Consider the following 71,780-nt stretch of genomic DNA (forward strand, 5'->3'; position numbering starts at 1 on the left):
AGTGAGCAAGTATGGATTAAGCGAATAATAATAAAGAGAGAAGTTTTTAATGAGGATATTTTAATTTTTAAAAAATACTATTATATTATTATTGTAAAATTCATTTTAAATTTGATGGAAATAAATTCCATATTGAATTCTTAAAATTAAATATTAAATTGGTCTAAACTTACATAGACAAGATATGAAATTCAATTTCATAAATTAAAATAAACCAAACATATCATTAATATTTTATTATCAATCAATTGAATTGATTTTTATTTTAAAACTTGTATTATTTTTATTTAATAAATTTTAATTAAATAAATGATAATTAATAAGTTATACAATAAAATATAATTTTTCTCTCTTCCTTACAATAACAATAATAAACTTCAAAATTAGTAAATATGAAAACTGAAACTTAGAAACTTTTTACATCATTCAAATTGAATAAAGCTAAATATTATTATATATTAATAATTAACTATTTTAAAATATATATATATATATATTTAACAATTTCATAAAGCCTTTTTTAATTAAATTATTTAGTAATTAAAGTCCTTTAAAAAAAAAGGGTCACGTTACTAAAGTTGGGTTCCAAAAATGACTTTAAAAAAGATAAATATTGATCATAAAGAAGTAAAGAAAAAGAACCATCCAACTCACTACGGAATATATTTTTTAATAAATTATTTAAAAAATAATTACGTAGAAGAAATTAAGAATTTTTTAAGGTTTGACGAATCGAAAAACGAATACTCAAAGAATATAAATTATCCATTATTATATATATCTTCACCGATTTCTTACTTTTCTTACTTTTCTTATACTAGAATCAAACGAAAAAATCAATCGAATCGAATTAATTTAAAATTTTAGTTTAATTTTTTATTCATTTCAATTTAATTTTTAATTTTAAAAATTTTGATTATTTTAATTCGATTCAATTTTAATAAAAAAATTAAAAAAATCAAACCGAACCGATTAGTGGTAATAATATATTATTTTTAATAATATAAAAATTAAAATATTTTAATTAAATTTTAAAATATTAAAAATAAAGTTTAAAAAATTAAAAATATTATTAAAAATTTAAACCGATCAAATTAAACCCAATTGAATGAAATTATATCGGTTCAATTTAATTTGATTTTTAAGAAAAAATAATTCAATTTAATTTTTATAAATATTAAAATTTTAATTTTTAATTTAATTTAATTTTAAATCGAATCAATAGAATATTTACACTATTTATTGTGATTGACACCGATTAAAGCACCGCAAAAATAATTTAGGAACGATAAGAAAGATTAGCGGTTGAAAAGGCTCGTAATGCTATTCGGTTAAAAATTATCAATAATTATATTTCTTCCTATAATCAATGGAATTATATTATTTGAAAAGTTTATTTGTTATTAAGAATAAAAAAATAAAATACAATTGATTCAGAAAAAAAATTAATTAAAATTAAAAAGCTTAGAAAAGTTTGATAACTTTTAATGCTTAATTAAGTGTCATTATCGTCATCATCATCCTTCAATTCTCCTTTAAATGCTGATAAACAAATAAAGGAATAGATTTGAAAATATAAAAAATAAATATTAAATTATATTATGAGAAAAAAAAAAATAAATAATCCACACAATCGGTTTTCAATAAAACCATTTGGTGCTTTGGTTCATGGTAACGGCACCGTTTCAATCTGAGCCTCGTGTCTAATTATGGTTGATTGAACTTGAGTTTTGTGAAAATTTTTTATATATATTCAGTGTACACTCGATCATAGAATATTATTCTTTTAAATTTAAATATAAAATATATTATAATGTTAATTAAATTATTTATTATTTATTAGGATTTTTAATTCAATTTATTTATTTTTATTTATTGATGTAAATTAATTGTAAATTTCAATTTAAAACCTATTTGACCTAAAAATCAGCAAATTAACTTTCTTTTGTTTGAATTTTCAGGCCTAAAAATCAACAAATTAACTTTATTTAATTTTTAGGCTAAACCAATAAATTAAGATTTTAGTTTAAAAATCAATAAAAATGAGTTTCTTAATTTTGAGGTAGATCAAATAAATCAATAAAATTAACTCAGAATTTTTAGAGTACCAAAAAAAAGTAAATAATTCTGAAGCATAAATTTTTTGTGTTGAGGACAATTAAAAGCAAGTGAATAGCATGTGATAAAGGCTCTATCAAAATGTGCTACACCGTAATTAAAAAGGAGGCGTCTACATGTGAGCATGACTCCTCTGTCCTTTAATAGATAAATGCAAGAGAAGCCATCTGATTAGAACCGTTTAAATTGTCTTGCGTCACACTGAATTGACGTGCGTTTGTTTGTTTGTTTGTTTGTTTAATATGTGCAGACGATAAAAATGCTAATAATAATAACATAATATTACAGATATTATCGCGATACGATACAGTACGATACGATAACGAGACAATAAAATAATTTCAAAAGTACAATAAGAAAAGAAACTCTGGCAAAACACTTCTCCATACTATTAATATTTCCATTTCATAGATATAGATAGATAGATAGATGTCTCCCATAACTCCTAAAAATAATATAATAATAATCTCTTTAACTCTACTCGCGGCGGTACTGACTCTTTGTACTCGCCAAATAATGAGTTGTCACTCATGCGTAAAAGATGTACCTGGGCCTACTCACAGCCTTGGGTAATTTGAGGTCCCTCAATTTTTAATTTATTATATTTTCATCTCTCTCTCTCTTTAATTTATGATACTAAAATTTCTCATTTTTTAAAAAGTGTTTATATAAAATAAAAATTTTCATTTTTTAAAATATTATGAAAAATCAGTTACTCTTATTAATACAATATAATAAAAAATTTATTTAAATTAAATTTTTATTAATTTCAAACGGAGAATTAACCTATTTGTCCTATTTTACATAATGTGATATAATATATTCCGAAGTAATCTTAATGATTCGCATAATCTTTTCAAAATGATTATTTTGCATAGTTCTTCATCTGTGGGTGGCCAAGAATATTTTTTACATTTATCAAATTTAAATTAAACTTTATATTAACTTAAAAATCTAAAATTGAACTATTTAAATTTGAAATTTTATATAAATTAACACGTAATTTTAGGAGAATTCAAGAATTAAAAGCAGTTACAATAATATATAAAACCTCACAAAATCATTTTTTAAAAAATTATCTTAAAAATGTACTCTCTTTTCTAGTAAGTGAGTCCCAATGTGTTAGAATTCTAGAATTTTAAGGACCAAAACTGTAATTAGAGTTTTGATCCCTGGATTGTAGGACCCTAACACAATGTACAGCTAGTGCCTCGCTGTTGGGACGCGTGAGAATCCAAAATTACTACTATTTTCTTTTTTTCGAACAACACTCAATTTTTTTTTATCAATATAAGGGTGTTACGTCAACACTCAAATTTTTTTTTTTGGATATAAAGAGTGTTTTCAAAGACCAATTAGATTAAGCATCAAATATAAGTAAAAAAAATTATTAATAGATTAAAATTAAGCCTACAATCACAAAACAAAAAGGCTCAACCCATAGCCTAATCCACACACAATACTAGCATTCAATGAAGTCTAATTCAGGTATAGTACCAATCGCATGAACTATAGAAGGACAGACACACCAAAAAAATTACGGAGGAGACAAAGTACAGCAGACAAGACAGTAAACTAAAAATAATAATGCTAATGAAATCTATTTTAATAGAAATAAGTGGATTTGATGAACCAATTTTTATGTATAAAATGAAAAAATAATAAACAAACACAGTTAAAATTGATGTAAATAAAAAAATAAAATCAAGTTTATTATTGTCGCCCGCACAGAAATCCATCGCCATTATTTATAAGATAGAGAAATCAGTTCATGAGCAGTATCGTGTAATCATGAAATAATTTTGACGGAACAAATGATACTCTCGTGCTGAATAATTACTGATTTCATTTTTAAAGTATTCATAACCATTCGTTATTACACGATCATTATCGAAAAGAAATCATCATAAAATTATAAAAAAATAAAGGCAAAATAAAATTTCAGCCCGTCGAAAGCACTCCACCCATGGACAAAGGAGTCCGATGGTCTGACCATCACGCTATCATGCTCTGTTTCTATCTCTGTTTCTTTCCCCCTTTCCCAGTTTCTTTCTAATTTTTTATTTTACTTGTAACAACTCTCAATTGCATTCAATAATAATAATAATAATAAAATTACTAATTACGATTATAGTATTTTACTGTATATAATTTAACATCTGAGTTTTACATAAAATATAAATTGGCAATTTATATTTTTAATTATTAATTTTTATAAAAATATAGCTATTGAATTATTAATTAGAATTTTTAAATTTTAATAATTATTTTTGTCATCACCTAATTTTTATTCATTTTATTTTTATAATAATATATAAATTAATTATTATAATTTTAAATTTTTTAAATTTTTTTTAATATTTAATAAAATTTAATATTTTAAAATAAATATAATTAAAAAATTAATTTTTAATATATATAAAAAATAAAATTAATAAAATTATAAAGCAAACGGAATATATAATTACATCTTCATAAAAGTTAAATATGGAAAGTTATTCCGCCGCATTTGACCTTTTAATAGTTACATTCTAAGCAATAATTCGTAAAAATTAATGTTATCATGTGCTTTGACTTGGAGACCAATTACACTCAATTGTCAATGCCTAACAGCTGACACTAATGGTACGAAATAATTAGTCTGGGAGTCAAAATTCAGGAATTAATTATTAAAATATTTATTTTATATGCTCTACTATCAGTATGCTGATAAATAAAATATCAATATACAATTTATTTTTAAAATTTTATTAAAAAATTATATATCATATATAAAAAAAATACATATATTAAATATTTTCGATACTTTCTCATGACAGAAGTTCTAAGCAGGAAAAAAAGTCAGAGAAAACTTTTTCCTTTTTTTTTATAAATAATTATATTAAGTAATTAAATAAAAACTGAATTATATAATTATTTTTTACCTTCTAGAAAATGGTAGGTGTCCTCCAAATATGATAATAACCGGCTTTCCATAGTATCATATTTAGGGGTTGAGTAATATTTAATTTCAATTAAAAAAGTTAATTGAATTAAATTAATTTGAAATTTTAATTTAATTTTTAATTTGATTCAATTTTAATAAAAAAAATAAAAATTAAACAGAATTAATTAATAATAATAATATAATATTTTTTAATAATATTGAGATTAAATCATAAATTAAAAATAAAATGTAAAAAATAAAAAATTTATTAAAAAATTTAATCAAATTAAATCAAACTTAATCCAGATTAATTTAATTTAATTTTTAATTTATTCGATTTGATTTAATTTTAAATCGAATTAACCGAATATTTATCTAAATTTACTAACAATTTTAGAAAAGAAAATCTAGCAGTATTGAAAAAATAAATATCATCAATGTGATGAATATCAGTTTCAAGAAAAAAAAAACTAAGGGTTCATTAAATTATATAAAAAAATAATTAGAGTAATTAGTTTTTAAAATAGTTTTATGAGAAGGCCCAAAAAAATTTTTCTTCTATAGATCTCTTAGTTTTCCAATTTTTTAGAATTTAATTAAAATATTAAAAATAGTTTTATATTTTTTATTGTTTTTCTCTATAACAAAAGTTACATTCTCTAATTATTTTTAAAATGAAATACATATTAGTATTTCCATAAACTGCATATTTAAAATTAAACAATTATTTAGAAAAAATTTAATTAAAAATATTCAAAAATAAATTATATTAATATAAAATAAAAATGAACAATACATGTTAAAACATTCTAAAAATAAAATAAATTTTTAAATATATCTTATAATAATTTAACTTTTAATTTGAAGATAATATCATTAAATAAGAATAAAAAATTTACAATAAATAATTAGAAAAATTAAATTGAAAAACATGAAAACAATAAGAGATCGTAGGATGATCATTCGGTTGATTTAGTTCAATACTGAATAAATCAAAAATTAAAATTTTAGTATTTATAAAAATTAAATCGAACCGATTTTGATCAAAAATTAAATTGAATCAAATCGATCTGATTCGATTTGATTTAATTTGATTTGATCGATTTTGATTTTTAATAATTTTTTTTATTTTTTACACTTTATTTTTAGTATTTTAAAATTTAATTAAAATATTTTAATTTTAATATGATTTAATTTCTTTATATTATTGAAAATAACATATTATTATCATTAATCAGTTCGATTCAATTTTTTTTATTTTTTTCTGATTAAAACCTAATCGAATTGAAATAACTAAAATTTTTGAAATTAAAAATTAAATCAAACCGAATTGAATAAAATATCAAATTAAAATTTTAAATTAATTCGATTCGATCGATTTTTTCGATTTGAACGAACCAAATAGATATATATAAGGGTCTTCTATACTTGTGGATTCTTTCAGATTGATTTTCTATAAACAAATTTAAACGATTTAATTGCATAATCAAATTAAAATTATTCTAAAAAATTTTATGCAAATTTTTTTGTCAATTTTTCAATTGATTTATAAAAAATTGTTTTGAATTTTTTTTTTAAATTTTGCTTAATCAATTTTCTCAATGTAATTATAGTAAAATTTATATGGATCTCAAAATTTTATTAACATATTTTACTAATATTTTTTATTTTTTATTTTTTAATATTACAATCAAATAATAAAAACAATTCAAAAATTATATATTTTCTATAGAAAATATTTTTCTACAAGTAATTTTATATAAGTAAACGGTGTCTTAAAAACGTTTAAATTCACCTCTATTGATAATTTTAGAGATAAATGATATAATTTATAAAAATATTTAAGAACATTTTTACCTAATTCACTTTTATGAACTGATATATTTGTATTTAAAATTTAAACCTTCGTTAAATACATATTTATTTTTACATTCATATTTATTGTATTTAAAAAGCTGAGATAAATATTTATTTCACATACATATTTAAATTATTGATTAGATAGGAGAACAACATCAATCATAAATTTATTAATTAAATTATCAAAAATAAATTATTAATTATTTAAAATATCAATAATAAAATTACTTTAAAATTAATTTAAGACACAAATAGTTTTTTTTTTTAAATAAAATTTTAGTTGTATTAATAAAATTTCACCAAATAAAAAGGGATATCATCCCTAATAGAAAAATATCATGTCTAATAGATTCGCTGGCCAAAGTATGAGCAGTTAGAGTGGCATGACGACGAACCCATTTAATAGAAATATCAGTTATAGAATCTAATAAAGATTTATAATCATGTTTAAGTGTGTTATAGAGTGTAACAAAGATTTATAATCATGTTTAAATGTGAAGACTGAAAAATTTGAACCACATGCAAATAGTCATAAAAATGCAGCTACTAAAAGGTAAAAATTTGTTGCAAAAAGCAAACGGCGATGAAGAGCTAAAGGTTCAACAATTATCGGCATACTATTACCTTCCGAAAAACTAAAAATACCACGTTTAAATATACTCTTAGAATTTTTCACAACAAAACCATAGATAATAAAATCTTGAACTTGAAATAAAGACTCATTACCTTAATAAAATCAATCGAAATTGTTCAAGTTTGATATAAATTTCGGCGGAGCAGTATTATCAAAATTACGGAGCTATGGATATATTAATCTCTGATTCTAATAAACAGATACTCTTGAGGAAATTATTTCAATCAAACTTAATATATTCTTTTTTCAATTTCAACTGAAATTATGAGGTCATAAAAAGCCTCTAAATAGTTGAATGCATAAATTTGGAAAAATTTTAAGATTTAATAATTATATTATATAAAAATTAGAGATTTAGTGTTGAAATTAATAAAAAAAATTAAAATATTAATTGACTTTCTATGTAAGGCACAGAAGTGAAATTATGTGTTTGGGAATAAAAAATGAGTAAAAAGATTTAAATGGTAGATGAACATTGCGCCCGTAAAAGGAAAACATGTTTTTCATTGGGTGGGTGGTTAGCATTTGTATATTTTGTTAGAAAGAAAAAAAAAAAAAAAAAAAAGGACAGGTTCTGGTTCACATGTACCGTTGCTCTGAGTTGCTGTCCAACCTTATCCTTAAGGCGCGTGGGTGACACTTCACTTTGGTTGGTAGGTTCACCTACGCTCAAATAGTTGTGTAATCTTGTTTCGTTTCTTAATTGTTCATTCTCTCACATCCCAAATTGTAAAGTTATGATTTTCATTAAGATATTATTATTTTAATTATACATTCCATGTTGATGAAGTTTTTTTTATATTATTTTTATAGAAGTTAAGATTTTAATATTAACACACAATATGTTTTATTCTTCAATAAATTTCATGTAACAATGCTAATAAAATTTATTTTTAATAAAATGACACGTGATTGATATCGAGTTTGAATGTAATAAAATTTAAATATTAAATAATTTAACTAAAAGATTATGTTAAAATTTTTTTAATATAAATAAATGATAAAAAAAAATTATAAGTGATGAGTAAGAGTAATAATTTATTTATAAATTTATTAATATGTTGAAACTCTTTTTAAAGTAATAATTTATTTATAAAGTTTTTGATATGTTCAAACTCGCAATGAATATTATATTTTAAATTTAAATTCATTTAAAATCCGATTATAACTATTTAAATACATTATATTAGAATTTGGTCGGATCCGCTCCCATTCTAATTAATAGCTTAACAAGAGATAAAATGAACCGTTTTAGTAATAAACAATTAATAAATCAGATAAAACATATGGTTTAAATTGATATATCACAATATTAAAATATATTAAATTTTAATTTTAATTATCCAATAATTTTGAATAACACCATCAATTTTAATAAAAATAAATTTATCGTTGCTTCTTTTTTTTTTAATATTAGTGGGCTTAGATTTTTTTAAAGCAATATCATATTCCACACCAATTTAAACTAACTCTTAAAATTTAATCATTAAAATAATTTAATTAATTATCTTCAATTTAATGATTTAGAATTTAAAATCATTCGAATTGAACTTAACGATTATTATAATAAAATTTTCCTTTTTCACAGAAAATTGGGAAAAATTTAAATTTAAATGTATTTAAACTGATTAAATTGATTATTGCACGTAAATCAATATCAGATCACATGTTTAAAGGAAATGAAACAGACAAAATAAAATTTCCAATTATCGTTATTCCTAACATCAAAATAAAGGAAAAAACAATTTCTTATTTTATTTTATTTTCTTTCTAAAAAATTTTCCCTATAAGTATTTGGCTCACATGCATTATGCACACTAAACATAAATGGAAATTATTGCTGCAAATTTCCAAAAATGTCAAAATTCTTTAAACCGGCAATTTCAATGCTGTATTTTCCTTTTATAAACCAATTGATCCCTCACCAGAAAAGGCTGATTTTCTCTTTATGTACTAATATTTTATAATTTTCTTTTGATTTTATTTTAATTTATATTACAACTCTAGTAAACAACCAAAATATATTTATTGTCCAGTAAATTTTATAATTAATAAAAATTAAAAAGATAATATAGTTTAAATAAAAAATAAAATCTCTTCAACCATATTTAATGAAAAAAAGATTTAAAATTAGAAATGATTGAAAATGCACTTGATAATCAGCTACCTTTTTAAGGAATTTATTAAATAGATAAATTAATTATTTGAAAATTACTACTATTATGTAGATGAAAAAAATAAATAAAATACCCTCTAAATTATAGATAAAAAAAAATTAAAAAAAATTGGGACAAGTCAGTATTAAATAATTATTTTTAAGTAGTTAATGTTGTCACTAGATTGTTAAAAATTTGTATGAGAAATATTAAAAGCAAAATGAATTTTAATTAATTTTGTTACACGTGGAACAGCATTGAAGGTTTCAGTGAAAGTGATTGAGTTTGGCCTAACAACTGAAGGAGTAACGGAGTTTTATATGTTTTTCGGATTTTTTAAAGTTAGAATTGCTGAAAAAAGGTTAAGTGTATTAGAAGAGATCAAGCGGAATTCTTTACTCAATAATTGAGGGTATATATATTCTGGGATATACAAATTATGACATATCTCTTCAATAATGTCACTTTTAGTAAATTTTTCAGACAATTCATTTATGGCAGGTAGTTGGATCATTTAATTGGAGCTAATTAAGATCATAAAATATCTAACACACAATCATATTAAGGTTGTAAAGGTTTGTACGATTATTCGAGAGGATTAATCAAATTATTCTTGTTCTGAATTTCTTGGCCATTAAACTATTCAGAACTCTTTAGAGCTCTTTTTGAATCCTAATATGAATGATCGCAAGTCTTGCCCATTCTAATATTAATTTTTCTTTAGCTAGATCACGCATGTGATGTACAAAAATAGTGTATTTTATAGGTTATTAAGTACCAATAAAATTTAAAGTAAAGAGAGAATGAAAGCAATTAAAGCTTACAAAATCTATAAAATTGAAAAAGGATGTTTATGAAATGATGACTATAAAAGGAGGGAGACCATTGATTTCTTACATAAGTTAGCAAAGCAATAAGTCAATGTTGAGATATGAATTATACACACTATATTTCAAGCTCAGAATGCGAATAGATTGCATAGACACATCGTAATGAATATATAATTACTCTGATGTAAGGTTCATAAATATCTTTCACTCAATATGAAAAGCATTTAATACAACATAGATAAGCTGATTTTATAGACGCTTAACATATATTATAAGTCGATAAGTACATATAAAAATTGTAATTATAAGAGTTAATTTCCTTTTAAGAAATTTGATTTATACAATATCCGATCTCTCAAAATATGTAATCTATCACGTGTGAAATAAACTCATGTTAAGGGATTTGATATAATTAATAAAACAATATTAAAATCATTGAATGTGAGATTTTTACTTGTCATATCTCCCAAACATTAATTTTCTCAATTGAAAATCTTCATAATAGTTACCCTAAATACTTTTATGACTTTGTCTAATAAATTTAAATATATTAAAAATGACAGATCAAATTTATAAAAAAATAATCTGTTATGTTTTTTATAAAGAAATAATATTTGAATTGTCGAATAAATATAGATTATATATTAAATGCAATCTTGTATTGAATAGATGTTGTGTCATAATATTATTATTATTATTTTTTTTTTTTTTACCTATAGTCGAGCTCAAAATGGAGAAATAGATGCCTTTAGCCACCTAAATTGTGTTTATTTTGTGGAAGCATCCGACATCTAAAACCTGCCTCGCTCGATTCCAGTTGTCTCATCCGTCTTGAGAACCCGTGTAACATCTTCAATCTTTGACTTCACATTCATGTGTTTCTCATTTAGCTATCCCTTATTTTTCATACTTATCAACAATAACAACACAACAACAATAATAATAACAATAACAACAATAATAAAAATAATAATTTAAAACTTAATCATTATTAATTTTTTTTTCATTCACTAAATTATTTTAATAATTTAATTAGGAGTAATTATTACCAAAATAAGATTTATTTTCAAAACAAAAATTTCATATTAAATAATTTTTATGAGTGATAGACTTCCAAATTTCAAGTGTCATAGTATTTAATTAAAAAATAATAAAAATATTTATAGTTTTTTTAGCCAGCGCAACATTACATTCCTAAAAAAATAAAATAATATTACATTAACAAGTTGGCCATATCACATTAAAAATATAATAAATATTTATTATTTTAAAAAATTTTCTAGGTCTAATTTAGATTATGAGAGAGATAGATATCTATAGAAAAAAAAAAAAAGAAATTTGCACTAGAAGATTATATCATTATTATTATTAGAATAAAAGGAAACTCAAAATAGCATAGAAATTACAATTTGGAAAACACAGCAAAATCCACCTGTCGCCAGAAAAATACATCCACTGTCCTGCGTGTTAATGACGCCTATATAAGCACGTGGATGTATCAGTTCCAATAACTTATCGCTTATCAATTGTATAAGTTCATGTGCTTATCATTTTTTATGTGCACTTATCACACCAATCAATCTATCATATCGTCTCGCAGCGCTCGCTCACGGTATTTAATTTGTCTGATACCCTCTCTCTTTCTTCCAAATCCCTAACTTTTTCTCTGTATAAATACTCACCAGAAGTGCTAAAGGAGAGAGAGAAAGTTGAAGAACAAGTAGAGAGAGATAGAGAGAAGGAGGAGAAAGGGAGAATAGAGAAAGCGCACTAAAAACGTCTTCTCGTTCTCTTCGCTTTCTCCAAAAAATATCCGATCTGTTCATAGGTATCGTATCATTCTCTCTGTGTTGTTGTTATTTTTTCTTCTTTTGTTTTTGACCATTGTCGTTTGAAATTTTTAGAATTCTTCTTCTTCTCTGTTTTTATGCAGAAAATTTTTTATATTTTTGGTTTTTGTTTTCTGGTGATGTGTTTTTGTGGAGTGATTTAGGGGGGATTTTTTGTTGGTTCGTGAAGTGTTGATATCTGAGGGTTTTTAGATCTCTGAGTTGATTGTCGTTTGAATTTTGTGCAGGTATAAAGACGAGGAAGGAAGGAAAATAAATCATGTCTTCCCTTAGCAGAGAGCTTGTGTTTCTCATACTTCAGTTTCTTGATGAAGAGAAATTCAAAGAGACTGTTCACAAGTAGGCTTCTCATTCTCTGCACTATTATTATTATTTTTCCCTATTTGTTACCATGATTTTGAAATATTGTTGGAATTTAGTGAGATTGCCTGTGCTAAGGATTATTGATTTGCTTTAATTTTGGGTGTGGAGATTGGAGCAAGAGTCAGGATTTTTCTTCAACATGAGGCATTTTGAAGATATGGTAACAAATGGGGAGTGGGATGAGGTGGAGAAGTACCTATCTGGGTTTACAAAGGTTGATGATAATAGATACTCCATGAAGATCTTCTTCGAGATTCGAAAGCAGAAGTACCTTGAAGCTTTAGATAAGTGCGTGCTTTTGAAGTTCATTCAAGTTGATTTTTTTTTTTTAATGCATTTTCGATATCTATAATATTTTGATGTGGATTCAGAAATGGAACCCACGTATGAAAATTTCCCCTTTACTTAAAAGTGAAAAATAAATTTTAGGCGGGATCGTTCAAAAGCAGTGGATATTTTAGTAAAAGACTTGAAAGTGTTTGCTGCGTTCAATGAAGATCTTTTTAAAGAAATTACGCAACTACTGACGTTGGAAAATTTTAGGCAAGTACATTTTTATTTTTGTTTGTGCTCGGTCATGCTTACCTTTTATGTCTATGATATTCAAATTACAGGCATCGTATATTATTGTGGCAATTGGACCTTATAGTTTTACTTCAATTGCAGAGATAATGAACAGCTATCTAAATATGGAGATACTCAGTCTGCTAGAGGTATAATGCTTGCTGAGCTAAAAAAATTGATAGAGGCTAACCCTCTTTTCCGTGACAAGCTTCAGTTTCCAACATTGAAGAATTCAAGATTGCGGACGCTGATCAATCAGAGGTTCTTCTGGAATCCTTAACTTTTCTGTATTGCTAGATATTATTTTTTTTGTTGGTTACTTACTTTTGTCAGCATTTGATTGCAGTTTAAATTGGCAGCATCAGCTTTGTAAGAATCCAAGGCCTAACCCTGATATAAAGACCCTATTTGTGGACCACAGTTGTGGACAACCAAATGGGGCACGTGCCCCATCCCCTGTCACTAATCCGTTAATGGGTGCTGTACCTAAAGCAGGGGGTTTTCCGCCACTGAGTGCACATGGTGTAAGTGAGAGAAGTGTAAAGGAGTTGCCTCTTTCATTGGCAATTATGCCGCAACTTTAAATGCTAAGAGTCTTCCAAAATTTTGACCTTGTGTTTGTATGTTTGCAGCCATTTCAGTCCACACCTGCTGCTCTTCCAACGTCCCTTGCTGGATGGATGGCAAATCCAACTCCTGTCCCTCATCTGTCTGCTTCTGCTGGTCCAATTGGTATATCTGCTCCTAACAATGCAGGTAGATAACACTGGTTCTTTTGAACCGGCTGTTTCAGTGAGTTATAGATGAGTTAGTTGTGCAAGCCTGTGGATTAGATAAATATCCAATGAATAAACTCAAGAATGATGTGGAAAAGATGAGTAAAAAAAGGAAAGCAAAGAAGGTAAAGGAGTTAAAATTTAAAGAAGAGAGATTTTGTGATCTTCATAAAAATGACAAATTGATTACTGAAGATGTGTTAGGTGCGTGTATATATATATATATATATATATATATATATATATATACCCACAGGTCCCACGCGCATGAATATGCTGTTGATTTCCTAGTAGGTTAACAAATTTAGTTTCAGGATGTTTTTGTGGTATTCTACTAAATGGTAATTTATAATTTGGTGAGCATACTTTATGATTCTCTCTCTCTCTCTCTCTCTTGTGAATAGTATTGCATTCTCTTTCAATTCCATTGATTTTTCACTTTTCTCATGTCCTGATTGAGATTTTTTCCCCATGTTTATGTTTTAATGGTAGCAGCAATCTTAAAGCGTCCTAGGACTCCTACAAATAATCCAGCTATGGATTATCAAACAGCAGATTCTGAACATGTATTGAAGAGAACAAGGCCATTTGGAATATCAGATGAGGCATACCCGCTATTTCCATAATTTTGTATTTATTTTTATAGTCGAATTATATGATACAATAACAACTGTAGGGTGAAGCTTGCCCAATTGAATTTTATTGTAGGTTCTAGCATGATTTTTGAGATTCCGAGATTGCTGTACTGATACTGTTCATGCTCGATGGCTTAGGCTGATTTCGATTTGAGATTTACTTTTTTGGATCATGTTGGGGGCTGAACTTATTAAGTTTGGTTTTGTGTGATTGAGGGGTAAAGCCTTTGTTCATATGATTTAAGAGTTGGGTTTATGTGGCTATGTGTACATGACTTTATGTGTGTTTTTTAACATCCTACTGAAGCATTTTCTCCTTTGGAGCTTAGAATTTTTACTTATATAATTTGAATGGCAAGTTCGCCTAATTCCTGTCATGTTATTTTTTCCTTTGATATTCAATCAGGTCAATAATTTACCAGTTAATATTCTGCCAGTTGCATATGCTAGTCAGACACACGGACAAAGTTCCTATTCTTCTGATGACTTGCCCACAACTCTTGTTACAACTTTAAATCAAGGTTCAGCAGTCAAAAGCATGGATTTCCATCCCGTGCAACAAATTCTACTTCTAGGTGATCCCTGTCCCCCCCTGTAGGCATAGAAACAATAGTTCTGCTTCACCCTTAGCTTTATGAATATATGGAAGTCTTGTTAGTTTTTGTATGCTTGATTTGATTGTGCTTGGTTTAATTGTTTCAGTTGGGACAAACATGGGTGATGTTATGGTATGGGAGTTGGGTAGCAGGGAGAGGATTGCTACCAAGAATTTTAAGGTTTGGGAACTTAGCACTCGCTCGGTGGGTCTACAGGTTTGGGTTTTATCTTTCCCAAGTTTATGGAACATTAAAGTATTGCCTGAGATTCCTTGAGGTTTATAGGATAACCTCACTTTCTTATACTTGTATAGGCATCTCTGACCAATGACTATACGGCATCAGTTAACCGTGTGGTGTGGAGTCCTGATGGATCTCTTTTTGGTATTGTTCAAATGCTACCGACATCTGTGAATTTGATTTTGCTTTTAATTTAAATCACATGAACTTGTTGCTAGATATGTTACTCTTTCCTTCTATTTCAGGTGTTGCATACTCTAAGCATATTGTGCATCTATATTCATATCATGGCAGTGATGATGTAAAAAACTATCGTGAGGTTTGTGTGGCCATTAAATCCTACTGTCATGCTGTTACTAGTTAATCTCATTTATATTTAATATATGAATTTGTGTATTTTTATTTGTATGTCCCTTAATAATGACTCATTTTCTCATCCATTCCTTGTTCATTTCTTTAGATTGAAGCTCATGTTGGGAGTGTTAATGATCTTGCTTTCTCTTATCCAAATGAGCGACTAAGTGTTGTCACTTGTGGCGAGGACAGGGTTATTAAGGTAGGTTAAAATTTTTCTAATTTGACGAGTTAGTGTAAGCTGGATGGTGCTGCTTATAAAAGTTTTTCAATTCCACAGGTTTGGGATCCAGCTACAGGAAATGCAAAATTCACTTTTGAGGGTCATGAAGCACCTGTGTATTCTGTCTGTCCACATCACAAGGAAAAAATTCAGGTAATTAATTATTTTGAAGTTAATTAAATGCTTGCTTACAAGTTTTATCAAAAGGTCTGTGTCCCAAAATTTTTTTCTTAGGCGGGAGAAAAGTTGCAACTGACATAGTTGAGCTTTAATCTTGAACTAGGTGCCATTTGCTGATGCTTTTAAGTTTATTTTCTAAACTTATGATTCCTGATCGGTGCTATTACTTGAGTCCTCCTTTGCTTCAATTTTATTATCTAGTTGTTAATTGCACATGTAACAACATTAAACTGATCAAACTGTTTCTGGTGGCATATGTAATTCGTATTTTATGGTGGAGCTTTATCTTCAAGGTTCTCAGTTGATTGCTAAAATTCCCCATAAAATGTATAAATAAAGATTTGTGGAACTTTATGCTTAAGAGAAAACGGCTGGGTTTTTATCTAAAGGTGATTGACCTTCTTAGGAAGCTGGATTTTGAATTGGATGAGGGTTGGTGGAGCTTTTTGATTGAATCAATTTTGATCTTTTCCGTTCTTGCTCCACCCTTAATCTTCACTTCTAAAAGCACTATCCTGTGATGAGTGGCTACAGCCTCTCCGGATAGTTGCAATCTTTGTTCCTCCTTCTAGTAAGAAAGAAATCTATTTGGCTATGATTACCTCCATTTTATAGTTAATCAAGTTGATTCCCTTTTCTTGAAAAAGTTATTTGCCAAAATCATAAATTGGAGCAAATTCGAGAATGGTCTTCCCTTTCTCATTCCTGTTCCTATATCCAAATCCAGATTCTTCATGCACCCTTTCAAAGCCGTCTTCGTTGCTGCCACATGTCACATGGGCTTGCAAATCTCCTCCATCAAAAATCTTATGGTCACTGTGAATCCCTTGGACCAAAGCATTCATATCTTCCCAAAACTTGCTTATAGCTTCCTCATCCAAACCTACTTGAGGTGCATAATGATTATATGAAATTTTCATCTTAAGCATGTAATATTTTGTGGCATATAATTCCTTGAAGAAATTGAAAAACACTACCTAATAGGATTTCAAGGTGTTCAATCCCACATCAGTTGTGGAAAGGGGTAATGTGCCCCTTATATGGGCCATAGGCACTCCTCCCCCTTGAGCTAGCTTTTGGGGTGAGTTAGGCCTGACCCAAATTTAACATGGTATCAGAGCCTCCCCATCTGATGTTGGGCACCCTATAAATGTGCCATGCACCGGTAAAAATTCTGGATGTGAGGGGGTGTGTTGAATCCCACATCGGTTGTGGAAAGAGGTAATGTGCCCCTTATATGGGCCATAGGCACTCCTCCCCTTGAGCCAGCTTTTGGGGTGAGTTAGGCCTGACCCAAATTTAACACAAGGAATGACTATTATGTTTCATTACTTCTGTTTTGCTTGCTGAACTTTGTCATCCCCAGATCATCTGATTACTTTGTCATTTCTTAGTTTATCTTTTCAACGGCTACTGATGGAAAGATAAAGGCATGGTTATATGATAACCTTGGTTCTAGAGTTGACTATGATGCGCCAGGCCACTCCTCTACCACAATGGCATACAGTGCTGATGGAACAAGGTTTCATATGTGAATCATACTTTTCCATTTTGTTATTATTATTTTATAGTTTATACTCAGTGTCTGTATCATTGATGATTGCTATCCTTCTTCAAGGTTATTCTCATGTGGCACAAACAAAGTAGGAGAATCACACTTGGTGGAGTGGAATGAAAGTGAAGGAACTGTTAAGCGTGCTTATATAGGTCTTGGTAAACGATCTGTGGGCATTGTGCAATTTGATACTACCAAGAACCGCTTCTTGGCTGCTGGTGATGAGTTCACAGTTAAATTCTGGGACATGGACAATGTCAACATGTTGACGAGCATCGATGCCGAGGGTGGATTACCGGTAATTTTAAAGGACATCATTTCTTTTTGTATCTATTCGATTCAGCCTTATTTCTGGCTAATTACTTGATTCTCATAAATCTGCAGGCTTCTCCTTGTATTAGATTCAACAAGGAAGGAGCATTGTTAGCTGTCTCAACGAATGATAATAGCATTAAAATTCTAGCAAATCCAGATGGTGTCAGGTTGCTTCGAACTGTGGAGAATCGTACATTTGATGCTTCTAGAGCTGCTTCTGCATCTGTTGTGAAGGTAAGATTTATAATTTTTACTTTTAGTTAAATTTCTTAAACATAAAAAACCTTATGCAAGTATGTTGCTAAATACATCATTTACACAGGCACCGGCAGTAAGCAATTTTGCTTCTATCAATTCTACTGTTGGAACCAGCATTTTGGATAGAGCTGCTTCTGTGACACCTGTGGCTGGAATTGTGAGTGTTGATGTATCTGCACTAATGCCCTATCTAATATCTGGAAGCTTATGACTACTTCATGGTATTTACATAATTCTTGTATTTTTCTTTTGAGCTTTTGCAGAATAGTGATAGTCGAAATTTGGTTGATGTGAAACCTAGAATTGCAGATGAGCCAGTTGAAGCCTCTAGAACCTGGAAATTGACAGAAATAAATGAACCATCACAGTGCCGCTCTCTGAGGCTTCCTGACAATTTGACAGCCATGAGGGTATTTTCCATATTCTGCAATTATGTTAGAATGAAGTCAGCTCTTAGTCGCAGTCAAGTGTGCTATGCTATAGACTGTATCCAGCTGAGATGTTATTGCTTAAGATTTTCCTAAGCCAAGACTAGTCAGCAGATGTCTAGGCTTCAAGAATTTTTACTAGGGACTAAATGTAAACCACGTCAATTGATAGTTTTCATTGTTCTGGCAGCTTAATTTGTAGATTATTTCTTTTTTATAGGCTTTTTTTTAAATCAAGTTCTTTTGGAGTTTTGCACTTGGTGTTCTTGAAGATAATATCATATTTTCTTTTTCTTTTTGGTGACTTTTTTCTCAGGTTTCTAGATTGATTTATACAAATTCAGGACTTGCTATATTAGCGTTAGCATCAAATGCAGTGCACAAACTCTGGAAATGGCAGAGAACTGAGAGAAATCCTAATGGGAAGGTATTGTTGCTATTACTAGATGGATTGTTGTGATAAAGGCACACACTTTACTGCATAGAAGAGTGGCATTTGTTTTGTTTTTAAAGCTTGTCATTAATTATGGTTTTCTTGTGTAGGCCACTGCTAGTATAGTACCACAACTATGGCAACCTTCTAGTGGAATGTTAATGACCAATGATATAAGTGACGCAAACCCTGAAGATGCTGTTCCGTGTTTTGCGCTTTCAAAGAATGACTCTTATGTTATGTCAGCTTCTGGGGGAAAAATTTCTCTCTTCAATATGATGACATTTAAGGTCAAAAGGCTTTTGCCTTTTCTCTTTGCACTCACTTTTGCACTTGCAACCTATTATTATTATTTTTTGTGGAACTATTGGAAACACTGTACTTGAGGAACTTTGACGTTATAGTCTAGCTAACTGAGCAGTATCTTCAGCTTTTTTTTTGTGCCCCAAATATCTGCCTTTAACAATTTTTGAAAGTGAAATATTTCTTTACTCTGAAAAAAAGAAGAAAGCGAAATATTTAGGGAAAGTGCTAGTCTTGGAATTATTTCAGCATATATCTTCCCATATTGTCCCATATTTTCTGCTCTCTTGTTTATCTTTATTGTCATGCTTCTTTAATTGCAGACAATGACTACATTCATGCCTCCACCACCAGCCGCTACATTTCTGGCTTTTCATCCTCAGGACAACAATATCATTGCAATTGGCATGGAGGACTCCTCCATCCAAATTTACAATGTTCGCGTTGATGAGGTATTAAATAATAAAATTGAATCCAACATTTTTCCTGAAAGTAGAAACACAAATTTTTGATAATCTGCATGCTTTATTTCTCAGGTTAAATCGAAGTTAAAAGGTCATCAGAAAAAAATTACGGGTCTCGCATTCTCTAACTCGCTAAATGTGCTCATCTCTTCTGGAGCTGATGCCCAGGTAAGAATAATTAGCAATGTTATTACTATTAGTAATTAATCTGCAAAAATTAAGCGCAACTTGAGGCTGAATGATTTGGACCGATATAGCAGGTGACGGTTCTTTTGTGTATCAAGTCTAATTTTCTTTGAATTTGTTGTCAGCCAATTAATTTTTCACTTCCCACATGGTTGGACATCTTTTGATTTGGGACTGCAATTGCACCTTTACTATCTAGATGTAGCTTTACTTGAGTTGCATCATGGCATTCTCAATTCTGTTTTCATGTAGTTTTCCTACTGAATAATCCTCATCTCATTTTCTTCTATAGTTCTATGCCATTGCATCTGCATGCTTAATATGAAAAAAAAGCATTGTAAAATGTATTATGGTTGCATGTTCAAATTACTCAGTTCTGCATATGTTCTTCTCTATCCAGTTGTGTGTTTGGAGCACAGATTTGTGGGAGAGGCAGGCTAGTAAATTCTTGCCAGTTCCGCCTGGACGAGGTTCAGCATCTCTTTCAGATACCCGGGTTCAATTTCACCTTGACCAGACACATCTGCTGGCAGTTCATGAATCGCAAATAGCTATATATGAAGCGCCAAAGTTGGAATGTCTTAAACAGGTTAGTAAAATGTATACAATGTTTGAGGAAATTAGATTTTGTACATTTCTTTGGCTATCTCATCTGCTGTGACATTGAAATCACATCATACGGTCTCTAGTCATAGGGACATAATTTAGTTGATGCACATGCCATCATTATTTGGATCTTTTTTGCAAGCTTGCTTTGTTTCCTGTAGACCTGTTATGTGCACTTATTTTGAAACTATATTGTTTCTGACAGTGGTTCCCTCGAGAAGCAACTGTTCCAATTACATATGCAACATATTCCTGTGATAGCCAATCTATATATGTTAGTTTTGAAGATGGGGGTGTGGTTGTTCTTACTGCTTCAACACTAAGGTTAAGATGCAGAATAAATCCCACTGCTTACTTGCCTCCCAATCCTAGGTAAGATCTTTACTATTTTTATTTTATTTTGTTTTAAATAAAAAAATCCCCATATGTTTTTGTTTGAAGCATCTGACCTGGTAATTTTTTCAGCTTGAGGGTATACCCTCTTGTCATTGCTGCGCATCCATCTGAGCCTAATCAGTTCGCATTAGGACTGACGGATGGAGGAATCCATGTGCTTGAACCATTGGAGACAGAAGGAAAATGGGGTACCTCCCCTCCAGTTGAAAATGGTGCTGGTCCTAGTACCACATCTGGTGCAGCTGGTTCAGAACAAGCTCAAAGGTGACCATAGTGTGCATGGCTTTCACCGAGGACCTTGAGTGTATGTATCCGTGCCTTCTGATCCCGCTCCCTGGGCCCACCAGAATGTGATTTTCGAGGGGAAGCTGCGGAAAAATTAGGTGTTATAGGTTTAGTATACTTCAGCTATGGCTTCAGCTCAACCTGACAGATGATATAATCATAACTATAGTTTTACAGAGCATGGTATCTATGGGTTCCCTTCAATGAGAATATTGGATTGGAGAAGCTTGAAGATTTATGGTGTAAATTCAAAAACGGAAGGGAGTTTGAGTAGAATTTAGAAGGTTCTTTTGTGAAGAAGTTGATCAGTTGCTGATTGGAATCGGAGCAATAGCTGTCATATGTTCATTTTTTTTAATTTTTTTTTTTTATTTTATAATCCTTAGTTTGGAAGACAGTGGCTAATTGAAATAGTTGTGAGCAGCCTCTCTCTCAGTTATCTTTATCTTCCCAGTTTATTTTTCAAAGAATTGTGGTGCCACCTTCTGGTTATAAGCTTGAGTCGGCGGGTTTTTCTAGTTTTATACAGTAGTGGAAAAGTATTATTTCGTTGGATTTCGATGGCTCTCTGGTCATGACACTAGTCACTCTCCAACCGTGCATGGTCTCCTCCCCTAGAAATAGTTAAGCTTAATTGTGATCTTGCTTAGAAAGATCAATTCTCATTGGTTGCTATTGCAGTTGATGTTACAAATGGTGTAGGATCGGTGGTGCATGGCACTGCAAAGAAGATATGGTATTCCTCGCCTTTAGTCGGGAGAGTTTGGTCAGTTTGGCTTTAGCCGTTATTGCATGATGTTCTTCATCAATCACGTTCTTAAACGCTCTGTGTGCGTCCCTCATACAGTGAATTGCTTGGTTGATATTTTAGCAAAACTATACTCAAGTAGACTCGTATAATAATGTTAATTGCTTAATAATTATTAACTGAGAACTACTTTAATAATACTTTATGAAAAATTAAATAGCAGCATTTCATGATTTAATCATGCACTATCTTGAAACGGAGCCATAGGCTTTGACCGAGTTGAGTCGGTGGGTGAAGTCGAGAAGAAGGAACGCGGGAAACCGGCAGTTAAAAGCAACCAGAATGATCTCATTCGTTATTCTTATCGAAGGAAAAAAAAACGACATCGTTTATGTTCCTATTTAGCATTTAGCTTAGCGCCTTTCTAATCCTCCAAAACTAGCCTTCCTTTTTCGATCAGCCTGAAAAAAAGAGCACTGCCCGACCACGCGGAGACTCATTCTTGCGGACACGCATTACTACAGTGTCTCCTCCTCCTCCTCCTTTGGATTCTCCGGATCTTCTACTCCGGTCAACAGATCTCCCGATTTCCACCGAAGAGGTACTTTCCCTTTTTCTTATTCTATCAATTTACTCCGCCTCAATTTCAATTCCAGTATCAAACACTTTGATAAGAAATGACGACCAGCACCATCCGCAAAGCGATCGGCGCCGTCAAAGATCAAACTAGCATAAGCATTGCCAAAGTCGCCGGTAATATAGCGCCGGACCTTGAAGTTTTGGTGGTTAAAGCTACCAGCCATGATGAAGACCCTGCTGATGAGAAGTACATTAGAGAGATCATAAACCTTACTTCTTATTCTAGGGGTTATGTTGGTGCCTGTGTGGCTACTGTATCTAGACGCCTAAGCAAAACCCATGATTGGATTGTGGCTATCAAGGCTTTGATGCTTCTCCATAGGCTTCTGGTTGATGGGCACCCTTCATTTGAGGAGGAGATTGTTTATGCCAGCAGGAGAGGGATGCGTATTTTAAATATGTCGGGTTTTAGAGATGAGGCACACTCCCATTCCTGGGATCATGCGGCGTTTGTCAGGTTTTATGCAATGTATCTTGATGAGAAACTTGAGGTTGCAGTTTCTGAGAGGAAATCGAAAGCCGGTGAAAGGAAATATGATGAGAGAGATGATGGGTTTGGACCGAGAGAACATAGGGATGATTTTGATTATGGGATGTCTAGGAGATCAAGGTCTTATGAGGATTTGAATGATGATTCAGTTGGAAAAGAACAGAGGAGAGAGGCTACTCCAATTAGACAAATGAGGCCAGAGAGGGTTTTGAGCAAGTTGAACCAATTGTTGAGGATGCTTGATAGAGCTTTGGCTTGTAGGCCAACGGGCATGGCTAAGAATAGCAGGTTGGTGCTAGTATCACTTTACAGGGTGGTGAAAGAGAGTTTTGGGCTTTATATTGATATATGTGAGGCACTGGGGATGGTATTGGATAGATTTGCTGAGATGGAGTATGCAGATTGTGTTAAGGGATTTGATATGTATGTTAGTGCAGCAAAGATGATAGATGAACTTGTTGGGTTCTATGGCTGGTGCAAGGATATTGGGATTGCAAGATCATCCGAGTTCCCTGCCGTGCAGAAAATTACCGATCAGCTATTGGGAACACTTGAAGGATTTTTAAGAGAAAAGACTAACAATCCATCTAAGACTCCTGAGAGAAGTGAGGAGAAGAAGGTTCCAGTTAAGCAAGAACTGGAACCAGATATGGACCAAGTAAAGGCTCTTCCTCCACCAGAAAATTATACCCCTCCGCCCCCTACTGAGCCGCAGCCAAAGCCACAACCGCAGCAGGCGTCGGAGGATTTGGTGAATTTGAAGGATGATGCAGGTTCAGCTGATGATCAGAGCAACAAAATGGCGTTGGCTTTGTTCTCCGGACCACCAAGTACCACTACAAATGGTTCATGGGAAGCATTCTCATCAAATGGAGATTCTGAAGTGACTTCAGCGTGGCGGACACCAGCTGCTGAAAGTGGTAAAGCAGATTGGGAATTAGCATTGGTGGAATCTGCTAGTAATCTATCCAAGCAGAAAGCTACTTTAGGGGGTGGTATGGATCCACTGCTCTTAAACGGAATGTATGATCACGGGGCTGTAAGGCAACATGTGAACACTACTCAATTGAGTGGTGGGAGTTCAAGTAGCGTGGCATTGCCTGGCCCAGGGAAGAATGCAACACCAGTCTTGGCATTGCCTGCACCTGATGGAACGGTTCAGCCAGTGGGAAACCAGGATCCATTTGCTGCATCGCTTGCAGTTCCACCCCCTTCATACGTGCAGATAGCAGACATGGAGAGGAAGCAGCACTTGCTGGTTCAGGAGCAGCAGATGTGGCAGCAATATGGAAGAGATGGAATGCAAGGCCAATTGGGTTTGGCTAATCTTAGCGGAGCCTCAGGGTACTATGGCCCTAGTCCTCAACCTCCGATGATGCCTTATGGGATGCCACAGGTTACCGGTATGGGACAGCCAGGAGGGTACTATGCACACTATTGAAGTTCTTCATCTTAATGACGTGCTGCTTCTTTCTGTTATACAAATTATTACTATTATATGCTTATTTCCAACCTTTTTGATAAGAGTTTATATACATGTTCAAGGTGAATACCGTTTTGCCATTGTTCTGTGTGTAATCATTTGCATCAGATTATGGCGAGAAACATAAAGGTTTCAAAATGGGTGTGCTGCAATGGTGACAGGCAGTTGCTTTTGTATCTTTTTGCCATGAATCTTAATACGCTAATATAAAACCTTAAGGTATAGTTCATCTTTCTGGTTCTTCATATCCTGCATTGGTAAATAAAGCTTTTCATTACTAGGATTATTTGGGAAAGCAAAAGAAAAACACAGGTTCTTGTTTGAACGAGTCGTCAACTTCATCAGACATGAATAGAGGCATATGTGGTGAGATTGAGATGAAGAATTTGCATGTTGATTCTTTGATTGTTTATTGGTTTTGATTTTTGTATATGAAGTTTTAAAATAGAGTTGACCGAGTCGTTTGTTGAACCTGTCCAATTACCGTTGTAGTTATCAAATTCATGGAAATATTCTTAGCTAAACTTTGTTGGCTTAGTATTTGTCTTTGTGCAGGCGCCACTTGACAACTGGTTTCTTTAGAATGTACAGGTGTATATATAAACTTTTTTGTAAAGTTTTTATTAGGTTATATAATTAGACAATGTTATGCAATACTAGTAATTCTAATAAATTTTATTTTTTTAGTAATTATTGGATAAAAGTTAAGAAAATAGCATAGAGTGGCTTAGAATCTAATCAAAACTTTATAATTATATAAATGATTTTAATATCATTAAATTAAATAAAGTTCATAAGTTGTTAAGATCTTGATCATGAATCCGAGTCATATGATCCGAATTTTATTATCCAAATGTCATGAATTGATTTGGATAATAAGTGTCAAACTAAATTTTATCATCTAAAAATGCTTAATATTTCGAATGATCCATATTAATAACACATGAATTACAATTTACAAAAGTAAATTGGCTAAGGATTCAAAACATTTCTCCCTTTTACTCACTGATCTTTCATTCATTTAACGAAAAAATATTCAAATTGAATAGAAAAATTTAGGTGTGTGGTATATTTAAAATACAAGAACACAATTAGTGATTTTTAAAAATTGAGATATATTACTATTAAAAATTTTGACATAATGCAAAAATTTGGAGAAATCTATGTAGTAAGAGGTTATGAAATGGTTCTAATCCACTTTTTTTTGTCAAAAAAAAAAAATTATAACAAACCCTTTTTTACAAAAAAAAAAAAGTTGTTTTATTATAATTTTTTGGTTATAAAAGGAAATCCTTCACAGTAATGAGTTGCATAAATTGACCATTGTGATTTAATATTATTGATGAATAAAAATATTTTATGCAAATTTAGAGAGATTTATCATATACAAAATCTTGAAGCATTTAAATTAATTTTTTTAATTAAAAACGAGAGAGAAATTAATTTTGTTTAATAAAAAACGAGAGAGTGAATATTGGAATCTGAATCTAGCCATAAAAGATAACTCTCTATAAGTGCATTCAAAAACTTGTACATTTAGCCCCCCAAAAAAAAAAAAAAAAAAAAAAAACCCTAATCTTTGCTTGTAATTGTTTGCCTAAAAATCAAATCCCATTTCTCTCATAGAACAGTTCTTCATTATTATTTTATTCTTTTAATTTCCAATAAAGAACAAAACCCAAATTATGCACAGCACTAAACCCCACCATCCACACTTCCACTCCACTCCCTATCTTAGCCCATTTTCCGACATGTCCAACGTCATCGTCCTCGACAACGGTGGCGGTTCCATAAAAGCCGGCCATGGCGGCGAACGTGATCCTTCCACTGTAATCCCCAACTGTCTCTACCGTCCTCTCTCCTCCAAGAAATTTCTTCATCCATCTCCCACAACAGCTGACTCTACTGAAGACCTAACCTCCGCCGCCGTCCGCCGTCCAATTGACCGCGGCTACCTTATAAACCCGGACCTCCAGCGGGATATCTGGAACCACCTCTTTACCTCTCTTCTCCACATTGCTCCTTCCAATCACTCCCTTCTCTTGACTGAACCTCTCTTCACTCTCCCTTCAATCCAGCGTGCCACAGACGAGCTTGTCTTCGAGGACTTTGGTTTCAAGTCTCTCTTCATCACCGACTCGCCCAATCTAGTTCATCTTTACGAGGCGAGTAGAAGGCCTGATGGGTTGGTGTCCAAAGCCCAGTGCAGTCTGGTAGTGGATTGTGGGTTCTCATTCACTCATGCTGCTCCTGTTTTCCAGAACTTCACGCTTAATTACGGAGCTAAGAGGATTGATTTGGGTGGTAAAGCGCTAACGAATTACTTGAAGGAGTTGGTTTCTTATCGCTCGGTGAATGTGATGGACGAGAGTTTTCTTATAGATGATATGAAAGAGAAACTTTGCTTCGTTTCCCTTGATATTGCTCGCGATTTGCAGGTTGCCAGGTGAGTTCTACAAGAACTTGGGAATCAGATATCAAAATTATTCCAGAATAGGATTTTGAGAAGTTACCTTTCATTCACATAGTGTTTGAATGTAAATAAATGACTACAAACCTAGAATTCATTCAGCTAAAATTCATTTGAAAATGAATTTCACTCTTTAGTATAATTACAACTTAAAATACAAAATTTAGTTAAATTCCATGGAATCCATGTTTGATATGGTTTACAACTTAAAATACAAAATTTAATTAAATTCCATGGGATCCATGTTTGATATGGTTGACAACTGAAATTTATTCACTTTCTAAACTGTTCTCAATAATAAAATAAGAAAATATAATTTCCTCTTCTATCTCCAAAAAAAATAAAATAAAAGAGTATCTAGTAAATTTATAACAACTAGCAAATATCTATATGTATATACATAAGGATAAAAGATGATAGAGAAAGGAAGGAGAAAAGATGGAATGAGAGAGGCTCTGCTATGAGGAATATATAGGAATTTTGCTTTAAAAAGTTTTGGACTTAATTTTATAGAATTGATTTGAGGTTCCATCAAATTTTATTATAATTAGCTTTAGTTATTAATGGAATTCAATCCTCTAAAACTTTTACAAATCACTCACAGAACATATGGAATTCAATTGAATTTCACAAATTTTTTTGCAATTCTTTTGAGCCTAACAATCCTTTAATTTGAATGTCATGGGATCACTTTGATGTTACCTCTGGTTGCTCTATACAGACCTCTAGCCTCTGTTGCATTCAATTCTCAGTTGTTTTATCTGGATTTGATGAAGGTTGTCTCTGGCAATGATGTCTATGATGTTCTGATAAAATTCTTGTCTTCCCCTGTATAAACTTGAACCTTTTGCAGAAAACGTGGGAAGGACAATCTCTTGCGCTGTACTTATGTTCTCCCTGATGGCATCACCCACACTAAGGGTTTTGTGAAGGACCCAGATGAAGCAAAGAGATACCTCACTATGACTGGTGGGGTTTCTCCATCTTTAGAAACAAAAAAGGGTATAGATCAGCCTGAAGTTTCAGACAAGCTTGAGGAGAGAAAGAGAACTGATTTATCGAAAAATGTGAGCTTGCCGGCTTTCGAAGCATGTATTGAGCTTAGTTCTACTGGTTTTTAATTTTGTTTTACCGTCTATGCAGGAGTTTGAGTTGACAAATGAACGGTTTCTTGTTCCAGAAATGATCTTCCACCCTGCAGATTTAGGTTTGTCCAGTACTAATATTATCTTTGTTTGAGATACACTTTTATGTTTTCAGTTCAATGTAGGAACAAGGTGTTTTTTCTTTGGAACTGTTAAATGCTTCTTGGATTTGAGAACTTGTTGCCACAACTGCTCAACAATTTTATCCTTTACTATATTTGATATTTCAACAGAATTGCTTGTTTTTCACGATCATTCAACTGTAATATGTATGTTGCATCACTATTATGTGGATAATTCAGCTAAATTTCTAGCGTCGGACAAATTTACTATTATTATTGTTATTGTTTTAAAACCTAGTTATAGATTCAAAGTTGGCCATAAGGTTTTCTTTCTTTAATGTAGAGTCCAAAATCAACTTGAATTTCTATCAATATATGGCAGTGGTGATCTCATCGAAAACGTAAATCGAACTTGAGTGATCTTTATATGATAAATTTAAATTGATTGACCATGTTGAAATTTGTGAACTAGCGGAAAATCAGGAAATATATTGAGCATACATGCAAATGTCATTTGATAATTTTAAAGAAGGAAAGCTTTCTGAATGTTAGACAACTTATTTTGGAATTGAGCTCAGAGGTGGTCATGTGAATCCTTTTCAGGGATGAACCAGGCTGGACTGGCAGAGTGCATAGTTCGAGCAGTGAATTCCTGCCATTCGCTTCTTCACCCTGTACTCTATGAGAGGTAATTTGACAAAGACTTGCAGTATTTACCATTGGAAACTATCTCAAAGTTTTATTTTTCTCATATCAATTGATAGCTGTTAAAATCTTGTGCTTGCACAGCATTATATTAACTGGTGGAAGCACATTATTTCCTCGATTCTCTCAGAGGCTGTAAGCGCATATTCCTTTCCTTTTTCTTGTGTAATGTAAATGTTATTTTTGATATGTGGACTTCTGTTCATTCTTTGGATGAAATTGTAGTGAAATGGAGCTCTGCCCTCTTGTCCCTGATGAGTATCAAGTGAAGATAACCACACAAGAAGAGTAAACTCTCTACTCCTGGAAATTATTATTTTTGCAGTTTTTAAGCTGAACTTCTTCCTATTAACATCTTGTGATGCTCTTCCAGTCCCATACTAGGAGTATGGCGAGGGGGATCGCTTTTGGCTTCAAGTCCTGATTTTGAAGCAATGTGTGTCACCAAGTCTGAGTACGAGGAACTTGGATCTGCTCGGTGTCGTAAGAAATTCTTTCATTGAGTACTCATAATGCTGAAGGTATCCTTTATCCTTACTGACATAGAAATGTGTGCAATTCTGTTGAGGAACACCATAAATGAGTCATGATTAGCCACTCAAATTCTTCATACACATAACTTGTGGTAATTTTCCTACCAGTTTTGTGACAATCAAACGGCATAAAGCAAAATGCAGCTGGTGCTAAACTTTCTTCCTACCTTACTGGTTCACATTGGTTATTGGCTTGCAATGGCCTGATCATTATGTTGATCAGCTTGGTATGGTCAAGTGTGCTATATCCGGGCTTCTAGATGCTCATACTTGGTCGGTAGGACTCTTAGTGACAAATTTCCATCCTGCTGATTCCAATTGGTGGCAAATATATGGTACAAATAAACCCCTTATTTTCACTTCAAGGGTGTACCATGGAAACAAGTTTGCTCAACTGCTTGTCAGACTTCTGAAACCAACCAGATGTTACAGATATATTGGAGTGCCAAGTGATGTTGACCCAAGGTAAAATTGTTGTTGCATATGATGAAATTCTCTGTGCCTTGAATTTAAGATTTGGGTTACTGTTTTTACAATTCATGTGGATTTACACCAAAACTTCCAGTGGAGATCCAAGTACCCCATGATTATTCTTTTTGAATTGTTAATTGATATTGAATCATGAGCTCTTTAATGTGGTCCCTTTTGTATCCCCATCTTTATAATCAAATGGTTAACTGATGTTGTCAATTCGTTCATTTCTAAACTACTAAAAGATAAAAGAACATAATTTCCTGTTGTAACTCTTTCATATGCGAGACGTCGAATTTCTTTTGAGAAATGTTATTGAAACACTGAGTTAATGATGTTACACTATGTATCACTGCAAAATCTTTCCCTTTTTGTTCATTTCAAGTGAGCGGCTGCAAATGGATTGCACTGATCACTGATATTCTCGCCTAAGTTCAATCCATAGTGGATCTAAGGCATGACATTTATGTTGAAACTCATATAAGAACTGTATGAAATTTACATGTTTATGTCTTGGATACTGAATCTAAGTAAATTTCCTGAAAGAAACAACTAAGAATTCTCCAGCATACTTGGTTAATTAATCAGACTTCATTCCAGGGCTTGAATGAAGTCTGTGATTGCTTCGCTGCGGAAGGAGAAGCGGTGTTATAGCTGGCGAATGCGAATGAGGAAGTAGGCGAGGAAAGCTTATTGCAGATGGGTTTTTGCTTTCTTAAAGTTCTGTTCTGGTTTCCTTTGCTGGGTTGTTTTCTCACCTACCTCTCCATTTAAAGCTTTCCTCTTTCGCCTTCTCTATCACCATCACCAAGAGAGTGAAAGAAGAGAATGAGAAATAAATGAACTTTCCGGCGGAGAAATAGAGTGAAAAACTAGGATCAACAACTGGAAAAAAATCTCTATTTTAATAAGAATTTAATTTTTTTTTTCTTTTCTATCAATTTTGTTCTTTAAAATAAAAGAATTTATTTATTTTTTAATTTTCACATTTTTTATTTAAAAAAAATAAAATCATGTGTGTAATTATGATGGATGCGCTAACTATATAGTATCAAAAATAGAAATAAATTAATTTTATGTCACCTTTAAATTAACAAAAGCAATGTCTCAATGGATTAATTTGATTCAAAACTTGAGATTATGAGTGTAATCTGAAAAACAGATTCATATATCTTAGAGTAAAAGAAAACAACATCAGCTCTGCTTTAATTCATCTCGAGGAGTTGTCTCCTACTCTTGAATGCTCTTCTTTGCCATACGGTCGCCTGCAGTGGAACACATGTCAAAATAAATTCTGATGCTGCAGTCAGTATACATCAGAATGTTGCCGCCTTACCTGCTATGCGAGAGATTCTAGGGGATATCACTTGGGCTGTCTTTAAAACTGTTCCAGGCCATACAAATCCTTTTTAACTTTTTTGTTGTCTTCTTCTGTTGAGAAGACCTGTAGCCTGTAGCCTGTAGCCTGTGGCCTGTAGCCTGGCTTTTTCATCCCTCGCGTCTAAAATTTTCATTTGTAATGTGCCGACTCAATTCATATTTTATGGAAAAGTGTTAGCAAAAATCACTTTTTCGGTTATCGTATAATATTTCCCATTTTATTAATTAAAAAATATAATAATTAATCATTGATTAAAAAATAATTAATATAATAAATATTTTTTATTTAATATAATGAATTGTGTTAAATAGTAAAAAAAAATTGATTGTCACTAATATTTACAAAATGAATAGAAATAATTAAATTTTGTGACAATTATAATCAATACATTTAATTTGATCTAATTTTAAAATTTTAATTAAAACATAAATTTTATTAATGTGTGCAGTACAATCAAACATAAAAAAAAAAACACTAACTTACAGGTTTCTTTAAAGAAATCTTTTTATTTTTATATCATATTATATTTTTTAAAAATTAGAATAGGACTTGTTTCATTTGTGATTGACTTGGCTTTTCATAGCCATTGCACAATTGAGACTAGAAAGAAAGGAAGCAAATAAGGATTCAGAAGTGTGGAATTGTGGAAGTTGCATAAATGCAAGAATTGAAGAAGAGGAGATATTTCTATGATTTTAATATTGCGTATGTGCGTTGTGTTCAGTTCAGGGACTTGTCTTTTGATAATAAGTTTCATGTCTTAAAAATTATTATAATTATACAAAATTTAAAATATTTGGATATAATATTAAATATTATAGTTATAATCAAATTTTAATTTTTTTATTTAATTATATAAATTATGTTAAAAATTGATTATAGTTATTTAAAAATTAAAATTTTATTATTTAAATTGAAATTTTTAATCATAATCATAATTAAATATAAAATTTTTTATCGTTTATATTCAAAAGATCATTAAAATAAAGACCATTAAAATATGATTGTGGTTGATTATCACAGCTTTTACGAAATTGAGATTAGATGGGATTTATTGCGGAAGTCACGTGAATCCAAAGGAAGAAGAAAATTTTGACTTCTTCTTTTTTTTTATAAATCATTCGTTATCCAAAATTCTTCCTTCATTTAATATGGGTATAATGATTTTATTATTATATCTGCACATTATTTTACTCTGGTTTATGTTCTATTTTATTTATTTTATTTTTAATTTTTATGTGAAGTAATTTAGAAGTTTTAATCTAAGATTAATGTAGCTTAAATTTCATCAATTAAATTTTATTTTGTTAGTTTGACCTAAAAATTATGAAATTTAATTTTAATTTGAGCTCAGACTTTTTAATATATATGAAAAAAATTATTTTTTTATTTTTGAGAGATAGTATAATTAATAGATTTATCTATTTATTTTTAAAATTTAAAGTTATTGAAATTTAATTCTATTAAAATTAGAAATCACACTCTATCCAATAATTCTATTATGATAACTATTTAAGTTTAAATAAAAAAATTAAATATAATTTTAAAAATACCAATGACTTTTATTTTTTAAATTTTCAAATTCTCATAATTTTTCTTCAAATTCGTAAATAATTTTATATTTTTTAAATTCTCAACAAATATTCATTAAATTTTCAAATTCTCATAATTTTTTTGAACAAATTCATAAATAATTTTATATTTGTTAAATTCTCAACTTATATTTATTATTCATGTTTGGTCAAAGGAGATGAAGGATGAAAGGGACCATAAATAGCAAGCAATGGCCGATGTCTAACGGTATGAGATGGTGAGCTATAATTTACAATAGTGAGTGATGCAAGCTGCGCTACATGGGGAGTAAGCATTCGATCGATTTGATTTTAAATCGAATCAAATCGAATTGAATAAATTAAAAATTAAAATTTTAGTATTTATAAAAATCGAATCGAATTAATTTTAATTAAAAATCGAATTGAATTGATCTGATTCGGTTCGATTTAATTCGATTTGATCGATTTTAATTTTTAATAATTTTTTTTATTTTTTACACTTTATTTTTAATATTTTAAAAATTAATTAAAATATTTTAATTTTAATATGATTTAATTTCTCTATTTTATTGAAAAAATACATTATTATCACTAATTGGTTCAGTTTAATTTTTTTCTAATTAAAATTAAATTAAATCAAAATAATTAAAATTTTTAAAATTAAAAATTAAATTAAATTAAAATTAATAAAAAATAAAACTAAATTTTTAAATTAATTTAATTCGATTAATTTTTTTAATTTCAAAGAATAGCAAGCAACGAGCCACGTGCGATGGCGAGTAGCGAGTCCCATACAATAGTAAGTAGTTAGAAATGCAAACAGTAATGGATAATGGCAATCAACGGATAATATAAGCGGTGGGAGTCTGTGGAGATGCAAATAGTAGTGAATAATGACGATCAGCGGGCAATGCAAGCGGTGGGAGACTGTGAGCAATGACAAGCGACAAGGGAATCTCTATTGAGGTTTGATTTTTGATAATTTGACTTATATCTATTTTAATTTTTGTTAGATTTTTTGAGTTTAAATTTTAAATTTATTGATTTTTTTATTTGTAAAAATTAAGCTTAATTTTATTTGTTCAATTCTTAGAAAGGGATCACTTATTTTGATTGAATTGAATTTTAAAAATTAAAGCATTTAATTCTAAAAAAGTTCTCAAATCATTTCCTTTTTATTAAGAGTATTTTTTTTGAAAAAATTTCAGATTTTAATGGAATTGAATTTTAGAATAAAATATTGAATTTTAAAACAGTTAGTTATATTATAATTTATAAATAAAAAAATAATTTTCCTTAATATATTAACTTAAACGTTTTCAATCTCATTTCAAAATAAAATACAATAAAATTTTTCATTAAGCCTTTTCATTACGCTGAGCAAGGCCAACTATTTGGCTTTTGACACCCATCATCACCATCTGTAATGGTGACGTGTAAAATACCATATAAAAAAAATCATTCTACTCGAATTTAAATATTATTATTATTTTTAATATGTAAACTTATTTAAAATTTGAGTAAAATTTATCTTAAATATTAATAAATTTATTTCAATTTTGTTTATTATTTTTTAAAATAATAACCATACTTGTTTTTCATTTTATATTTTTAAATTATAATTCATATTAAAATATTTTTCCTTTAACATTTTTTTAAAAAATTCATTATATTTTAAATTACAAAATATTAAAAAATTTAATAATTATTATAATAAAAAAACATTTTTATATTTAAATTGTTATTTATATTAACACATTGAATAGTAAATAACTAACATTATAAAATTTAAATTCGACTTCAACCCATTACATATTTTAAATTTTAATTCATTGTAATTTTAATTATATACTATTTAAATCTATTTTAATTCAATTAAATGAGGAAAATTCGTATGAAAAAATAATAATTTTTTTTTTCCGAGAAATGACCCAACATACTTTTTTCACCAGAAAAAATGACCATGAAAAATTATGGTAATCTCTTCTAAATTATTGGGCAAGGCAAAGTTATGGGAAAGCAACTCTCTCTCTCTCTTTCTCTCTCTCTTTTTCTTTGTACCACTCTCCAGCCAACAAGAAGAAAGCCCCCGTTGCTAACTGGAATTTGATTTGAAAGAGCGAAAGCAACGTAAGAATTGAAGTGACCCATGTAGTGTGTGCTCTCTCTTTTTCATAAAAGCTCAAATATCTGCCTCTCTCTGTCTCTGCGACATAGGGGTGTGCGTGTTTTTGTGTGTTTTTAGAGGTAGTTGCCGGTGAAGATGCCGAGGCCAGGGCCGAGACCTTATGAGTGCGTGAGGAGAGCTTGGCACAGCGATAGGCACCAACCCATGAGAGGTTCCATCATTCAACAAATTTTCAGGTTCTGGATCTTGTATATTTCACCTTATTTTCTTGAATCTAGTTCGTAATTTTGCATTTTTGTGACTGTGCACCATCTGTTTGATTAGGGTCGCTAATGAGACTCACAGTGCCGCTACTAAAAAGAACAAGGAATGGCAAGAGAAGCTTCCTATTGTGGTCTTGAAAGCTGAGGAAATCATGTACTCCAAAGCCAACTCTGAGGTATTTTGTTTTTGCCTACTGATTCTTGGATCTTTATTTATTTATTGTGTATTTTGCTTTGTACTCATTTTGCATTGTTTTTATTGCTAAGGCTGAGTATATGAACCCAGAAACATTGTGGGATCGTGTGAATGATGCCATTAACACAATTATTCGAAGAGATGAGAGCAGTGAAACCGGAGAGCTTTTGCCTCCTTGTATTGAAGGTATTGATTTTTAATTCACTTATACACTTACTGGATCCAACTCTGTAACTATGCTTATCTTGTTTCTTATTTTGCTAATGGTTAAAGGTCTTGAAAGGTAAGTAGCTAGCAACAATTACCTTGAGATTGTAATTGATGTATGGTAAATTTGAAAAATAAAAAAGGGTTTTAAGCTTAATCTGAATTTCCACTAGAAGTAGTTTGAAGCAAATGTACTCTGTGTTAAACTATTGGTCTTTTGCCAATATGTTTTTCAGCTGCCCTCAATCTGGGCTGCATTCCAGTTAGAGCTTCAAGGAGCCAGCGGCACAGTAACCCCAGGAGTTACCTCAGCCCAAGAGTGCAAGAACCTGTATCTGCACCCCTTAGAGTTATGGAAAAAACTAATAATAAACAATGCCCTCAGTCAGCACCACTTCAGTCCAGCAGTCAGTTGAATTTTGCAAGAACCACCATCGCTGTAAATTCAACGTTCCCAGTTTCAGAATGTAACCATCATTTGACTGAGGCAAGTAATGTGGCGTCTCCTTGCAGTTATCCTCAACTGTATGAGAACATTTCTGCTGGCTGTAGTCAGTTTATCACTAGGGACACTAACAAGCAACCGAACCTGGGTTCAGTTTATCCTTTGTATTATGGAAATAACTATCACAATGAACGGCCCCATTTAGTTTCCCAACTCATAGAGAGGAGTCCCAACATTATATATGTTGGTAATCCTATCAGCTCATTAGTCACAGAATCTGCTAAAATGGATGTTTTGCAGAACCTTTTCTCATGTCCTAGTGCTCAAATTGCTGCTGAGAATATCTCACAAGGAGATTTTCGGATTACTCATGAGAAGTCACCTGGCACACAATGTGATTTGTCTTTAAGGTTGGGTCTATATACTGACCCCGGTATGAGCATGGAAAGAAGTTCAGCTCAAGAAACTGAGGTCCCTGTTTCAAGCAGTTCTCAAGACAGGGACAGGCTCAGTGTTTTTTCTCCACAAAAAGACAAAGAGTTGTGTCCTCCTATTACAAATGCTAATGATCCTTTTGGGACCTGTCCAATTAAGTGGTTTTCAGTGGGTGAAGTTCATCAGAATTTGGACACAACTATGAGAAAGCGGAAGGCACCCTTCAATGAGGATGTGGACGATGGACAATTTTGCTGGCAACCTGAGTTTCCTTCTAACCAGTTCCTTGGTCGGATAGAAAAGCCAGGTTTGTAGACTATGTTTTCCTGTTGTAATGAATATGCATTAGAATTCAAGATGCCTCTATTATGCTAGTCAATCCATTTTGCAACCTCTTTTTCATATGTAGTTCTGGTCACAGAGATTTACATGCTAACAGGATTGCAAGTTGGGGTTTAGCAAAAACGTGAATTGTAAATGAAGTCAGAGTTAATAGTTGGTGACTTAAAATCCAAAATCAAGACATTAGACCACTCTATACCATCCAGTCCAACTAACTGAACTATTATGAAATCAGTCCCCTTGTAGTGGTCTCCGCATGAATGGCTTCTCTACTATGCAAAAATCAAGCAAAATCCATTCAGAAATATACTTAATAATCAAGGAATGTAAAACATCATTGAAAAGGCTTCTTGAGTTTTAATTGGAGTAATGCCCAAGTAAGCTTTTTCTGGCATTCATGCATATATATTAAATAAGGAGCTTCGAGCTCTTGGTTTGGGTGGCCTCAAATTTGAGTGGTTGTGAGTGTTTAAAAAGTCTTTTGTGAGGGGCTAGTGAGACCACTAATTAGCAAGGGAAAAAACTGTTGGATGTGATTGGCTTGAAGGATTTGTGTGTATGTGATTAATTAGTGGTTGTATTATTTTTCATTTTTCATGGATTGTTCCATGGAGTAAGCAAATTGTTGAACCACTTAAACTTTTTGTTTTGATTATTTTGTGATTGCTTTCAAGTATATTTTACCTCTACAAATCCATTCCCAACTCCTATTTATTAGTTCTGGTGTTGGCCTTAAATTTACTGTGAGTTATAGCTGTAGGTCATCACACTGAACCCTTCAATCTTCACAAATTGTTATAGGGTGAAGGACAATGTGTAGGAGCGGTTGAGGCTCATTTTCCCAGTGTTGCCTTTCACTTTGGTCTCCACTGTTTTATTTGCAATCTTACATTTGCGGGTGACAGCTTTATGATGTGAATAGATTGTTCTGTTCTATATATGTATATATATACATATGGGCTTTATGGGATAATTGTTTAATTGAAGTGGAGACTCGGAGCAAGTTTGTCTGTGTTGTGCCCTTCTGTGAACAAAATTGGGTTCTATATGGCAGCTTATCAAGTAAACTAAGGGAAAAAATAGCCTCCCTTGAGAAGCTGCGTGTTTTAAGAATCAGCTTTTGTGCACAGGGTGTGCAATGCAGAGCCAAAATGGATCCTCAGGATGTTGATAGGGATATTCTGAAGAGCAATTGGAATTCAGAAAGTACCATGTGACACAGAGAGTGTACATTGTGAGAATGTGGAGGAATTAAGAATGATTTTCCTGCTATTTCTTGATAATTATCCTTGATTGGAAATGGTGCAGGACGTTGCTGTAGGTAAGATAGCTGTCATCAGGAGCCTGTTTATAAGTGTGCTTTGCTGTGTGATTGGTGTTTTAAGTTAGAATAGCTAATTTGAGAAGCTCTAAGTAGGGTTATTGTTATCAGTAGGATGGAGGAATAGTTTGTGTTGTAAGAGCAGGCATAATTCCTTTTGGTTGTGTTCCAAGTTGGAAGTACTCTTTCAAATCTTGTCTGAGGCTTTGTCTGTTTGACGGAAAATCATCGATATGTCTTAAAAATTAACTTATTTTCTACTGTTTGATTGTAATGATAGAAAGTTTAATGGCGTTGATAAGATTTCCAAAATTTTAAAATTTACAGGTTGTATTTTCAGACTTGTATATTAATTGCGTCAATAATATATTTCGAATTAAAATATGTATGATTAATGACGTAATTTTGTTTATAATTATTGTATTTATCATTGTTTTCGACTTAATTATAATAGGATGAAAAATTTAAAAATGGAATAAGTGGATACTAAAAGCTTAATTATCATAAATTAAAGAATAAAAAAAGTTAAAAATTAATTTATAGAAGGAGAATTTTGTTTGGACCCATTTGAATTAAAGCATACCAATTAAGAACCCCTCCATTCTCTCAAACAGAAAATAGGTGGGAACCACATTCTATCCTCTCTTTTCCTTTTCGCCCTCTGTCCCACACTTTATTTAAAAAATAATTAAAAAAAAAAAAAAATCTTGCCTTGTGTAGAAGCAGCATGGCTGCTTCTACAGTGTTAGCTCCTCAGCTCCCCAAAATCTTACCCTATTAATTTTTTTTAAAAAATTATTATTTAATTTTTATAATATTTAATTTTTATTTTTTAAAATATTTATAATATTTTAACAAATTTATTAATTAATTTATTAGTTAATTTTAACTGTCAAATATTATAATAAAATTTAAAATATTTTCAGAACGAAGGAATTTATTTATAGGTTTTTTTTATAAGTATGAGAAATTTATTAATAAATTTTATTAATAAATTTTTTAAATTATAAAAATTAAATAATAAAATATTTAATAGTTAAAATTAATATAGACTAATTAATATTTTTTAAAATATTAAATATATTTTAATATATTTTTTAAAATTAAAAGATTAACTAATGGATTTTTTATAATGTAAGAATTAAAGAGTAATTTTTTTTTTTTTTTGAAATAGGGGTTGGGGGAGTCGAATCTTAGACCTTTCAAGGTTACAGGATGCACTTTTCACCAGGTTAAGCCTTGAAGTGGTAAAGAGTAATTTTTTTTATTTTTCTTAATTTCCGTTATTAATAATAAATACTTTTATTTCTAAAATTTTATAATCATCCTTGAATTTGAGGCTTTTACCATTAATCAGTCTCTTGACTTGAGAGAAACAAATAAAAGGACTAAATAGATAATGCAATTAAAAATGAGGAACATTCTGAAATTGCAAATTAAGACATACAACTAGGAGATTGGAATTGAACAAGCACAGAAAATTAATATGGATATTGTGTAGAGGCAGAGAAAGCTCAATTAATTGTAATTACTAATTGATAAGTTTTGCTTTTTATTTTATGTATATTTTAATTAAGGTAACCAACTTCAATGTCAACTTAGAAACAATTTTGTAATTGAGGAATTGTTTGAAATTTTTTTTTACTAATTCTGGATATGTGTTCACCCCCATATTATTGTAAAAACAAGGTTTGAATGCAAGAGAAATGCTAGTAATAGTTACTTTTTAAATGACGGTCTAATACTCTCCATTCTATTGAATGAAAAATATTTACTATTTTAATTATTTTTTAATTATTATACTTCTCCATTAATAGAATGAAAAATGTTAGATAATAACTTGATAAAGAACTAATTAGATTTCGTCAAGAGTTTTAATCAATATCATTTGGGTAAGATGATACAAGAGAAAAGATAAATTAGAAAACGAAAAATCTTATTAAAATTCTTCAAAAATTGAAAAGTGTGTTTCTAATAGTTAAGGTTAAGGAAACTATTTATAATAGAAACAAAACCGTAATATGTAAAATTATAAAAATATTCAAAATATCTAAAAATATAATTAAAATACAAAATTTACACCTAAACGATAGAATTTTTATATCGAATTTTGTAATAGGCCTACAGCTCTCGTCACTTTTTTTAAAGTCGTGCATTTTAAAATTTCATTTCCGAAAAATTATCGTAAGTCTCTGTAAGATATCGACAGCAAAACTTAAGTCCAGTCCAAATCTACTATAGAATTCAAAACTAATTACTCTATGTCATCACTTAAACAATGAAAGATACGATATAATTATACATAACTCTCATTAATACACAAGCCTTTTCTCCCTAAATTTTTTATTACTATCCTAATTCTCATAAAATATTCTATTTGAGTTATAAAATAGAAATTTTCAAGTTTGATCACGATTAGATTCGATAAAAATTATATTTAAAATTAAAGACACATAAAATTATTCATTAAATTATATGACTAGATTAGTTGAGCTAGCTTATATAATATAATTAATTTTTTTCTTAAAAGGTGATGATTGTTTGTAGGATGAATACATTGCCTATACTCATATGAATTTTGTATGTTAACAAAAATGATAACTGTTAAGGATAAGACAGCGACTAAAGCAAAAAAGAAGAAAACTTATTTGCTAATCAAGCAAAGAGGAAGCCTCCAGAAAAACAGATACAAATGAAGATAAGCATCTTATCTCCAATGATTCTTTTCCATATGTATATATATAAATATTTCAAATCCTTCACTTTGATTCCCACCTTCATTCCTCCTTTGCAGCGGTTGCTGACCCCCCCCCCCCCCCCCCCCCCTTGTATTTTGGGGGACAAATATGACTCCCCTATTGCAATCCTTTTCATTAGCTCCTTCAATTGCATTCATAGTCGTCTACCAAATTAATTGACAATATAGAGTTTGATTTTCTTATTTTATTTTATTATTGATAATTTAAATAAATTAAAAAAGTTTGTATTTTTATTATTAATTACAAACTAGCATCCAAATCAAAACAATTAGTAACTTGGTGATTAGATGTTGCCTCATAATAACTTGCAGTTTATTTGGCACCTAATTCTACAATGATTTAGTTATTTAACTCTTAGATATTTTGAAGATATAATAATAATAGAATTCTTGAGATCGTGATACTTGTATATAAAAGAAAAGAGAATTATACCGAACGGGAATTATACCAATCCGTTCAGTTTGACCATTTTGTGGGAGGATTGCCTATCATAAAATGCAAGTCCGATCTCTTGTATCTCCTATATCTCCGACCTCACTTATATATGGAGCGCGCAAATTGACCTCTTTAAAGTACGCAGATTTCCAACTAGATTATCATTGCACGTGAAAGTATGACTGACAGACGAGATGTAACTAATGAACAAGATATAACGAAAGCGGTTCAATATTTATTAGTCTATTACTCATTATAAATGAGTCGTCTGACATTTTTAATACAATACTCTACGGTTATATTAGAATAGGACGATCCGTCTACCAAAACGATTAAGATATTAATATTTCTAAACCAATTATATATGGGGACAGATTTTACAAGATCCATATTTTAGAAACTCTCAAACGGCTTCAAAAATTCTCAACATCCTTAGAGTCACAAAACCAGTTCGATCTTCTATTTATTTCTCAACTATCCAATCAGATCCATTAATTTTCCTATAAATCAAACCTAAACTTATCTATCACCATCTCTTGTCCCATCCCATCTCTTATTTATCACAGAGTTTGATATTTTTTTTCTTGTTACATTTTTCTACGTTTAAGAATTTAACAATTATTTTTGTAAATGTTGGATGTTGTGCAACCAACTAAAGGTCATGGTATTAAGTGACATTTCAAGTAAAAATCACGAGACAAATGATCCGGTCAATAATTAAAAGTTGACAACCATCTTTCCCATCAATAATTATTTGAGTGAACTCTTGTCATTTTGCTTCTAATGAGAAAAATCTTCTTTAGTTTTTCTAGTCTTTTGGATTTTGTCCAGACTCTAAATCATTGAGCGGTCTTCTCCTGTGGAGAATGGTTCCCTCACAATCTCCAAAGGTGGGGTTTGTTTTAGCTTGCAGTTTTGCAGACCTTGAGCTTATAATGAGGGACTTTATATCATGTACAGCATATGTTTAAATTTGAAAAAGTAATATCTAAGGTGGCAACTCTAGGGCTATCTAATCTAACAAGGCTAAAGGAGATTAACAAAGCCATGAGCTAATCACTCTCTTGTTTCAATCTGTTGAGACCATGGCCACGAAGGTGATTCCTTTTGGGTAACTGATGGTCTCTATGAGCCATGGAAACCGACCAAGAATACTCTATATTACTATTTTTTTAATTTTTTTTTTAAATAGGGTCGAGACTGTGAGAGTAGAAACTGTGATCTCTCATATTTTACTCAAATACACTTACTATCAGACTAAATCCATGAGTGTGTATATTACTATTTAAAAGGTAACTTTTCTCTTTTATTTTTCTAACATCCAAACAAACAAAAAAAGAAAAATAAGATTTTATTTTCATTTTCTTTCCATATTTTCTTCTCTTTTATTTTCTTTCCCCTAGAAAGTTTTCCAAACATAGTATTAACGTTCCAGTTTTTTTTTTTTTTTTTTTTTTTCTAAAAAAACATCTCCTAAATTTACATCAATTCTTGAGCCTTGTTTTGAATGTTACTGCTGTAACGAAATATGTATATATATAAAAACAACTTCTACCTCTAAATCTTATTCTTTTTTTTTTTTAATGGGGAAGTAAATGTATTAAGTTTGTAGAAAACAGGGGTTAAGCCTTGATACAAAGAAGGGTCCAAGCCCAACGTCTTGATTTCTACAGTTCAATCACCAAGGACACGGTCAACTCAAGATGGACATTACGACTCTCGTACAAGATTCGAAAGCCCAACGCGTTGGCAACGAAAAGCCAAAGCTTCCAGCACTGCAACCCAATTGATTGGTACATGCCCCCAACAGCTAATCTTCGATGATATATATAGATTGGGATCAAGGAGGCTTCTTCAACTGAGACCATGCATGGCAAAAGAGACAATTTGAAGGCCAAAAGAAGCTCTACCACAGAACGACATGTAGCTTTTTTGTGGTTGAAATCCACAGGTTGAGAAGATTACATGCAACAACATGTAGAATATACAAAACCCAAAAGCAAAGAAAACAAGTAAATAGCATAAGCGAATCTCAAGAAAGCATACAACTTACACATAACAACTCCATAAGTAAAGGTACACAATTAATACACATATAAAAGTAGCCAATTCAGTAGACAATGTGGGCAGGAGAAGCGAAGAAATACATGAGAATAGCAGAGAGAAGTGGCCAAAAGGCACTGATGGTGAAGGGTGGATTGGCAGAGTTTGATGGTGGTGGTGACGTTGAAACTCCATTGCCAACTTTAATGGTCACCTTCTGACCCAATGTGCAGTGAGGGCCGATGGTGCAGATGAAGTAGAGGGTTCCATTTGCTGTCAAATTGATGGTTACAGGACTGGTTTCATTGAGTATTCCATTTGTTTTTGTGCAGCTATCATATTCAGCCTTTGATGTCACTTCCAGTACATTGTGTGTAGATGTCCAGTTGAATACTGATGTCATGATGAGATCAATTTTACAAAAAGAACCAAAAACAAGATAATATTAATTAATGAAGAGCTACTCAATTATTCATAGATTAATAATAATAATTAAAAAAAAATATTGAAGGGACAATAATTTTCTAATTATTATGAGTATTTAAAATTATAAAAATTAAATAATATGTATAATTAAAATTATAAAGAATAAATATTATAAATATAATAGAAGTAAATTATTAAATTTTTTAAAGTTTAATGGTAAATTTATCAAGTAATATTATATAAAGGATCACTCAATTTGAAATTCTAATAATTATCAAATTAATAATTCATCTATCAAGTGTTAGAGAAGTCATCAAAACTATATTTTCTAGATTAATCATAAAATAATCCATATAATTAAGTAAAAAAAAATTAATTATGTTCATGTATATTAAAAAATATAACTTTGGAAAGGAGAATAATTACAATCAAATTAAAATATAACCATATAGAGAATAATTAATATTGTAAATTATATTATTATACTTTATTATAAAATATAATTATAAGTGAAAGGATGAGAATAATAGAATTTTCCATAATGTTCTTAATCCTTTAAATTATTTATAAATTAATTAATTTAATTATTTTAAGTAAATGATAATTTTATTATTTAAATTTAAAATTTTAAAATAGATGATAATTATATTTTTAAAATTAATTTTAATTAATTAAAAAATATTAAACCATATATAAAAATATAATAAGATTAAAATTTTTAAATAAGCATATATATTAGATTATAATTTTATTATTTTAAATTAATCTTAGAGTTTATTAAGAAAATCTAAAATAAAGATTAAATTAATTTAAATATCACTAAATTATTTTTAAAATAAGAATTATTAAAATAAGTTATATAAAAATTAAATTTTATTCCATTTCAAAAAAAGAATTAAATTTTATTATATACAAAATAAATCACATATATTAGACGTGCAATGTAAATTAAATAAAAGCTACTATATATAAAAGAGTGGATGAGGAACCATCTTTTTAAATGGATAAAAATGTTTTCATATATATTTAATATTTACAAAAATTAAGTAATTATATAAATTTTAATTTCATTTTAAAATTATTTTATATATATTTAATGTAATTCTAATAAAAGTTGAATGATTATTTTACATATAAATTTTATTATAATAATAGTTTTTAATTAATTAATAATTCTTCATAAAACAAAATTTTAATAATATTAAACTAATTAAAATAAAGCATAAAACTTATTAACCGTGAATCAAATAAACCTCAACGGTGAATATATTGAATTGAAATTTTTGGAAAACTATAATTATAAATATAATTTTATTAAAAATAATTATTTTTTGTTGATTCATATAATATAATATATATAATTATTAAAATATTATCAATAATAATAATAATAACTCTGATAGAAAATTGTGATTTTTAATTAGTTTATTTTATTTTATTTAATAAAATACTAAAAATTCTCCTTAAATCAATAATTTATACTAAAATAATTAAGTATATTTAATAGATTTTGACACTATAAATAATAATAATTTATTTAATTTAATTAATGTGCCTATAATAAAAATATTAAATGCAAGATGATAAACCATTGGCTTACCATAGAAAAGTAATTAAAACCAATAATTTTCTTTACTTTTTACTTATAATAGAGTCGATCATTAATATATAATATTTTTCAATTTCTCACCAAAATAAACTAGATTACTCATATTATTTATTATTTAAAATTAGAAGCAAAATAAATTTATGTAAATTATTCTATTTATATGAAAACGTATTTTTTTTATGTGATAAATATTTTAAATTAATATTATTTAAAAATAATTATTTTTTCATATTATTTAAAATAATGTATTAATTATCACTATAATGAAATTATTTTAAATTATTCTAATATATTTACGCCGAAAAAATTAGAGTATTCAAAGTATCTCAGAAAGTTAGCATAAAATTATATACCAATAGTAATGGATAAAAAATAAAAATAATTAGAAAAATAATTTTAACTTGTTATAAGATAATTTTATTAGCTTTTATTTTTTAATATAGATTAATAAAATACTATTAGTTTTATAAAGAGATTCAATAGATAATAATAATAATGAAATTTTTAAAATTTTATTTAATAAATAGATAAAAATAATCAAACAGTAGGGTCATATTTTATGATAATAATTTAAATTTTTTATTTTTTAAAAATTTTTATATATAAAATTACATACTACATGTCAAAAAAATATAACCACTAGTTAATATTTACTTTCCACTCAAATAATACAGAGGTGCGTCCGAGTAAATTTGACTCGTCTCATATACTTTTTTCTTAAATTTTGATCTCCATTTTGAAAAAAAAATTAATTAATATTTATTTTAAAATAATTATTTTTTAATACACACAACTTTACCTTATTAGCTTATTATACATGTCAACATTTTATACGTTAAAACTTGTATTCGAAAGAGTATCTAAATTTAGGATATATGCAAAACGACTTGCAGTCTACAACCAGATCAATCCTGTTTCTTTCTAAATCAACAATCAAGCTTTTTCCATGTACAAAAAAGGGTTAATTAAACACCAAGAACTAAAGAAAGCGAACAGAAGGGAATTAAGCCCCAAAAAAAAAAGGAAAAGAGATTCAGAATAGTCATTAAATTAAGTAATTAAGAAAATATGGTTACCTAGCGAGTCTCCAGGCTCAAACGACTTATCAGCAACCCAATTATCGTAGAAGGAAATGTTAGTAGGAACTGCCCAACCAGTAGCGTCTCCGACTGTATATGTGGTGGCTGCGTCTGCTGAAGCCGCCAGAAATGCGATAATAATCCAGTGCAAGTAGATTGCCATTTCTCTGTGTTCTGCAGATCGACCCTGGACTTTGCTCTGGCTATGGAGATTCAAGAGAGTAATCACTTCATTCAAAGAAAAATAATAGAGAAACACAGACAGATAAATGAGGATGAGGCTTCTCCACACACACACTCTCTCTCTCTTTACTTTTTTTTTAATTTTTAATTTTTATTGGTAGGATCACTATATATATATATATATATATATATATATCCATATTGCTGTCCTCACATTCAAGAGTTGCCACGCGTCACACATTTAAGACGCTGGCCAAAACCTCACGAGTCACGACTTCCACTGATGATCGATTCTTGCCCATATCTGCACGTAAGGACTAAAAGTTTTATTTATTTTTTATTTTTTATAATTTTATATAAACTTGAATAAAATTTTATAAGGAAATTATTATTCTTATAACTTTTGAATTTTTTTATATATTATTTAAGTAATTTAAATTTATATAGGATAAATCTTCTAAAAAATAATACAATTTTAAATTTTAAAAATATTTTATATATTCAAGATTATAACTTTGAATTTATTAATAATATTGATTGAATGCTTAGATTAATTTGTATCTTTTCACATTTAGAAGTTAAAAATATTAATTTTAGAGGATTAACTTAACAAAACTTGATAAATATTAATATGATATTTATTTTTTATTAATATTATTTATTTGTTTATTATTATTATTATTATTTATTTATATTTTTAAATAATATTTCATATTAAGCTATTCTTTCATATTAATCAATACATTTTGATAGAATTGAGCAGTATTCGATTCGATACAAATCAAAAAAATTAACTGAACTAAATTAATTTAAAATTTTAGTTTAATTTTTATTTATTTTGATTTGATTTAATTTGTAATTTTAAAAATTTTGATTCAGTTCGATTTTATCAGAAAAAAATTAAAAAAATTAAATTGATTAGAAATAATAATATATTATTTTTAATAATATAGGGAAATTAGATTATATTAAAATTAAATATTTTAATTAAATTTTAAAATATTAAAAATAAAATGTAAAAAATAAAAAATTTATTAAAAATTAAAATCGATCAAATCGAATCGAATCGAATCAGACTGATATAGTTTCTAATCAAAATCAATTTTGTTTGATTTTTATAAATTTTAAAATTTTAATATTTAATTTATTCTAATTTTAAATCCAACGATTAAATACCCCTATTTTTTTATATAAAAAATTATAATTAATAATAAAAACTTTGTTAGTATATTTTAAAATTAAATTAATCAGTAAATAATAATAATTTTACTATTTTAAAGCAATAATAATATATACAAATTTCGGCCCAAAAAATTTAAGTTCACAAATTTGTGATGATTTGTTATTTAATAAATCAGCATGAGTTGTGATGACCTCATCACAAATTTAAGTTCATGAGATATTTGTTCAAGACTTTACTACGGTCTATTCGTAGAAAGAAAATTTAACACGGCAAAGAAATATTTTTTTTATTTAATTTTCTCATTTCAAAAGTAGGCAATTTTTTAAGAATTATCTTTATTTTTATTAATTTAATAACATATTTTAAACATTTCGAAACAGCACCGCTATATTAGGTGATCATTTTTGTCTCGTGAGCTTTGCCGCATACTCCTCCGCACAGCTATTTCATGCATTCATTTCTCATATCAGCAAGGATTTTTGAATTGCATGTTTATTTTCTGCTTTATTTGGCATTGAAAGTAGGGGTGAGCATTTTATCGGTCTGATTTAAAATTAAATTGAATCGAATAAATTAAAAATTGAAATTTTAGTGTTTATATAAATTGAACCGAATCGATTTTAGTTAAAAATCAAATCAAACAAAACCGATTTGATTCGGTTCGATTCAGTTCGATTTGATTGATTTCGATTTTTAATAATTTTTTTATTTTTTATCCTTTATTTTTAATATTTTAAAATTTAATTAAATTATTTTAATTTTAATATAATTTAATTTCTCTATATTATTGAAAAAATAAATTATTATCACTAATCGGTTCTGTTTGATTTTTTAATTTTTTTATCAAAATCAAACCGAATTGAAATAATCAAAATTTCTAAAATTAAAAATCGAACCGAACCAAAATATATAAAAAATTAAACTAAAATTTTAATTTAATTCGATCAATTTTTTCAATTTGATCCGAACACTTCGGCCCGTATTGAAAGTGAGTATTGTTGGGTTAGCTCTATTGTTTCTGCGATAGCTTTGTTAGCTGCGCTTTTCTTCAACGATGTTCGTTTTATTCTTTTATTATTATTTTCTTAGTTGTATATTTTTGAATTCTATTAAAAGCTGTTGAAATTGTTCGTATCGATGATTTGTTGTATTATATGACGACTTTAATAATAGAAGGCCTTTTAGAAGGCTTTTTAATGGTGATCCGTCGTTGGTCATTTTCGGAGTTAGAGGTCGGTTGTTTAATTGATTTTAATATATTTAATTTGATTTGTGATTTTGGTAATTTAAAATTTTTTTTTCTAAGTATAGATATTTATTGTATTAATAAAATTTTATTAAATAAATAAAGATATCATTCTAAATAAAGAGATTATTATACTGAATAAATTTTTTAGTCAAAATATGGACAATTAGTATAATATTACGATGAATTCATCTACCAGAAATATTAATTTTAAAATCTAATAAAAATTTATAATTATTTAAAATCAAACTCTTGCATAAGATAATTTGATAAATATATTCTTCAAGTATCCATTTAAGAACCCCTATATAAGATAATTTAATAAATATACTCCTCTTTATTTCTCATCTCTCGAGTACTCCTCTTTATTTCTCAAGTCTCGAGTACTCCTCTTTATTTCTCAATTCTCGAGTATATTCTTCCAAATAAAAGTATGTCAAATGATTTCTATAAGATAAAACATAAAAGTATGTCAAATGGTTTTTATAAGATAAAACTCGAATAAAATTTCAAAACTGATGTCGTCATTGTGATTTCAAAAACTCATAATAACCAGTAAACCTCTATTGAACATTACGTTTCGAAACAACCGAATCAATAAAATTTAAAGAAAAGCCAACATCAGAAATAGACACATGACTCTTCCACATTAACGAAAGGCATCTCTCAATATTTATCTATTGATTAAGAAATAACTATTAAAATATAAAAAATTATAAAAAAATTTCATACGAGAATTAAAAATTTTTATTTTCATAAAAATAAAATATTCGACTTGTAACTAGTAATCAAATCTTTCAATATATTAACTGTCCTAAAATTACCGAATTCGTGATAGTTTCAATATATGACTATCATTACTTTCAATTATCTCGATTTTAACGAGGTGAGCCCCTTCACCCATTGATAATTTAGATTTTTATAATTTTAATTTTTTTCTAGGTATATATTTATATTTTATCCTCTCTTACTCATTAATCTTTGTTAATACAAACTTTTTGTATAATAAAAATAAATGTAGATCTCTATTTAATATTCAGTTAATTGTAATTGCATTTTAGTCTAAATTGATGTTGAAATTTATTTTATTGATCACTTTTTAAAATTTTTTTAAATGATTGGTCTGTGTTTTTTTCTTTAATAAGAGTGTATTGATATACTTTAAAATTCATATTAGGGAAAAAAATGGAAAAGAAAAACATCAATTTAAATAATCAATGTATTATTTGGAAATTGTGTGGTCAGAATACGAACAGGTCATTTTATTTTATTTTTTTATTTCGATAACGTCATTTCATTGTTTATCATTCATTTCCTTGCGAAATATTTAAATGGAAAATTATTGGATGACTCACAACCTCATGTATTTGAAAGAAAAAAACGAATCCTCATGTACAGACGATAATTATTTTTTTCATAAAATAAATAATGAAAAACGAAACAGTGTGTGTACAATAATTTTTCATATACATTTGGAGAAGGTGCACACCAAGACCCGGGTCAAATCTTCTCGGCTCAATTTGTCAACCTTTTGTCACCTTTTTCTCCACAAAGTAATTTTTTAAAAATAAATTGCACTTTTAATTTTTATTTTTTAATATAATTAATATATTAATATTTATATTTTCAAAATAAAATATTTAAATTTTTAATAATAAATCAATTTAAATTAAAAATATTTTTATTTATTTTTATCATTAAAAATTTAAAAATATTTTTAATATTATTTATAATAAATAAACTATAATTAAATTATTAAATTTTAATATAACTAATAAATCCATCTCTATATTTTTAAAATTATACACTTAAATCATTCTATAATTAGTTTATTCTCATTTATTATAATTTAAATTTTTTATTTTTTTATTTTTTAATTAAAAATATTTAAATTTTATTAATTTTTGCCTATAATATTTGATTTAACTGATTTTTAATAAATATTTTATTTAACTAATTTTTAATATTTTTTTAATTTTTATTCATTAAAATACTTCAATAATTATAATTTTTAAATATTTATAATTTCAGCTATTTTTAGATAATATCAAATAATTTTTAAGTGTGTTATAAACTTTTATAAAAATATTTTAAAAAGAAATTCTATTTTTAAAAATTTAACCATTTATTATCTTATTTATAATAAATACAAAAATTATAATTTTAGGTGAATTAAATAGAGAGAGTTTAAAATTTTAATTTTAAAAATATAATAACTAATAGATCATTATACTAAAATTTAAAAATTAAAATATATTTTACATAATATAAAACTTTTACCATATTGAAAAGAATCAAATATTTATGAATATATTTTAAATATTTATTTTTCTTTTAATTAATTGATTAATTAAATTATGAATAAAAATTCCTTAATTTAAATAAATTAATTAAAATTTTAATTATTCGGTTTAGAGAGACAGAAATTAATTAATTATTTATTTATTTTAAAATTTAAAAATTAAAAAGTAATTTACCTCTTTTCATTTTTAATAATATTTTGTACAATTATGTCTTTTGTTATTCTTGTCATGTACAGTTAATGCTTTGTATCTTTTCCCCAGCAAGTTTCAATAATATATACGAAACACGTTATTATTGTTATGACTGTTATTATTTAATAATAAGATAAAAAAAATTATTATTATTATTTAATAATGGGACGAATGAAAAGTATCCCAAAGTTTATTCATAATTTATTAATTATATGAAAGTTAATTTTTTTTTATCAGTGCAAAATGAGATTATATTCTCAATGACTAGCGGGCTACAAGCCTTTGTACTTGGTCAAAAAGTAAGATTATAAGAACACAAAAATCAATAAAAAAAACTTAATTTAAATAAATAAAAAAAAACTCAAACCCAATAGAGAAATTAGTTCAATTAAAAAAAAAAATATTGGAGCCAAATAGAATATTTTAAAAAACAATCCATCTTTTAATGGTAATGCTCATCACACCAATCAAAATTATGATCGGCTGATTAGCAATAGCAAGTAAAACCTTTAATCCACAAAACTCACAATGCTCCTACTATCCAAATGAGTCATACAAAAACAAAAACACTAACGAGAAATTGCTTCATGAAGCAATTATCTTTTGAATAAAATAATCATGCAAATCAAAAGAATCACTCAAGATAATTGTATTCCTCGTGAACATTTTATCAAAAATATAAATTCATAGCCTTTTCAATTTTATATAATTATAGAATCACCTCATTAAATTAAATATATATTTTCAATATCGATTATCATTGATAGACTTTTATTTGATGTCTACCGACCAACCAAAATAAAAATAGAGCTAATTCCCTCAAAAAAAAAATAAAAACTAAATTAAAATCTTTAAAACAATAAACAAATCCATATACAAGACTTAGCATCCTCCGTTTAATGCAGGAGCACCATCAATCACAAAAAAAAATAAAAACCAAATTAAAATCTTCAAAACAATAAACAAATCTATAAGGCTTAGCATCCCCCGTTTAATGCAGGAGAACCATCAATCACAAAAAAAAAAATAAAAACCAAATTAAAATCTTCAAAACAATAAACAAATCCATATACAAGGCTTAGCATCCTCCGTTTAATGCAGGAACACCATCAACGAAATACCTAATATCGCCGCACAATTTTAATTCTCTCTTCAACTTTCGATCGCTCAAAATTATTAACTAAAATTGATGAATAAATATTGATAATTAAAATTTTTTACCATATTGTCAAAAAAAAAGAAAAAAAAATTATTATCATCTGCAAAACTTTATTGTTATTATAATTAAATCCAAGTTGTTATTATGGACAAATAATGTTATCTACCTAACAAGTAAAATATATAATTCTATTAATAAAATTTAATTTAGTGATAATTGAGTTGTCCCTAGAGCTATTAAAAAATTCAATTGGATATATAAATATACCATTTCATTATCAAGTGCAAGTCTAAATAACGTGTTGTATTCAATTCACAAATCACCAAATGCGGGGAAGTCGTAAATCAGGGCCAGATAATCTAACCGATCTTCTTCCACTTTCAAGATATGGAAAGGAGGTGAAATTTAAAATTTAAATATTTCATTTATTTATTTTAAAATATTCATATTTATAGTAAAAAAAATATTATTCAATTATCATCTCCTTCAAATTAAAAGAAAAAAACAATACAGAGACGTTATTAATTTCAGAATATTTAAAAAAAAATTTATTATAAATTTATTTTAAAATTTGGTAAGATTTAAATGGGTTCGGAGTAATTTGACTTAATCACTGTCCGTTTGAACTCGTATTTAAATAGTTATATGATGAGAATGAAATTAAATAATTTTTTGATGAGAATAAAAATATAATACGTATATACAAACAGTACATATAAATATAATAAATATATATGAATGTAGAACGGTGGTAACGTGCATCTAACCAAAATTCACCTACTTTTAAACCTATTCTTAAATTTCAAACACCCTATGGTCTAATTATAAGCCTTCATTTGTTAGTAGAAAACATTGATGTCCCTTTGCTCTAATTATAAACCTTCATTTGTTAGTAGAAAACATTTTGAATTTCACAATATTTTTCATAAAAATATTCTTTGAAGAATATATTCTGAAATAAAATAATTTATTTTTATTACTTAATTTTAATTTTAAAAATAAAAATACTAATAAATTTTTATATTTTGATATTAAGTAGTTTAAATAAAATGAATTGTTGAACTTAAAATAAATAAAGAAATTTTATTATAAACTAATTTTTTTAATACTTAAAAACATAAAATTATTTATATAAAAAAAATAAAATCTGATCCATTCAATTTTAAATTAAAGGATGAAATTACGTAAAGAAGAGAGCATCTTTTTTTTTATTTTTTAATAACATAAATATCGTTTGACTTAAATAACGTTGATATTGTCTACAGAGATTTGTTCTTTTGACTAAGAGATTTAAGTTATTGAAAAGGCAAAACCCTACCAAATAAGAGAATACCTATCTAGATTTTCCATGAAGAAATTAGAAAGTTGAGAGCTTTGAGATGTCGCTTTTCAAAAAATCTAGAATATAATTTTTGTATTAATAATAATTTTATTTTGATTATTTAATTATAATAATTTCAATATAAGTTTTAATATAAGTATTGTATTAAATAAAACTTTTTATATTTACTATTTTTTTATAATATTTAAAAAATTATTTTCATTTACTATTTTAATATAAATTAATCACAAAATAAAAATTAATAAAACCGCGAAATATTCTTTTATACTTTCTTTTTATAGTTAATTTTTTTGAATTTAAATTAATTAAATTTCCAAGTCTAAAATTACAACTAATTGATAATTTTCAATATTGACAGTTTTGACCATAAATACATTGGACTTTTCAATCCATTATGGATTTTATTTTACAAGATAATATTTCTTTGTATGTGAATGAAATAATTAGCTTTCAACCAAAAAGAAATTATCAATTAAAGAAAAAAAAAATTCTTTTATATCATTAAGATTATTAACAATTCTTTCAAAACAAAAAAGTCAAAATAATTACAATGAACTAATAAATTTTATTTTCATAAAACCACCAAATCAATCTATTACTTGATAAAGTACTTTCGATTATATAATTTATTTATAAAATTGAATATTTAAATTTATTTAAAGAAGAAAAAATACCGAATCGCTTCCCATTGTCAGGAAAAAGTCTGCAAGTTGGTAGGTAGCTCGTGGAGCAACCATAAGCAAATCCACGTTCCAACCAATTATCGACCCGAGAAATTATAATATCGCCACCAATAATTATTAATTTTATTTTTTATATATCATTTTTAAATTTGCAATAATAATACTAATGAATTTTTGTTTAAATAAAAACTGAATATGCAAACACCAAATTATAAGCTGAAAAGTGAAAAACAGCTTTATTGAATGCTCAAATTGTAAGAACTCAATCTGTATGACTATGACAATATTACATAAAAATGAATCACACTCTCACGTTAATTTAATTAATTGAATTCTCTCATCACAATCTAATACAAGAAAGCTACAACAATCGATAGGAAAGTGGCGGAGAGACCCGCGACGCTGAGAGATCTAGCAGAGCTGTCTGGTGGAGGAGGAGCAGTAGTTGGAGAGGGGGAAGATGGGTTGGTTGGAGTGGTGGATGATGGTGGAGTGCCGGTGCCGCTGCTGCTGACATTGACGGCTAGCTTTTGTCCAGCATTGCAGTGGCCAGGGATGGTACAAACGTAGAAATGCTCACCGGCGGTGAGAGTGATGGTTGTTGGTGGGGTGAAACTACGAGAGATTGGGTTAGCAGTATTGCATGATTCATAATTTTCCTTTGTCACCTCAGCCACATCATGTGCTCCATTGTTATAGTTGAAAACTGCAAAGACAATGAACAATATTAAAGAAAAACTTAGAAACATCTCTATCCAACAAAAAAAAAATTGTGTTTAATGAAGAAAAAAAAATAACACACTTGGTCCATAGTTTCTTACCCAAGATATCACCAGCCATGAAGTCCTTGCCAGAAGCCCAATTTTGGTAAAAAGCAGCAGCATTAGAAAGAAGATTCCATCCCTGACTGTCTCCAACTGTGTAATTAACTCCAGTCGCCGATGGTGCCGGTGAAGGTGGTGATGTAGAAACAGGGGAAGGTGATGGGGCAGAGACGGGAGTTGGAGAAGAAGAAGAAGGTTGAGGAGCTGGAGCAGAAGAAGCAGCACTAACATTGATCATCAACTTTTGACCAGCAGAGCAGTGGCCGGTAAAATTACAGATGAAATAATGCACTCCAGTCTCATTAATGGTGATTCTAGCAGGGCTTGTAGTTTCCACCAAAATAGGATTTGCAGTGGTGCAAGCATCATAATCCGCTTTGGTTACCTTAGAAACATCATGTTGGTTGGCCGCAAAGTTAAACACTGCAATGACAGAATAAAATTATTCAGCAATTTGTCACCCCGATTTATAACGAGGTACAACGAAGAGTAAGTCGAATTCTTACCAAGAATGTCATTAACAGAAAAGACTTGGCCAGCAGCCCAGGTAGAGTAAAATGCAGCACCGCCATTAGGAATGGTCCAGCCTGAGTTATTACCAACGACATGTGTTGTCTGAGCCACGGAGCTCTGAATCAAAGCAGCAATCAGAATTGCTGCTAGAGATGCTATGCTTGATTTTCTTGCCATTGGGTATGTGTTGTGTTTTCAGATCACCTCTGTTCTGTTTTTTACTCTGTTTCTTGTTGTCCTGTTAGGGTAAACTCTGTTTTCTCGTGAATGAGAGATTGGTGTGAGCAAATGCTTGTGGCCTTGTCCAATTTATAGACGGTGGGTTGAAGCCTTAGGACAATTCCTGGAACATGTGAATAATTATGGGCCGTTGGATGGATGACAGGTGTCAGATTCTGAGTAATATGATGAAGCTTGGGCTAATTCCCGAAGGGCGGCCGAGATAGAGGACTTCCAGAAAATTTTGAGGACATTGCCGCGTAAAGAATCGCCAAATCTTATGGGTTTGGGCGTTGACTAGTCAAAAGCATTTCGTTTTATTTAAAAAGTTGAATTAGATTAAATCCAGCAATTAAATTATTTTAAGCATTGCTGCTGTTACCTGTTAGGCCACAATCTTGGAAGAACGGGTGTAATGGAAGCTTCATAGCTCTAAAGGTAGAAGAAAGAAGAAGAGAAGACAAAAGAAGTGAAACTTTGTGAATGTGAACATTTATTTTATTATTTATTGTTTTTTAAAAAATGAAGACTTTGTGAATGTGAAATCTAAATATACTAATAATGGGTTTCATCATGAATTATATGAAATTTTGTATGGCAATTTGGAATTTGCAGGACTTTTGGGAGCTTCGAACTAAATCAGAATGTAAAAAACAGTTATCATAGAATTTATGCAGAATCAAATTTTATTGTTTTTAGTTTGATTTTATTTCTTCAATAAGATAAAAAAAATTATTTTTTAGAAGAATATGAAGTTGAAGAAATTAAATCACCAAACCATGTGCATAGATGCTAATATGATTATAGTCAAGTAGAGGTGGTATTAATTTTATTTTTCTAATAATAATATACTATTTCTGTTCAGTAAGATTAATAAAATAAATTTACTATGCCAAGACAACAATAAGAAAAGCAAGGAAATAGTTGACTAAAGAATAGATAGGGAAGTAGTCAATTTTAGAAAATTAGCCATAGGGATAAATTTATGTAAATCTGACATTTGTGTATAAATAGGTTTTGCTAATAAATTCAATTTTTCTATGTTTAAAATATATAATTTTTTAGGTTTTATAAATTATAACTTATATATTTTAAAGGTTTTATAAATTATAACCATTTTTTACAATTAGATTGTCGTATCATATTTTATTCTACTCATAATAAATGAGAAATAATATAAATTTTCCATTTCATAGGGCAAATATTATAATGGTTATAAAGGAAAAGTTTGTAATTAATGGTGATCAACCTTCTATGAATAACAGTTATATTATAAAATTTCCTGTAATTTAAGATGTACTTTGAAAATCAATTGCAAATTTTTTGTTTTTTAAAATATTGTTCATTTTAGACTTTTAAAGCTAAAATCCTAATCATTCAAATCGTAAATAATTCTCTATGTTGAATGATACAATGTAGTAATAATGATAGTTAGGCTTGGCTATTGGTTTGGTTCGGTGTTAGTCAAAATTAGCAATTAAGATTTAAGGTAGGAGTGAATTAGAATAGGACTATATAAATCTAATTCTTATCTGATTTGATTCATAGGTGAGTTTAAAAACGATTTGCTTGATGTGATGCCCTACAAATTGTCATATTCTTTTATTAAAAAAAAATGAAGCTAGTTTAAAAAAAAAGAAAAAAACTTATAAGACTAAAAACCAATCGTTTTGATTTAAAGTTTCAAGAAGAGTCTTAATTTGTCTCCTTATAAAACCAATTCCTTGAACTATTGATTTGGTCTTGTTATCATACTCAATTTTTCTTTTTCAAATATAGAATTCACTATGATTATAGTAAAGACTTACAACCACTGCTGAGAATATATCAGCAATATAGGGTTTCTAGAGCCTAAAATAAAAATTTAATCCAAACACCACAAATCCTAAAAGCCTAAAAACTTGAAAGCCATATTCCAACCCTGATAGCAAAAAGACAGGTGTTGCACCCCTCTGCTCTGGGACATCCAACCATAGCTATTGATAAGGTTTCCTTTAGAGATATTTTACTCTCCTTCAAATCAAGTATAAGCTTTATCACAACTCAAAAAGAGTATTGGAAGAAAATAAAATCAAGAAAAAGGACATATTTAAAAGAATCCAGAACCAAGATAAACAAGAAAAAAGCAACCAAAATACAAATATTGTTAGATTGGCGAAGACCAAGACCAAACGCCTAAAAAAAGAAAGACTATTCTTTTTTAATCGAGTCCAAACTTTTGCCTCCAAAACATGGATGAAGCCTCTAGATCATTGATGAAGCTTGGCACCCACGTCAGAAGATGTTCATCAGAAAACCAACCTCCTCTCCAATATACAAGCAAGCCTCAAAGTCAAGTAAAAATATTGAATCTCACCATGAAACTCTCTTGTACAGATAAAAGAAAGAAAAAAAAAACCAACAAAAAATAATAAAAGAAAGAAAAATATGCATACCCTTCCCTTATAAATGAAAAGGCAATCTCCACTCTGAGTAAACAAAAATAAAACTCTACTACTTAGAGAGGACAAAGAAAGCCACGACGCAAAAAGATAGTTGTTAATAAAGAAACCAATAAATGAGAAATTTTTTTTTTCTCTCCCTAGACAGAAGAGAGAACCAAATTTTGCAAGATTTTCATGTACACATTAAAATGTATTTATTAATGTCAACTTTAATTTTGTTATTTAATTTTTTACCGTTTGCAAAAAAATATGTCTTTCATGTCTTTGGTCAAATTTTAATGATATTATTAAATTTGTGAAAAAATAATTGCTCCATTAATATAGGTGAGAAGCTTCCTAATATTTTCTTTCTCCTGGATTCTTACATGAAATAGAAAGTATTATATGAGAAGATTTACATATACATGAGCTGGTCAGCATCTTGTTTTCTATTTTGCCTCTTTGACTACTCTTAAAAAATATTTTATATCCATATGCTGCCAACCCATGCCCATCCTTTTTGGTCATATTTTATACTATTTTTATGAGCAATGTTGATTAATCTAGAATATAAGTATAATTAAATTCAAGAAATTAGATCTTCAATTCACATTTATAAATATCATAGACCAATTTAGAAGTCAAATTTTGTAAAGCTGTATACACCTTTATGTACTTTAATTTCCTAAATAGATGTGATATGTTGACTTATTTCATAATGCATTCAAAAGAGAGTCGCTTCCTCTTAACATCTTCTGCATGTCATGAGATAGATGGTTGGTTGTGGCATTTTGATGGATCAAGAGGAGAGCCTACTAGGGAAAAGAAAATTATTATATGAATCTAAAATAGCATTTATTAAGGTGGGGTGGTATATTCTATCTATAATAATAAAATATATTAAAAATTTTACTAAAATAAATTTAAACATACCTTAAAATATTATGTATGTTGTGATTAGCTTAATAATAGTGTTGAATGTCAAAACTGAAGTTGCAGCTGCTGGATATCTCTGATAACATCTCTAAATGATGTGAGATCCAGTCCCAGACCGCTAGAAACAGTATGATAAACCTCTTAGTAATCACTCTCAACTACAACCTGGTGTCTCCCCTTGTCATACAATTAATTAAGTGCTTATTTTAAAGCAAAAACCTCTATAATTCTGAGAGTAAAAACTCCAGTTAGAAGCATGTTTTTGGCTGCCACAAAATTACCTCGTTTATCCCTAACTATGAATGCCAAACCAGTTGAAGAGTCATTAACATTGGTTGCTGCATCGACATTAACTTTAATCCATCCACTATCTGGTGTTTGCCATGACTTGCTTCGCCTTTGTCCCTGCTCTCTTGTTTTATCCACTTGGGCATTTTTTCAATCACCTTGCATGCGCTTTGCACATACTAAAGTTTCCAATGGCTTCTTATACTTGTTTTCCCAAATGATGAAATTATGTGATCTCCAAATGGACCAACACACCCACAACACCATGCTAGCATCAATCTCATTAAAGAATAAAACCATAGATGCCAACCATTCAACAAAAGAGCTAATATATGGCACCCAAGAAAAGAAGCATTCCAAAAAGCATACCCACAACGAACTAGCAAATGAAAAGTTGACTTTGTCTCCAAATTATAGTGCGGATAGATGCTAAGCACATAGACTCATTGCTGGATCAACACCTCTCTAGTGGGTAGAATATTATTACTCACTTTCCATACAAAGTTCTTTACTTGGAGAGATAGCGGTAAAGTCCATAACTTCTTCTACATATGGCTCAAGTCTACATTTACTATCACCTTACTACTTGGAAGCAAACTTCTATAGGCTAATTTTATTGTATAGTTCCCCTTCTTGTCAAACAACCAGATCTGAGAATCTTTAGTCGCGTTGCTTAATGGAATCGAAAGAATCTGTTGCACATCTCTTTCATCAAACACTGATCGGATCAAATCGCTATTCCATCACTAACCATAAACACATTCTTCTCCACACTATATTGAGTTGTGACAAAAGGGCATACCTAGTCATGTATCCAGGGGTCCAACCAAATCGAAACATTAGCCCCATTGCCAATTTTCCAACATAAACCCTTTCGAATTAGCTACTGGCTTTCGAAGATGCTTCGCCACACATAACTCGGATTTGAATCAATCTTAACCTGTAAGAAATCTGTATTTGCAAAATAGTGAGCCTTCAACACTTGCACTAATAACAACTTAGGGCTGCTAATAATTCTCCTCCCTAGTCAACCCAACATTGAGACATTAAACTCTCTAACTTGCTTAAACTGCAATCCCCTATGAGATTTATGTTTACACAACCTTGACCAAGACATTCAGTATAAATTAGCTGTGCCACATGAATTTCAACCCCACCAGAAATTAGTGAACATCTTCTCCAAGTCCTCACACGTCCTTTTTGGCAACAAAAAGAGAGACATCACATAGTTTGGAATAGCTTAAATCACTGTTTTGAGTAAAATTTCCTTCCCTGCTTTGGAGAGAAATCTATTCTTCCATGTATTCAGCCTTTTCCAGTCTTTATCCTTCACAAAACTGAAGATATCCTTCTTGTTACGCCCTATAGCTATCGATAACCCTAAGTAATTACCAAGATTGTCATGTTTAGCTACACCAAAAGACGCACAAATAGCTTCTTTAACATTTGGAGGAGTATTTGGACTAAAGTAAAGAATAGACTTGGCGAAATTAATTTCTTGACCAGATGCCCTCTTATAAACATTTAAGACTGTTTTGATTATGCCTGTTGTCCTTTCAGTAGCTTGAAAAAATAATACCAACTGTCACGGTTTCAGATTTCAGCAATCACCTGGAACCGTGCGGCACTTAACTTGAACACCTTCAAGCCAAGTCAGCCTTAAGAATCACCCGATACCCTGTGAACATGAGTACCCTGATTAGTCAAGGATAAGCGAATAGCGAAGCCAACAGGCAGCATTCCATTAGAAACCTCACAGTAGGCACAAAAGATAAGAACTGAACATGAGAATTCATGAACAGGTTACTTATTTTATTACAGGGGCAAAATAGTAATTATACATTATCATCGATGCAATCGTTACAATAATTCTCACCTCTCCTGTATCGTCTACAAAGAACAGGTGTGTAACAGCCTGGAATCCGATACCCCTCTGTAACGGCCCGAACCGCTACCGGCGCTAGGATCCAGATCGGCTTAAGGCCGCCGGGACCCGTAGCAAGCCTATCCTGAACTCTGTGTACCTGATAAATCCCATACATGATCAAAGATAAACATAAAAACTGATAAACTTCCTTTCATTTACCAAGCTTGACCTGCATGCACTATGTCTGAAAACATAGAACCCATTCTCCTAGGGTCAGCATATCACAAGTCAGCCTTGGTTCCACACAGTTCTCATCAAGAAACAGAAAACAGGATCATGCATAAAACACATTTACCCCTCTAGAAGACTCTGACATCTTCAGAATTCCAAATTCCAACGGAAACTCCGCCGGAAGTTAGGGATTCCGATGCCGGAATCTAGCCGGGTATTACAAGGTGAGATATTCTTGGAGCACCTCGTCTAACTTGACAACCATGAATCTCCCCAGAAGCCACACGAGCTTTAATCAATCGGGATAAAAGCTCTACCCACAGAATGAATAAATAAGGACTAAGTAGATCCCCTTACCGGAGTCTTCAAGTTGGCTTTATTGGAACTAACAATTTCCTTTGCTGTAGAACTTTATAACTAATAGTGGAAGCATACTGCAATATTAATCTAACCCAAAGAGCACAAAAACCCATCTTGATCAATACTTCCTGAAGAAAAGTCCATTCAAGTCTCTCGTAAGCTTTGCTTATGTCCATTTTCAAAGCTACCATCTTTGTCTTCCCTTGGTTCTTCCCTCTAATTGAATGAAGGACCTTATAAGCTATCACCGAATTATCTTGAATGTGCCGGCCAGCAATAGAAGCACTCTGCTCCAGTAAAATAACACTCGACAGTAAGGGTGTCAACCTGTTTGCTAACATCTTTGCATGATCTTGTACAAAACATGACATAAGGCTATAAGACGGAGATCCATCATAGTTTATGGACTAGACTTCTTCAGAATTAGCATTAATAGCATCTAATCACTTTGGTAGAGAAAACTTCCCCTCACTAAATTGGAGATGTAGAACTCTAATACCTTCACTCCAATCACATTCCAAAATTGTTGAAAAAAACCCGGATTCAGACCGTCAACTCTCAGCGACTTATCGACTCCTATACTAAACACTGCCTATTAACATCTTATGGAGAGAAAGACTCCAACACAACATTATCCTCTTCCGATACCACTCTAGGGACATAATTCATAACTGCTTGTAAATCACAAGATTGAAAAGAATAGAGATTATCAAAGTAACCTATAATCACAGAAGATAGACCAGTTTCCCAAGAACACCAGTCTCCATTTTCATTTTTTAGCTGGTATATACTGTTTTTTCGTTCCTTCCGTCACCCTACCATAAAAGAACTTTGTGTTAAGATCCCCTTCTCAAAGCCAATAAACCTTAGCCCTTTGCTTCCAATAGATTTCTTATTGGTTCAAAAGCAACCCCAACTTCTACTTAGCTTCTAAAAAATGACGCCTTTTAGTAACTCTACATCGCCCTTTGAAACGACTCATAATCCTTTTGCAATCATCAGTCTCTGACCTAAACTTAATCTTAAATTGTTTTCCCCAAAAATCAAGGGACTTCCCATAAGAATTGAGTTCAGTAAGTAAACCCTCAGAATTAGTAGCAGTCCAACATTCCTCCTGACTCGCGGTTGTCGAAACCGGTAAAAAATAACCTTTCTGGTTATCAACAATTTACAACTGCAGATAGTGGTGAAAGGATCAAATCCACAGAGAATTAAGTACTCACCTATTTCTCTTTTTATGACCAAGAAAATAAACTGAAACGATAATAAACTAAAAATGAGATAAAAACTGAAAGCGGGATAAAACGAGATAAACTGAAATTGGGATTAAAAATTGTCAACAAAATAACATGGGGGGTTTGAGATTGATTGTAGTAAACTAATCACGAGAATAATAATGGAAAATAAATAATTAAATAAAAAGTAATCAATAATGAGAAAGCTCTAGTTGAAGTATTGGATCCACTTTAGTTGTTGGGATTGATCACAGACATTATGTTCTTTTGGGTTGACCCAATAGATTAGTTATGGAGTTGGAATAAGATTCTCACTACCATTATCTCTCCTTATTATCAAATTAATTAGAGAACGTCCTCTAATCAATTACTAATCAATAAGTTGCCAAGGAACGTCCTTGGGCCTCAGGCAACAAACAACTGTCAATTGCATTAAGAAATAGAGAGATCCAATCCTAGCTACCCAAACGTATGGAGATAACGCTAGATCATGCAACTTCCTTGGTTTTTATGCCAAGTGTTCTTATGTAAGAATAATCTAAGCAATTACGAACTTAAATCATTCAAACTAACAAATAATTATTTTTGCAATCAAGAATCAACGTAGATCTAAATTACAAAGTAATATGAAAATTAAGTATGAAATTGCATGAATATTGAACTTCCAAAAGTTAAACAATATTTGATCAAGTCTCACAACCCATTAAACAACTAAAACTTCAACCAATATTCAACTAGATTAAAAGAAATCAGCCACTCATGGCTGATTTAAAAATAGAAAAATAAAAGGAAAAAGAAAGGAACCGATGGAGTTGAAATCTTGAATTCTGCCTTGCGGAAATTGCCGAATTGAGAGTGATTGATCTTTTGCCTGGTTGGCCGCTTAAGAGTCCTTAAATAGGATGAGAGGAGTGCGTGCCCTAGCTCCCAATTTCGGTCCACGTGTGCGTAAACGGTGAAGTCCATGTGCGGGAATGGGTGTTGAAGCGCTTAGTGGGTCCATGTGCGGGTGAGTGTTGAGGCGTGAGTGTCCCATGTGCGTGAACTTGGTCCATGTGCGAGAATGGGCTGTCCAAGTGCGTTGGCGGGTCCATGTGCGTGAGCTTGGTCCATGTGCGAGAATGGGCTGTCCAAGTGCACGTGAATGTGCGGGTCCATATGCTTAGCCCATGATGAAGTGGATCAAGTGTCCTTAGCAGCCCATATACCTTTATGAGTTTGACCAAGTGCCAAGTTGCTTGAAGATTTAAATTTCAAAATATTTTCCTCATTTAGCTTGTCTTGAATCCAACTTGGCAGACTTGCTCTCTTTTGCTCCAAATAGGACAGTTTTAGGGGGATTTTCTCCAAATTGTCCTTTTACACCATTTTCTGCAAAATAATATTAAAAGTACTAAATTAAGCAGAAATCATGTAAATATTCATCAATAATATTAATATAAATTGGACTAAATTATGCTCTATCAAATACCCCCACACCTTGCCTTTTGCTTGTCCTCAAGCAAATAAACATAGTCAAATAAGTTTTCTTACTCTAGATCCTTATTTCCACTTAAGCTCTTACTCAAGACACCTATTTTGAATCATTGCAGTGAAGAATACATGCATGAAGATTACTTGCCTTCTTTCCTTGTTTCCTTTTACTTACCATGGCTAGGATTTGTTTTACTCAAGAGAGAGATCATACATGCACATATTATTTGTTCAGATAAGACTTTTTCTAGCTTTCAGAGTGACTTGCCCTTACCTTGAAGTACTTTATTCAGCTTTTTGCACTTTTAATTTTGCTTGAACAAGTCACCAACCTTTTGACGTGAAGGTACATATTTGTGATACCCACCCCCAGTTACTCAGTTGGTCACCTGTCCAAGTGGCTACTAGCTCTGTTCATAGTCTTTTGACCATTGGAACAGTTTTCAATTTGTGCTTTTGAAGTCTAAGCCTTTGTGAATTTCTTTCTCTCAATGATTTGGGCAAATCAACACCAATTGCTAAATCAAGTCATGTTAAGTTCATTCACACAATTTCAATTCATTCTCTCTAATGAGTGTCATCAATACATTTTTCACCATGGAAAACTCAAAGATTCAATTCAAAAGGGCAATTCTCAAACATAAATATAACTCACTGCAATTGATTCAACATAAGTTTAAAGATTCATCACATCAATGGGGACATGGAAAGAAAAACTCATCCAATATAGTCTATAAGATTGAGAAAAACATCTCAAAACTGAAACAAAACAAAAAGAACTGTGGCTAAAAGTGTGTGTTATTGAAAGCAAAAATGAAAAAATTTCACCTAATGCAAGCAAACTAAAAATCAAAGCAAAAATAAACTTAAAAGTAAAATTCAGAGATATGCACCCCCACACCTAAATCATGCATTTTCCTCAATGTATAGGAAATATTAAAATGCAAAAGAAACTGAGTACTCCTCTAGGTGTGGTGTGCATGGTGTGATCCATTTGATCAAGGCTCAAGTAATTGGAGAAGAGAAAAGAGTCCCAACTGCATTGAGCAAAAAGTGTAGCACTCCTTTTGATTTGGTCATAGCCCATCCTATTTTTTCCATGTAATCATGAAGTAACATGGTTAGCCTCTCCTCTTTCAGATGAGGTGTGCCTCTAGCCCTTATGTTTGCATTTTTGAGATGATTGGGCAGCACTTTGAACTCCAGTTCATGTTTCTCCATGTGTAGCTGCAATTTGGTACTGAATTTAGGTAAAACAAATTCTACCTTATCCGGAGGCTTGGGAAGGCATTGATCCGCATGGTCATTTGGTTTGAGCAATTGGGCTTCCATTTGTTCCTTGTGAGCATGGCCTGTTTGCATTGGATGAATGGCATAATGGGTTTCTGGTTGCTCCTTCTGCGCAAGACTGGTCTGCAATGGAAGGATGGAAGGAGTTTCATGCGATGGAAGCTGAAGAGGTGCAACTGAAAGTGTTGCAGGACTGTTCTGCGCAAGGCTTTTGGCAGAACTGGATTCAGGGGCCTCCTTTTGCGCAAGACTTGACTGAAGGGGAGGACTGGAAGGCCTGGCTTGCGTTGGAAGTTGAAAGGATGCGATGGAGGCTGTCTCAGTCTGCGCAAAGCTCATCTGCGAATTCCTCTAAAGAAGTGTAATACCCGGCTAGACTCCGGTATCAGATTTCCTACCGTCCGGTGGAATCTCGGATGTCGGAAACCTCTAGAAGGGTAAAATCATGTTTTCATAAAATGTTTTAATGTATTTTAAGGTTTTAAGTAAGAAAGAAATTGAGTTTTAAATGAAAAATACCATGGAGGCATTTCCAGGTTCGGCTGCCGAACATGGGATAGTTTAGGGGGGCACGTTAGGCTTCCAAATGTGGCTTTCTTTCGGCTTCCGAATGTGGCTTTCTTTCGGCCGCCGAACCTCATGTTCGGCCTCCGAACATGCATGCGTTTTGGAGTCGCCTTCGGCTTCCGAAGGTGGCTTGGCTAGCCACTTATAAAAGGACCTATGGCCGAAAACGGGCGAGCTTTCTCCCCTATTTTTGGCCAACGGTGAGTCCATGCTCCCCCATGGTTGGTTTTGGTGATTTTCCTCAAATCTTTCAAGTTTTAACAAGTGGTTGCTTGGTTTTTGAAGATTTGTGAGCTTAGAGCAAGTTTTTGGAGTTTAGAGGCCCAAGGAGCTAGATCTCTCCCACCTCCGAGTTGGATTGCCTCTCCTCTCGATCTTCAAGAGGTAAGAGTAGATCCTCACCTCTTTTCATGTTTTGACTAAGTTTCTTGAAGGTTCATGGGGTAGAAATGCATGTTTAAGTTAGTTGTTTATTGTTAGGGTAAATGTTGAGTTTATGAGCAATGTATGATGTTTGAGTTGCTATTTGTGATTGTGTTGGGGTTTAGGATAGTTTGAGACCCCTAAATGCTTGTTTTCTTGGGTTTGCATGTTGTAGAATAGCTAAATGCATGATTGAATGGTTTGGGAGGCTAAATGTGCATGAGGAGTCTGAGTTCTTCCCTTTGGGAGAACTCAGGTTCGGCAGCCGAAGGGACTTTCGGCCGCCGAACCTGCCTGTGGAGGCAAACTTTTGGCTGCCGAACCCTGCCCCCGAAATGGACTTTCGGCTCTGGAGGGGAGATTCGGCCGCCGAAGGTGCCGCCGAACATGTATGAGTTTCGGCTCTGGAACCACTTTCGGCCGCCGAAGGTGCCGCCGAAAGTGGCTGAGTTTCGGCTCTGGAGGGATTTTCAGCCGCCGAACCTGCCGCCGAAAGTGCCCTGTTCAGCCTTCCTTTGCATATTTTCTATGATTGTTTTAAGGTGTTTTAGGGGGTTTTTGGGGAGTTGTTTAAAGTCATGTTCATGTATGTTTGGTCCCTCATTTGAGTCCACCTGTGTAGGTTCAGACCCGAGGAACCGAGGACCCCAGCAGTGAGTTAGCTGCTTCAGTGTCTTTTCAGAGCTAGCCTGAGATGAGTAGAATAACTCTTTATGTTTCAAAGTAAATAAATCAATTTTTGAGCATGTTCATGCATCACGAATGCCATGAGATATATTAGGTTGTTTGCATTAGAATTCATGAATATGTTGCATTGCATAATATGATGATGATGTGGATGGGTATTGAATGATCCTTTAGTCCTCGTATGATATGGTATGGTATGGAAGTCCAGGTCGAGGCCCATTCTACGCCCCTAGCACTATGTTAAGAGAAAGACCAGGTCGAGGCCCATTCTACGCCCCTGGCACTAATGGATATGTAGAGGACTATTGGTGACAAGACCATCCTTGATGTGATTTGTTTGTGATGTGATGCATTCTATGAAATCATATGTTTTAAATACAATGTTTTATTGTTCTGCTCACTGGGCTCTAGTAGCTCACCCCATTCCTTTAATCCCCCAGGTTTGCAGGTACGGGATAGATCAGGAAGTCATCAAGAGTAAAGTCATGTTTTATGTAATAGCTAGCTGTGGACATGAGAAAGACATCGTAATGTAACGTATAGTAATGAAATGTAATGTAAAGGATTGTATTGAGGATGGAGTTGTGCTTGGCCCTAGTGTATGTTAATCCCTTTTTGATACATGATCTTTTTAATGAAAGGTTTTAATGATGTTTATGTAAACCAAGCTTAATGTATGATATGTCACCCCATTGGAGCATTGATGAGGGCTCCAATGTGGGGTTTTATATTTATGAGTTTGTGCATGCACAGGTTAAGCTTGGTGAATGAAAAGAAAAAGTTTAAATTTTTATGTATATGTTTGATCATGTATGGGATTTAACAGGTATACAGGAAGTATGTTAGGCTTGCTACGGGTCTCGGCGGCCTTATGCCGATCTGGATCCTAGCGCCGGTAGCGGTCCGGATTTTGGGTTGTTACAGATTGGTATCAGAGCCCTAGGTTCATATGGTTGGACCTATAGTGTGTCGGGCTCATAGAGGTTATAGAAGGGCAAGCACAATAGGAAAATCATGTCCACTAGGATAGGATGTAGAGTCCTATCCTGAATAAGGATGTGAAATACCATGATTTTATGCATGTGCATTGATGATATGCTGTGTATGTGATGTATGTGATGCGGGTTCATGTGTTTCCACATGAACCATTTGATGCTAATGTTTTATGTGATGTGTGCTGTTTTTCAGTAAGCAAGATGAGAGGAACTCGTCGATATACACGATTGACTGGAGTACCACCTCAGGATGAGGGCACGGATGCCCGTCCTCCTACATTGCCTAGGGCAATGTCCTACAGGTCTAGCAGCGAGAGAACGTCAAGGGACCCTAGAAGGTCTTTTGATGTGAGCAGAAGAGGAACAGTTCAAGGTGGAATGTCAGAAGATGTGGGGGATGATATGGATGTGGATCAGAGGAGGGATGGCAGTCTTGGTGTGAGCATGTCTGAAGAAGGCATGGGAGAGTCTCAAGGAGGCACTCAGGCCTCGGGGTTTGTTCAGCCAGCCCAATACCCACCCTTTTCACAGAATCCCGGGTATTCGATGGGAGGTACATCGGATTACCCCAATTTTAACCCTTATCACTCTCACATGCCATACCCACCTTTCTACACGCCATACCACCCCCATCTTTCTTTCCAGGTACAACAAACCCTAATCTGGGGAATGTTGCACCTCCTCCACCACCAGCAGAACCTATGGTCCCAGAAGTCCAAGTACCTAAACCTAGCTCATCTGGAGGGAGCAAGGTCAAGATGACCGACTACTTGAAGTTGGATGCTCCTAAGTATGAAATAGGTGATGACCCGTTTGAGTACCTCAGGACAGTCAAGATGATTACAGATGAGTTAGGAGCTAATGATAGTAGAGCCATTCAGATGGCTGGGTTCACACTGAAGTGTAAGAAGGCCCGTGAGTGGTTTAAAAATTATGTGAACCCGAGGTTGGATAGTCTTTCATGGGAGGAGTTTGCTAATGAGTTTGCTGGATGGGCTTTCCCGGATAGTTCAAGGGAGTTGAAGATGATCGAGTTCGAGCAGTTAAGGCAGACGGAGGAGATGGGTGTAGAAGAGTTCACAGACAGGTTCTTGGAGCTGTTGCCGTTTGCAGGGCAAACTCTTGATACAGATCAGAAGAAGGCTAGGAGGTATATCATGAAGCTTCATTTCAGATATTCCTCCTTGATCCAATCAGCAGATAGGGAGAGCTTCCATGCCATAGTGGATATAGCCCGAAAAATGGAGGCTAGTGCCATCATTCAGGGGGCAATTAAGCAGTTAGTGGCACAACCTTATGGTTCCAAGACCCCAGGTGGGAGAAGGTTAGACCCTTCTTCTCTGAGTGCAGCAGCTTCAGGCAGTAAAAAGTGGGGTAAAGCCAAGTCCAAGAAGAACAAGTTCTGGAGTAAGATCAAGTCAGGTCTGGGATTAGGAAGTGGCTCGAGCTCAGGTGCAGATAATGCAGGATGTATGAAGTGTGGGAAGCCACACAAGGGAGTATGTCGGTTTGGGACGACAGCCTGCTTCAGATGTGGGCAGGAGGGACACATGGCACGGGAGTGTCCTAGAGCAGCTTATATGGTACAGTCCTAGCAGACAACTTCTAGTAGTGTGGCTCAGCCAGTAGCTCCAGCCGCGACTCAGGCTAGTGGTAGAGGCAGAGGGAGAGGGGCATCCTCTTCTTCAGCGGGTTTCAGGGGTGAAGGTCCATCAGCTCCAGCACGAATCTTCACCATGACACAGCAGGAGGCAAATGCATTAAACACCGAGGTGTCAGGTAATCTCATCATTAGGTGTTCAGATGTTTACGCCTTAATGGACCCTGGTGCATCTCATTCTTTTATTGCTCCGAGAGCTGTTGAGAGGTTGGGTTTGATGGTCTCTGGGTTGGAGTGTCCCCTATGGGTCAGTGGACCTAAGTGTGACCCGTCAGTGGCAGAGTCAGTCTGCCAGTGTAGTCCAGTTTTTGTTGAGGGGAGATGCCTTTCAGCCGACCTTGTGGTTCTAGATTTGACAGATTTGGAAGTCATTCTAGGGATGGATTGGCTATCTACCCATGGTGCTACCTTGGACTGCAGAGACAAGGTAGTCAGGTTCAGAGGTTAGGATGGGTCAGAGGTCATCTTCAGAGGAGACAGGAGGGGTACACCTAGAGGTTTGATATCAGCCCTACAGGCTCGTAGGTTGCTCAGGAGGGGTTGTCAGGGTTTCCTAGCTCATGTGAGAGAGCTGGATAGTCATGTCAGAGAGCCCG

General features: G+C 31.0%; 6 protein-coding genes across 10 annotated transcripts; 4 read left to right on the forward strand and 2 right to left on the reverse strand.

Annotated features, from left to right (window-relative positions):
- The first annotated feature begins 12,187 nt into the window (after window positions 1-12,187).
- On the forward strand, window positions 12,188-22,001 carry LOC110618052 (topless-related protein 4). Of its 2 annotated transcripts, none has more exons than XM_043957716.1 (26): window positions 12,188-12,352; window positions 12,602-12,713; window positions 12,846-13,025; window positions 13,167-13,280; window positions 13,404-13,562; window positions 13,648-13,825; window positions 13,934-14,057; window positions 14,573-14,682; window positions 15,119-15,287; window positions 15,415-15,524; window positions 15,623-15,692; window positions 15,794-15,867; window positions 16,009-16,104; window positions 16,183-16,278; window positions 17,700-17,827; window positions 17,924-18,158; window positions 18,245-18,409; window positions 18,498-18,602; window positions 18,697-18,843; window positions 19,178-19,288; window positions 19,405-19,584; window positions 19,921-20,049; window positions 20,134-20,229; window positions 20,648-20,836; window positions 21,059-21,225; window positions 21,319-22,001. In XM_043957716.1, exons 2-26 carry the CDS (start codon window positions 12,634-12,636, stop codon window positions 21,515-21,517), a joined length of 3,411 nt encoding a protein of 1,136 aa, XP_043813651.1. In that variant the 5' UTR covers window positions 12,188-12,352; window positions 12,602-12,633; the 3' UTR covers window positions 21,518-22,001. The 2 variants fall into 2 exon arrangements, with proteins under 2 accessions (XP_043813651.1, XP_021616763.1); XM_021761071.2 differs by having other exon boundaries at window positions 12,189-12,352; window positions 18,498-18,590.
- Window positions 22,002-22,236: 235 nt separating this feature from the next.
- Window positions 22,237-25,123, forward strand: LOC110618053 (probable clathrin assembly protein At4g32285). The gene has a single exon (XM_021761073.2). The coding sequence runs from the start codon at window positions 22,960-22,962 to the stop codon at window positions 24,850-24,852; it is 1,893 nt and encodes a 630-aa protein (XP_021616765.1). The 5' UTR covers window positions 22,237-22,959; the 3' UTR covers window positions 24,853-25,123.
- A 1,326-nt stretch (window positions 25,124-26,449) lies between these two features.
- Window positions 26,450-30,451, forward strand: LOC110616655 (actin-related protein 6). Of its 2 annotated transcripts, XM_021759092.2 has the most exons (8): window positions 26,453-27,340; window positions 28,218-28,431; window positions 28,508-28,571; window positions 29,175-29,259; window positions 29,361-29,411; window positions 29,502-29,564; window positions 29,650-29,797; window positions 29,918-30,451. In XM_021759092.2, the coding sequence occupies exons 1-7, from the start codon at window positions 26,580-26,582 to the stop codon at window positions 29,777-29,779; spliced, it is 1,368 nt and encodes a 455-aa protein (XP_021614784.1). In that variant the 5' UTR covers window positions 26,453-26,579; the 3' UTR covers window positions 29,780-29,797; window positions 29,918-30,451. The 2 variants fall into 2 exon arrangements, with proteins under 2 accessions (XP_043813652.1, XP_021614784.1); XM_043957717.1 differs by lacking the exon at window positions 29,361-29,411 and having other exon boundaries at window positions 26,450-27,340.
- Window positions 30,452-35,202: 4,751 nt separating this feature from the next.
- LOC110617504 lies at window positions 35,203-38,868 on the forward strand. 3 transcript variants are annotated; one of them, XM_021760336.2, is made up of 5 exons: window positions 35,203-35,578; window positions 35,667-35,781; window positions 35,873-35,987; window positions 36,245-37,195; window positions 37,328-38,021. In XM_021760336.2, exons 1-5 carry the CDS (start codon window positions 35,478-35,480, stop codon window positions 37,345-37,347), a joined length of 1,302 nt encoding a protein of 433 aa, XP_021616028.1. In that variant the 5' UTR covers window positions 35,203-35,477; the 3' UTR covers window positions 37,348-38,021. The 3 variants fall into 3 exon arrangements, with proteins under 3 accessions (XP_021616028.1, XP_021616029.1, XP_043813862.1); XM_021760337.2 differs by lacking the exon at window positions 37,328-38,021 and adding an exon at window positions 38,032-38,868 and having other exon boundaries at window positions 35,204-35,578; XM_043957927.1 differs by lacking the exon at window positions 37,328-38,021 and having other exon boundaries at window positions 35,204-35,578; window positions 36,245-37,279.
- A 4,862-nt stretch (window positions 38,869-43,730) lies between these two features.
- On the reverse strand, window positions 43,731-47,245 carry LOC110617505 (cucumber peeling cupredoxin). Its single transcript, XM_021760338.2, has 2 exons — window positions 46,900-47,245; window positions 43,731-44,181 (listed from the first exon to the last, which is right to left on the reverse strand). The coding sequence occupies exons 1-2, from the start codon at window positions 47,063-47,065 to the stop codon at window positions 43,856-43,858; spliced, it is 492 nt and encodes a 163-aa protein (XP_021616030.1). The 5' UTR covers window positions 47,066-47,245; the 3' UTR covers window positions 43,731-43,855.
- An 8,157-nt stretch (window positions 47,246-55,402) lies between these two features.
- On the reverse strand, window positions 55,403-56,819 carry LOC110616838 (blue copper protein). The gene is made up of 3 exons (XM_021759335.2): window positions 56,524-56,819; window positions 56,015-56,440; window positions 55,403-55,899 (listed from the first exon to the last, which is right to left on the reverse strand). The coding sequence occupies exons 1-3, from the start codon at window positions 56,705-56,707 to the stop codon at window positions 55,541-55,543; spliced, it is 969 nt and encodes a 322-aa protein (XP_021615027.1). The 5' UTR covers window positions 56,708-56,819; the 3' UTR covers window positions 55,403-55,540.
- Between the last annotated feature and the right edge of the window lie 14,961 nt (window positions 56,820-71,780).

This window comes from Manihot esculenta, chromosome 6 (assembly GCF_001659605.2).
Source record: "Manihot esculenta cultivar AM560-2 chromosome 6, M.esculenta_v8, whole genome shotgun sequence".
Lineage (NCBI taxonomy): Eukaryota > Viridiplantae > Streptophyta > Magnoliopsida > Malpighiales > Euphorbiaceae > Manihot > Manihot esculenta.

Bases quoted from the DNA above. Each gene is read 5' to 3' on its own strand.
- LOC110618052 (XM_043957716.1), top strand. From the start codon at position 12,634: ATGTCTTCCCTTAGCAGAGAGCTTGTGTTTCTCATACTTCAGTTTCTT. The intron at 18,159-18,244 runs GTAATTTTAAAG...ATAAATCTGCAG, and splicing joins ATGCCGAGGGTGGATTACCG to GCTTCTCCTTGTATTAGATT. The intron at 20,230-20,647 runs GTAAGAATAATT...TTCTCTATCCAG, and splicing joins CTTCTGGAGCTGATGCCCAG to TTGTGTGTTTGGAGCACAGA.
- LOC110617505 (XM_021760338.2), bottom strand. From the start codon at position 47,065: ATGGCAATCTACTTGCACTGGATTATTATCGCATTTCTGGCGGCTTCA. The intron at 44,182-46,899 runs GTAACCATATTT...TCATGACATCAG, and splicing joins TGAGCCTGGAGACTCGCTAG to TATTCAACTGGACATCTACA.
- LOC110617504 (XM_021760336.2), top strand. From the start codon at position 35,478: ATGCCGAGGCCAGGGCCGAGACCTTATGAGTGCGTGAGGAGAGCTTGG. The intron at 35,988-36,244 runs GTATTGATTTTT...TATGTTTTTCAG, and splicing joins TTTGCCTCCTTGTATTGAAG to CTGCCCTCAATCTGGGCTGC. The intron at 37,196-37,327 runs GTTTGTAGACTA...ACATGCTAACAG, and splicing joins TGGTCGGATAGAAAAGCCAG to GATTGCAAGTTGGGGTTTAG.
- LOC110616655 (XM_021759092.2), top strand. From the start codon at position 26,580: ATGCACAGCACTAAACCCCACCATCCACACTTCCACTCCACTCCCTAT. The intron at 28,432-28,507 runs GTGAGCTTGCCG...CCGTCTATGCAG, and splicing joins GAACTGATTTATCGAAAAAT to GAGTTTGAGTTGACAAATGA. The intron at 28,572-29,174 runs GTTTGTCCAGTA...AATCCTTTTCAG, and splicing joins CTTCCACCCTGCAGATTTAG to GGATGAACCAGGCTGGACTG.
- LOC110618053 (XM_021761073.2), top strand. From the start codon at position 22,960: ATGACGACCAGCACCATCCGCAAAGCGATCGGCGCCGTCAAAGATCAA.
- LOC110616838 (XM_021759335.2), bottom strand. From the start codon at position 56,707: ATGGCAAGAAAATCAAGCATAGCATCTCTAGCAGCAATTCTGATTGCT. The intron at 56,441-56,523 runs GTAAGAATTCGA...CTGTCATTGCAG, and splicing joins TTCTGTTAATGACATTCTTG to TGTTTAACTTTGCGGCCAAC. The intron at 55,900-56,014 runs GTAAGAAACTAT...TTGTCTTTGCAG, and splicing joins CATGGCTGGTGATATCTTGG to TTTTCAACTATAACAATGGA.